The sequence below is a fragment of the Capricornis sumatraensis genome, chromosome 2 (assembly GCF_032405125.1).
Source record: "Capricornis sumatraensis isolate serow.1 chromosome 2, serow.2, whole genome shotgun sequence".
Lineage (NCBI taxonomy): Eukaryota > Metazoa > Chordata > Mammalia > Artiodactyla > Bovidae > Capricornis > Capricornis sumatraensis.
The window spans coordinates 20,926,724-20,998,812 of NC_091070.1; the positions used below are offsets into that span (position 1 = coordinate 20,926,724).

General features: G+C 40.2%; 1 protein-coding gene across 1 annotated transcript; it reads left to right on the plus strand.

Moving 5' to 3' along the window:
- The first annotated feature begins 697 nt into the window (after positions 1–697).
- Positions 698–40,701, plus strand: SYNJ2BP (synaptojanin 2 binding protein). The gene is made up of 4 exons (XM_068964346.1): positions 698–842; positions 26,312–26,448; positions 35,423–35,518; positions 38,117–40,701. The coding sequence occupies exons 1-4, from the start codon at positions 779–781 to the stop codon at positions 38,255–38,257; spliced, it is 438 nt and encodes a 145-aa protein (XP_068820447.1). The 5' UTR covers positions 698–778; the 3' UTR covers positions 38,258–40,701.
- Positions 40,702–72,089: the final 31,388 nt, after the last annotated feature.

The following is a 72,089-nucleotide window of genomic DNA, read 5'->3' on the forward strand; positions in this document are numbered from 1 at the left end:
AGAGTCGGACACGATTGAGCGACTAAACTGAACTGATGAATGGATGTGACAGTTGGACTATAAAGAAGGCTGAGCGCCAAAGAATGGATGCTTTTGAACTGTGGTGCTGGAGAAGACTCTTGAGAGTCCCTTGGACTGCAAGGAGATCCAACCAGTCCATCCTAAAGGAAATCAGTCCTGAATATTCATTGGAAGGACTGATGTTGAAGCTGAAACTCCAATACTTTGGCCACCTGATGCGAAGAGCTGACTCATTTGGAAAGACTCTGACGCAGGGAAAGACTGAAGGTGGGAGGAGAAGGGGACGACAGAGGATGAGATGGTTGGATGGCATCACTGAGTCAATGGACACGAGTCTGAGTAAACTCCCGGGAGTCGGTGACGGACTGGGAGGCCTGGCGGGCTCCTGTCGGTTAGGGTCGCAAAGAGTCGGACCCGACTGAGCGACTGAACTGAACTGAGCAACTATTTTATGTCTCTTAGCTTTCCTAGCCAGCCCGCCCCGCCCCGAATCCGTCTGGAATGGTAAAATCATGACAGAAACGCGCTCCTCGCTCACCTCGTAGTTTGATTTGAGGACTAGGTGAGAGTTCGTGCCGGGCGGCAGCCAGGACCACGACTCCCGGCATTCCTGGCGCTCGCCCCTCATCCGGCTTCCTTTTCCGGTTCGCGGCTGCTGAAACCGAAAGTGCGGTGTTGTGGCTGCTGCCGGCAGTGCTTCTCACCTTCACCTGCACGGATCCTCGCTGACCCCGGTCGGGAAGCCAGAGACTAAAATATGAACGGAAGAGTGGATTACTTGATTACCGAGGAAGAGATCAATCTCACCAGAGGACCGTCAGGTATGTGCGGAAGTAATCATCGCTTGAGAGTAGAGTTCTTGAGGCTGTAAATTGCAGAGCGAACACCTCTTTTGCGGAGCCGGATTCTTTTGGACCCGGACAAGACGGCCCCCAACCAAGAGGTTTCCTGAAGCGTTTGTGAGCAAACGGATGACTTGTCTTGACATCCGGCGTTAGCCCGAGAGGATCTGAGGAGTCCACCTAATTTGCAGTCGGTTGTTGGTTGAGTCGCTCAGTCGTGTCCGACTCTTTGCGACCCCGTGGACTGCAGCACGCCAGGCTTCCCTGTCGTGACCACCTGTTTTTATAGTCAGGAGGGGTTTCTTTCTGGTAATGGTACTGGAAAATCCTGGGAGGTGGGGGCGGGGGGTTGGGAGGGGGGAAGCCTGCTTTTTTAGCCAGCACTGATGAACACCACACCCCTCCTTCCATTTGTCTGCTCTGTCCCTATTTCTGAGAGACCGTTTAGTGAAAATGGGAGCATAAACGGTGTGGACTGTAATTGCATATCCGTTTTTTCGGTGCTGGTATTCCTCCCTCCCGCCTTTCATTTCTGGAAAATTCATTCAGAGGGGTAACTAGAATGTTGAAACAGAAAGAGACCTTAGAGATCCTCTACAAATGTTCCCAAAGCTGATTTCGCTTCAAAATTATCCAACTTTGGTTTTTCTTTTTTTTTTTTTTAAATAAGTTAATTCCTAGAACCCATCTCTCTGAATTTGGATTCAGTGCAATTGTTTGTTTGGGCTTTTTCCTCTTTTCCTCACAACAAACCTGTCATGTGATTCTGATACTACCAAATCTTCATTTTCACCTATAGTCCTCTTATCTCCTGATGCTCTTGACTCCACTAGGCTCTTAACATTGCTGCCCACGTTGGCTTTTGTTGCCTTTCCTTTATAGCTGTCTAGTGCTTTAAGAGCTTAAGCTTTGGGTTTATTTAACCTCTTACTAGTTCTTTGATACTCATTACCTAACTTTACTGATACAAGCTTTAATTTGTCATTTGTAAAGTGTGCATAGTAGAGTACATTTCTAAGGGGTATGAGAATGAAATCAGTTAATCCGTAAAATATTTAGAACATTGTGTGGTAAACACTGTGTGTTCATTACTCTTGTTTTTATTGTTAGGAAATAAATGAATAGATTAACACACTAAGTCTTGCTAAATACTGTTATTTCAAGTCTCCAACAGCTCATCAAGTACCAGGCACTCTATCTGAGATGTTTTTGTAAGCCATACACACCTGTCTGTTGCCATCACTACTACCTAAATCAGTCCATCTTTTCTCATCTGAAATTTTTTAGGAGCTTGACTACAATTTATAGATTATTTTTCATAAAATATGGCCCAAAATCATCTTTGTCCTTTTTCTTGTTATAAAAAATTAGAAATCAGCTTAATGAGAGTGTAATTTATTGCCAATCTGCATGGTTAAATGCCATGCTTCATAGGAGCTCCTAAACGTTTGTCAAAGACTCATTCAGTATGCCCAAATCTCTTAGGTATACTTCTCTTACTTAAGTTTCTCCTTCTCTTCCTATTAATGGTTATTGACTTTTGAGACTAACATAGAAAATTATTGTTAAACCAAAATCTGTTTTTCAGTACTTTTCATCCATTGGTACTTGTTCTCCTAGGGCCAATTGAAACAATGGTAGTTGCAAGTATTTAAAGGCAGCTGGTTGTATTCCTGTTTTGTCTCTTCCTTCTAAGCCTAACTATCCCTAGTTGTTACATTAGTTCTCTTGTGTTTTGTTTCCTGTTTAAGAATTTAACCTGTTCTGACATAGTTCCATCAGTGTAGTGTCTGCAGGATTTTCAGAATCACCTGACTGGAGCAGAGCAGCACTCTGATATTCTCTTGCTTATTTCAGTCACTAAATATTTTTAAAGTTTAGTGTAATATCACTTCACCTTTTTTGGTAGTTACATAGCAGTGTTGCTGATGTTCAGCTGACCATTCACTGAAATTTTTCTGATCCTATTGATCTTGCAGACCTGAAATTCCTAATATAACCATTTTTCTGAATTACTGGAATTAGGAAAAGCATCAAAGGAATGATTAATAATAATTTTTTTAGCTAATATATCTCACCTCAGAGTTAATTTCTGTTTTGTGTGTGGATTTATTCACCTAGTGACTTCTAATTTTTTCTAAGCATTTTCACATTTTACCCATAAAAGTTTATAAACTTTAGAAAATTTAGACGAGTAGAGCCGCTGACTTTTGAAGTTTGGTTGGTTCATTTAACAAGGTTTCAAGTTTCTGTTTATCACCTGCCGTTGCTAGTTACCTGCTATGTGGTGTTCCCAAGAAGTCTCACAATCTCACTCCACTTTTCCTCACTGTGTCATCATTAAGATATATAGGGAATAAGTCAGTTACCATGCCTAGAAGCTTCCAGTAATTTGGGTAGTCCCAAAGTAGCAGTCTTTTCTCTTTTGGGGTAGTCCCAAAGTAGCAAACTAGGAAAAGCCTCTAGTTCCAAGTATGCATTTCTGTGTGTAGGAAGTATTGTCACTCTTTGTTTCAGTACAGCTTCCTTTGCAGGGACCTGATAATTTAATCAAGTAATTGCAAGAATGTATATACTTTTGTTTTTGTGTGTGAGTGTTCTGTCAGGGACAAGGGTCTTGGGTAATTCCAGTGTTTGGGCCCATTTTGCAAGGCAAATGCACCTATTCTGTATGGTCCTGCTTACTGCACAGGAAAGAAAATCTTGGAAAAATCATGACAGTGAAGTGAGTATCTGGTGAGGCAAAAAGAAGCTTGATACGTAGCTCGGCAACTATCCTATGCCTTCTTCCTCAGCCTTGTAAAGAGAGTCTTAGGTTGGATGACTGGAAGTTTCGTCCTCCTCCAAGAGTTCATGATTCTTTGGCCCGTTCCATGTGTTGTTTCATGAGTCCTGCCATTTGTAACTAACAGTAAGTGGTCTAAAGAACCAATTGAAATTTCAAATGCCTTTAAAGATTTGAAGAGTCCACTTTTTGTCCTTTACGGAACGCTCTTTTCTTTCTGTGGAAATCCAGCTTGATTATAGTCTCAAAGCCTCCTGCTTTTTCCTTTATCAAATTGAGTTCTTAATGTTGGAAAGACTCAGTTACTCTAAGAAGTATGACAATGAATTTAATCTAGATTTTTTTAACTTCCTGTTGGATATTAGGATTCCTTGTTCAGGACTGAGTTCTCAATAAGTTTCAACAAGTTGCTCCTGATTACCATCTTTAAAAAGGGAGCAGAATTTCTGTTTTTCTACTTTCTTTAAGGGAGTTGCAGAGGATAATGAGATGGAACAGTTTTAATCATGAATAATTAAGGAATTCCGTATTATCTTTCTGGCAGTATGCTAATTATTTCATACACACACACATACATATATACATTTTTTTCTTCAAAACCACCACGAGTGGTGATTAATCCACATTATTAGATGAGAAAATTGTCTCTCAGAGAGGTTAAGCATTTGCCCAAGTTCTAAAGTCAGTAAGTTTCAAAAGCCCAGAGTTTAACCCAGATCTGTTGATCCCAGTGTTCCACGTACTACCTCCTAGTATAGTAGCTGCATTTACTAGGCTGCTGTGCTACCTAGTCACATGGCTTTACAAAATGTGTCTCTAGTTGAGCATCTATCAACTTTTTTTTTCTTCTGTCTTAAAAATTCTTAATAAGGTTGATCCTTGAAGCAGTCTTTAGAGATACAGTTTCTATAGCATATACTTTTCTCACTGTATGTGTTTTCCCACATATTCCATCTCCTTGTTTCTGGAATCTTAGTCAGTTTCCTACCCATTACATTGTATTATGACCAAATTCATTCTTCTCTCTTAAATTGTGTTTAGTGGAGAACCTTGTTTATGACTGTTTGAAAGCTGAAATAGACCATGTTACTAGTTATCTTTATATAATAGCATTCTATTATGATTTTTGATATTCATCAATTTGCCTAGTCATTTCATGAACATCTGCTGACTACTCTTTGGCATGTGCCAGGCAAGGCATTAGGAAATCAGGAAATGAAATACATATCCTTTGAATCAGAAGAGCTCAGACTGAAGTTGAGGGAAGAGAGAGAAGTAAGGAAGCAAATATAGAAATAAACACAATCTTTTTTTCTCCCTTTGCTCTCACAGGACTCTGATCTTTCTAGACTGGTTCCGAGCCTGGATTCTTAAGTCACACAGCATGCTTCAGTTGTGCTTAAGTCACACAGTCGCATCAGTTGTGTCCGATTCTGTGCGAACCTGTGGACTGTAGCCTGCCGGGCTCCTCTGTCCATGGGATTCTCCAAGGCAAGAATACTGGAGTGGGTTACCATGCCCTCCTCCAGGGGACCTTCCCGACCCAGGGATCGAACCCATGGCATCTCCTGCATCTTCTGCATCGCAAGTGGATTCTTTACAGTCACACAGACCTACATCCAATTCTTAACTCTGCCACTTAAGTAAGAGACATGATCTAGTAGAGACCAGGCATATGCATTCAGTTCTTGCACAAGGGCTTATCGTGGAGTGAGAGAATAAAGATGCTGGTGGCTGAAAAAAAATGCATAATCTAAACATTGAGAATTATGTTTTATCCGGCAGTCTTCCTGGGGACTTCAGGCCCACAAGACAGCTACTCAAAGAGCTCTGAGGGAGTGCTCCAAAGAGGTAAAGGAGGAGCCAGAATATTATAGGGGTTTTTGCAACAAAGGCCAGGGAGTCAGAACATCAAAAGATTACTGTTAATGAAAGAAAAGTAGGTATCTCAAGTTAGGGAATTTAAGGCTTTTCTGTATATGGGAAGATGTGAATTTGGGTTCATTGAAATTATTCCTTTGATACACACCTTAGGTATGTAGGGCCAATATTCTGTTCTTTCCCATTCTGAGTCCTCTTGGGGTGCACTGTTGGGGGTGGCTGCAGTGGCTGATGGCTTGCTAGTGGGTCAGTCTGTCTCCCTCCTGAGTTCCCTCAGGGCTCACTGTCAAGAGCAGCTGTAATATGATGGCTTGATGGCTGCAACGTCCTTTGTTTACCAAAGTGGCAGGCAACCTTTTTCATCTACAATCTCTCCCCTTGGTCATAAATTTGACCAACATTTGGGAGAAGCATTTCATGACTAATTTTTGTCTCATGAGCCTCCCTAGGAAGGTTCATTCCTAGATCAGGCAAAGATTCTGTTGCTATGCCACTCAAGGTGCTAATTTCTGAATTAGGCCCTGTTGATAATTTAAAATTCTCTGGATCCCCTGTCTTACTAATTTATTATGATCCAAGAAATGTTTTTCCTTGTTGCTTCTTCCCATACCGGCTGCTGCTAAGTCGCTTCAGTCGTGTCCGACTCTGTGCGACCCCATAGATGGCAGTCCACCAGGCTCCCCCATCCCTGGGATTCTCCAGGCAAGAACACTGGAGTGGGTTGCCATTTCCTTCTCCAATGCATGAAAGTGAACTAGAGTTGCACTATTATAATTATTCTATGTAGAGTTATAGATGTTTAACTCTCAAGACATCATTAGTTTTGTTGGAGGCCTGGAGTAACGCAGGAGACAACAATCTTACAAAATAGGCAGAATGTAAATAACACAACCAGTAACATTAACAAAGTCAAGTGTAGCAGAGAGACATAAAGCACAAACAATTAGGAAACAAAGCGAACACATTAAACCAATGATTAGTATAACTAGTTGTAATCTGGTTGCAGTAAATCATCAAGTCCACAGGCGAGCCAGTTTGGAGAAGCCAAATTATGGAAGGATCAGGAATAGGTAGATCAAATGCTTACCTGTATATCTGAAAGAGAAGTGTAGGAGCAATGAAAAGAAGCCCTGATGTATATCCTGACAGGCACTGCCTAAAACATCTTTGGTAGATATTGACTAAAAAAACAAAAGCACAACCTAGAAGTTGAAAGTTATGTTTTATTTGGCAGATAGAACTGAGGACTTAAGGCCAGGGCAAAGCCTCTCAGGTTGCTCTCAGTCTGCTCCAAAGAGGCAAGGGAGAAGCCAGGATATATAGAAGTTTTTGCAACAAAGACCAGGTAGTCAGAACATCAAAAGATTACTGTTAAGAAAACCAGACATCTCAAATTAATGAATTTAGAGCTTTTCTTTGTGGCTCGAACCCAGGTCTTCTTTGCAGGTGGAGTCCGTACCCTCCCTCCCCCTACCCCCCCACTTGTCTGAGCCACCAGGTCTTTGCTTCTATATAAGGGAAGATGCAAAAGTCTGGGCTCATTGAAGTCATTCCTTTGATATGCACCTGAGCTCTATAGGGCCAGCATCCTGTATCTTGCCCTGAATCTCCTCAGGGTACCTCATTGGAGATGGCCAAGCAGTGGCTGACTGCTTGATGACAGGCATCCTGTTTCCATCCTGAGTTTGCTCAAGGTTCACCATTGGGGGCGGCTGTAATGTGATGGCTTGATGGCTGCAGCAACCTTTGTTTACTGATGTTGTAGGCAATATTTTTTTCGTTCACGTAGGCCATATTCTTTGTTGCTTCCATCAGAGGGGGCACCAGGATGGAGAGGGACTGAGTTGAGCACAGTACATTTTTTTGTTGCTATACCATCTTTCTGTTCCGTTGAGATTTAAGATTTTCCCTTATTCTCTCCTTGTTTGTCATGCACACTTGTTACTCTGTTTTGGGAGAAGTAACAAAAGTGACATATTTCATCTTTGGACCAGAGTTTCTCCAGAGAATATAATAGTTTTGAGTGAAAGATGCCTCATTATTAACCTCTTGAGTCACTTATTTGAATCTTTCTTTCGGTCTACACATATATTGAGCAGTGACTATAGGGCAGGTTTCTGTGCACAGCACTGTGGATACAAAAGAGAACTGAATTTTAATATAATTGCAGTGGGTAGCTGAGCATAGTGATTAAGAGCATTTTTGCCTGCGTTGCTAGCTACGTGTGCTTGGGCAGGTTACCTCACATCTCTATACCTTGATTTCTTGAAAATGAGTGTATTAATAGTACCCACTCAGAATCTTCGTGAGAATTAAATGGGGATTTTATTTTGTTTTGTTTTACAAATGATGTTGATTCTGTATCAAGTACTCATCTAAGCAGTTTGCCAAAAATAAATCATTTAATTAATTTAATGGTGCCTGTCATTACTGCTGCTGTGTAGACAATAGAGTTTACTAGGGTAAGAGCTCGGAGAAGGCGATGGCACCCCATTCCAGTACTCTTGCCTGGAAAACCCCATGGACGGAGGAGCCTAGTAGGCTGCAGTCCATGGGGTTGCGAAGAGTCGGACACACCTGAGCAACTTCACTTTCACTTTTCACTTTCATGCATGGGAGAAGGAAATGGTAACCCACTCCAGTGTTCTTGGCTGGAGAATCCCAGGGACGGGGGAGCCTGTTGGGCTGCTGTCTGTGGGGCCGCACAGAGTCAGACACGACTGACACGACTTAGCAGCAGCAGCAGCAGGGTTAGAGCTGAGTCATCTGGGAAAGGTAGGGTAACCTGTCTCGCAGGCATTTTAGGGACATTGGGCTTTCCCTCCTGTATTTCTCTTCTTTTGTGCCTTTTTTTCCCCCAGGTGTTGAAAAAGCCTGCTAGAGGCTCACAGAGACATTTTTAACCTTGCTGCATTTCCCCAGAATTAGAAATGTTAGGAATTCCTGGCTTGAGTATTATTTCCAATGGTTTAACAGAAACTTAACACCAACTGAGGTCCATAGGTGTACTGGGTACTGTATGGGACAGGATGTAGAAAAATAAACAAAAGCCAGTCCCCTGCACATGGATGTTTATAGCAACTTTATTCATCATTGGAACTAATTATTACAGTAAAGAGTTAATTAAACCAGTCATTTCAGTGAAGTGTGTTTCTAGGCAAAAGGAAGGTGGTGGTTTAGTTGCTAATTGGTGTCCAGCTCTTGCAACCCTGTAAATTGTAGCCTGCCAGCCTCCTCTGACCATGGGATTCTCCAGGCAAGACTCCTGGAATGGGTTGCCATTTCCTTCTCCAGAGGCAAAAGGAAGAGGACATTGAAAATCATGGAGACATAGAACACTCAGGTGTAGAAGGGCGAAAAGCAGGGAGGTGATAATTATTATTTTTTAAATTAAGGCTTTATTTATTTAGAGCAATTTTTGTTTCATAGCAAAATTGAGAAGAAGGTAAAGAGATTTTCCATATCCCCCATGTGCATGGTGGTTTAGTCATTAAGTCATGTCCGACTCTTACGGCCCCATGGACTATATACCCTGTCAGGCTCCTCTGTCCGTGGGATTCTCCAGGCAAGAATACTGGAGTGCGTGGCCATTTCCTTCTCCAGGGGATCTTCCCCACCCAGGAATTGAACCCAGGTCTGCTGCATTGCAGGCAGATTCTTTACTGACTGAGCTACAAGGGAAGCCACATATGCATAGCCTTCCCCATTATTGACATCCCTCCCTGAGTGTTTGTTACAATTGGTGAACCTACATTGACACATTGTAAATACCCAAAGTCCAGTGGTTCACTTTAGAGTTCACTCTTTGTATTGTATCTTGTACAGAAGTGGACAAGTGTAGAATGACTTATGTCTATCCTTAGAGTATCATACAGAGTGTTTCACTGGGTTGAATCTGTGCTACATCTGTACAGCCCTCTCTTCCCCCAACCCTGGTAACCACTGATCTTTTTTCTGTCTCTATCATTTTGCCTTTCCAGAGTTTCATACAGTGAAAATCATACAGTATGTAGCCTTTCCAGACTGGCGTCTTTCACTGAGTAACATGCATTTAAGGTTTCCCATGTTTTTTCATGGCTTAATAGTCCATTTCTTTTTAGTGCTAAGTAATAGTCTGTTCTGTGGAGAAGTGTGAGAAGTAGGGGAATGTAATCACATTTTTTGCTCAGTTGTTACCAAGTAATTGATGCTTTGAGGAACTTTGGGCTCTCTTTTATTATTAATTGTGAGTCAGTAATAGAGGATTGCTAAGAGTCGGACACAACTTAGCAACTGAAAAGAAAAGATTTCCCTGGGGGTCCAGTGGTTAAGAATTTGCCTTGCAGTTTAGGGACACAGGTTCAATCCCTGGTTGAGGAACTAAGATCCCACATGCCGCAGAGCAACTAAGCTAGCACACTGCAACCTCCTGAGCCCACGTGTTAAAACTGTTGAGCCTGCGTGCCACAACTGAAGAGTCTCTGCTCCAACAAAAGATTCTGCATGTGAATGTTGCATCAGAAAAGATGCAACAAAGATCCCAGGTGCCGCAACTAAGACCCAACACAGCCAAATAAATATATTTTTAAAATATTAGATGCTTAGAATACTTGCATTTTTGCACTTGAGAATTATCAGATTCATTTTTAAATCAATTTTATTGCAGTATCATTGACATAAAGTACATCCATTTTAAGTATAAAGTTCTAAGAAGTTTGGCAAATAATATACATATGTATAATCATGACTCATCACTTGAGAAAATTCTCTGTCTGTTCCTGCAGTGGGCCCTCTCACTGCATGCTCTAGGCAACCACTGGTCTGATTTCTATCACTTGCCTAATATAGAATGTCAAGAAATAGGATCATATAGTGTGTACTTAGGCTTCTTTCACTCATTTGCACATTTATTTGGAATTACTGTCAGTATTTCATTGCATGGGGCTTCCCAGGTGGCTTAGTGGTAAAGAATCTGCCTGCCAGTGCCGGAGATACAAGAGACACAGGTTTGATCCCTGGGTCAGGAAGATGCCCTGGAGGAGGAAATGGCAACCCACTCCAGTACTCTTGCCAGTATAATTCCATGGACAGAGGAGCCTGGTAGGCTGCAGTCCACGGGGTCGCAGAGTTGGACACAACTGAGCACAGCACACACACATTTCATTGTGTAAGTATGCCACAATATACCATAGTATGATTATCCATTCACTTGTTAATTCACATTTATGTTGTTTCTGGGATTTTGGTTATTAAAAATAAATCTGCTATGAGTATTCACATGCAACTCTTTGTGTAAACATGTATTTTAATTTGTCTTGATTAAATACCTAATAATTGAGAATGGGTTTGCTGGTTTTAAGGGTGTGTGTTTAGCTTTAAAAGAAATTGCCAAACTGTTTTTCAAAATATGTGTGTTATTTTATACTTCTACCAGGTATGTATGACAGTTCCAGTTATCATCTCACATCCTTGCCAGTATTTGATATTATCTTTCCTTTTCATCTTAGTCATTACAGGGGTTGTGGAATGGTTTTTATTTGCATCTCCTGGTTGCAAATGATGATGGAGCATATTTTTATATATTTATTGCCCTTTCATATATATTCTGGAAAGAACTCAAGTCGTTTACCCATCTTTATTGTATTGTTTGTTTTCTTCTCAGCAGATTGTAAGAGTTCCTTATATATTCTGGACAGAAGTCCTTTGTCATGTTTATGTGCTGTAGATATTTTCTTTTGGTTTGACTTGCCTTTTCGTTTTGGGAAGTGGGGTTTGTGTTTTGAAGAGTGGAAGGCTTTAAGTTTTAAGAAGAACAGTTTGTCAGGTTTTTTTTCCTTTTTCCTCTATGGTTGGTACTATTTGTACAATGTCTAAGAAATCTTAACTACCCCAAGGTAAAGAACATTTTCTTCTATGTTTTCTAACAAAATGTTATAGATTAGCTTTTATGTTTAGTTCTGTGATCATTTCAGATTAATTTATTTTGCATGTATTTGGGGTTAAGCCTGCAAGTTCCTTTTTATGTCTATCTCCTACACAGTTGTCCCAACACTTATTGAAAATATTATCCTTTCACCATTGAAATACATTAATGTATCAGATAAGTTGAGCATTTATATATGGGCCCAGCATTGGTCTCAAATTGATTCCATTATCCTGTTTTTCTCTATACAAATACGTTGACAAATGTAGCTTTTTAGTAAGCCTTGAAATAAAGTGTGCCTTCCAATTTTGTTTGTTCCTTTTCAAAAATGTTTTGACTATTATAAAATAGAAGTTTAACAATGTAAATTAAAAAAAAAACAAACCCAGAGTATAAATTTCCATGTAAATTTTAGAACCAGCTTGTCAATTTCTATAAAAATATCTGCTGGGATTTTGATTGGGATTACATGAAAATTTTACTATTTTGTGAAATGATGTTATTTGCAGCAACACAGATGGACCTAGAAATTTCCATACTTGGTGAAGTCAGAAGGAGCCTGACAGATGCCATGTGATGCCACCTTATATGTGGAAACTAAAACGTAACACAAATAAAGTGTTCTATGAAACGGAAACAAGCTCACAGACATAGAGAACAGACTTGCGGTTGCCAAGGGGGAGGTCAGGTTGGGGAGGGGTAGATTGAGTTTGGAATTAGCAGATGCAAACTATTAAATATAGAATTGATAAACAGCAAAGTATTACTCTGTAGCACAGGGAACTGTATTCAATATCCTGTGATAAACCTTAATGGAAAAGAATATGAAAAAAAATATATATATGTATCACTGAGTCACTTTATAGCAGAAATTAGCACAATATTGTAAATCAGCTGTACTTCAATAAAAAAGTAAATTAGAATCTATTTTGATTTATAGAGAATTGCATCTTATAAGTACTAAGACTTCTGGTCCAAGACATGGTAGAGCTTCATTTATTTAGTTTTTATTAATAATTTTGTGTACCACAATGTAAAATTTTTTTACTGTATCATTCAGCTAAGATGTTTTCTATTTTTCCTTATAATTTTATCTTTAACTCATATTATTTGCTTTCCAAACATTTAGGGATTTTTTTTTTTTAAGGTTATCTTTATTGTTGAGGACAATGTTTGTGTCCCTCCAGAATTCATATACTGAAACCCTAAGCTCTAATATGACTGTATTTGGAGACAGGCCCTTTTATTGAAGTAATGAAGATTAAATGAAGTTATAATAATGGGGCCCTGATCTTATAGAATTAGTATCCTTAGAGAAAGTGACCCAGAGAGCTCACTCTGTCCTTGTGTATACACAGAGAAGTCATAGGAGCAAGAGCAAGGTGGTGGCCACCTACAAGTTAAGAGAAGAGGCCTTAGAATGAAATCTGTCTTGCTGGTACCTTGATCTTAGCTTCCAGAATAGAATTTCTTTTAAGTCACGCCGTCGGTGGTATTTTGTTACATCAGCCCAAGAAGACCAATATAGTTATTTTTATTGATTTCTAATTCAGTTCTGTCTTTTGAAATTTATTGGACTGACTTTATTGACCTACCATCAATCTTTGTGAACGTTTCCTGTGTGCTACAAAAGGATGTTTATTTTACAGTTGCTGAGTATGTTGTTCTGTAAATGTAAATTAGGTTAAGTTCATTCTTAGTGTTATTCAAAGATTCCGTATTTTTACTGACTTTTCTGTTTATTTGTTCTGTCAATTACTGAGGGAGAAGTGTTGAAATCTACAAGTCTGTTTTGAGAAAGTTTGACGTGTTTATGGCTGCACCAGGTCTTCGTTGCTGTGCGTGGGCTTTCTGTTGTTGCAGTGAGTAGGGGCTCCTCTTCAGTTGTGCTGCCTGTACTTCTCATTTCGGTGGCTTCTCCTGTTGCAGAGTACAGGCTCTACACACTGGGGCTTCAGTACTTCCAGCACGTGGGGTCAGCAGCTGCTTCAGTAGCAGTGGCTCCTGGGCTCTAGGCCGTGGGCTTAGTCGCTGTGGGGCATGGGCTTAGTCGTTGTGCTGCGTGGGCTTAGTCGCTGTGGTGCGTGGGCTTAGTCGCTGTGGGGCGTGGGCTTAGTCGCTGTGGGGCGTGGGCTTAGTTGCTCCGTGCCATGTGGAATCTTCCCAGACCAGGGACTGAACTCATGTCCCCCACACTGGCAGGCAGTTTCTTATCCTCTGTACCACCAGGAAAATCCTGCAAGTCTTTTTTGACTTGCCTTTTTCTCGTTTCAGTTTTTGTTTCATTGATATTCAAGTTCTGTTATTGGTGTATCCATATCTAGTGTTTTAATGTCTTCTCATGAATTGACTCCTTTTTTTAAAGTCAGGAAATGTCCCTTATTATCACTTGTAATTTACTTTTTGTTACACTCATGGGACCAGTCCAGCTGCTTAGTATATCTGTGTTCATCCTTTTAATTTTAAGGTACATTTACCCATATCTTTATGATTTCGAGTGGTGTTCATTCCTTCATACCCAAGCTTCTGTTCCTTATTTATGTTTTTGCCTGACAGACTTCTTTAATATTTATTGTAGTATAAGTCTGCTTGTGTCACATTCTGACAGCTTTTGTTTTTCTGAAAAAGTGTTTATTCTGCCTTACTTTTGAAGGCTGCATTCACTAGACATAGAATTATAAGTTAATTTGTATTTTTCTTTTAGCATTTTAAAGATGGTGTTTCATTGACTTGTGACTTGCATAGTTTCTCAGGAGAAGTCTGTTGTCATTCTTATCTTTGCTCCTTTGTACTATGTTGTTGCTCAGTCATGTCCTGCTCTTTACGACCCCATGGACTGCAGCACGCCAGGTTTCCCTGTCCTTCATCATCTCCCAGAGCTTGCTCAGACTCATCTGTTCTTGCTCAAACTCATCTGTTGAGTCTGTAATGTCTTTATACTTACTATGTCCTTTTTCCCTCTGACTGCTTTTAAAATTTTCTCTTTATACCTGGTTTTGAGCAATGTGACTATGATATGTATTAGTGTTTGTGTGTTTGTTTTCTTTTGTATTTATCCTGATTGGAGTTTGAACTTCTCAGATTTGTTTATATTTTCATCAAATTTGAGCCAGTTGTTTTCTTCACACATTTTTTTCCATCTCCCTTTTTTCTTCTCCTTCTGGAACTGTACTTACATGTGTATTGAACCATGTGCTATTATCCCACGTGTTACTGTGGTTTCCCTACACTTATCTTTTCACTTATCTTTTCTCCTGTGGTATCAAATCTGTTGTCATTCACATCTAGTGTATTTTTCCTTTCAGATATGTAGTTTTTAAACTTATTAGTTTCGTTTTCCTAAAAAAACTTCCATTTTAACACACAGATCAATAGAACAGGATAAAGTCCAGAGAGTAAACCCATATGCATATGATCGATTAATCTGTGACAGAGGAGCTAAGACTATACAGTCAAGGAATGATAAATGTATCATTTATATCTTCAATAATGATACTGGAAAAACTGAATGCTAAAGAATGGAACTGGACTACTGTTTTATGCCACACAAAAAAATCAGCTCAAAATGAAGGCAACTTCAATATTTGAGGGAAAAACTTCCGTTTTCTCATTATGTTTGGCTTCCTTTATTTTCACATAGTTGTAATAGCCTTTTAAACATTGTTGCCTGCTGGTTTCATATTTCGGATTCTCTTTCTCTTGACCAATTTTTTTTCTTGATTCTAGGTCATGTTTTCTTCTTTCCTTGTTGTTCAGTCACTCGGTTGACTCTTTGCAACCCCATGGACTGCAGCACTCCAGACTTCCCTGCCCTTCACTATCTTCCAGAGTTTGCTCAGACTAATGACCATTGAGTTGATGAAGCCATTCAACTATCTCATCCTCTGTTGCCTACTTCTCCTCCTGCCCTCAGTCTTTCCCAACATCAGGGTTTTTTCCAGTGAGTCAGCTCTTTGCATCAAGTGGCCAAAAGTATTGGAGTTTCAGCTTCAGCATCAGTACTTCCAGTGAGTATTCAGGGTTGATTTCCTTTTGTATTGACTGCTTTGATCTCCTTGCTATCCAAAGGACTCTCAAGACTCTTCTCAGCACCATGGTTCAAAAGCATCAGGTCTTCAGCGCTCAGCGTTCTTTATGGTCCAACTCTCACATCCATATATGAGTACTGGAAAAACCATAGCTTTGACTATATGGACCCTTGTTTTCTTCTCAGCATGTTAAAAGTTTTTAATTAGATTTTGGATGTTGTGACTGGTTACATTGCTCAGTGTCTGCATTTTGTTTTGTTGCATTAACATTTCTAGTATTACATTGTTGAATTTGTTTTGGTAAGCAGTTAAGTAACTTGCAGGTCAGTTTCACCTCTTTAGGACTGTTTATAAACTTTTCTAGGGTGAATCTAAAGTAGCATTCACTTCAGGGACAGTTGAACCCTCCATATGTTCTAAGTGGGTTGCCACTGAATTTCCTAGTATATCACTGAGGATTTTGATTCTGGTTGGTTAAAAGTCTCTCTACCTTGTGTTAACTTTTGAGAATTGCTTAGCCTTCTACTAGTTTTTATTTGTCTAGCCTTGTGGAGTTTCACTTAATGGATACATGGCCTCTCAGTAGACTCATGTGAATACCTGGCACTCTCTCTTGTACTCTTTTTTTTTTTTGGTCTAGCTTCTTTCTTTCCAGAACTTTGCCCTTCCGGAACTAACTTCCAGCAGCCTCACCCTCCCAAAACTTTGATCCTCATTTCATCCAGCCAGTGAAGCTGCTAGACTCTGTTTGGGCCTTACACCTTGTGGTATTAACTCAAAATTTTTCTTTAGAAAGCTATGGTGATTACAGAGCTACAAGGTTTTAATTCAGCAGCCTCTTAAGAGGATTATATACCATGACAAAGTGCAGTTTATTCCAAGAATGCAAAGATGGTTCAATATAAGAAAATCGGTTGATATGGTACACCATATTAATAGAATGAATGAAAAAGAGCCCACATTATCATCCCAACATATAGAAAAAGGATTTGAGAAAATTTCCTTTCCATGTTAAACACTTTTCCATGTTAAAACCACTCAGCAAAGTAGGAATAGAAGGAAACTTCCTCAACATGATAAAGGTCATATATGAAGAATCCATATATGGATACATCATACTTGGTATAAGAAACTTTTCTTCTAAGATCCAGAACAAGACAGTATGCTTGGGTTCATCACTTCTGTACAAGATGGTGTTGGAAATTCTATCCAACAGGAAATTGGAAAGGAAGAAGTAAATTGTCTCTGTTCACAAATGATAGAGTCTTATGTGTAAAAAATTCTAAAGGTTCCACCAAAAAAACCTCAGAATTAATAGCAAACTTGGCAAAGTTGCAAGATACAAAATCAACACAAAACTAGTTGAGTTTCCATACATGAGCAATTTGAAAGGGATATTAAGTAAACATTTCCATTTATAATATCATTAAAAATAATAAAATACTTAGAAATAACTAATGAGACAATAACTTGTACATTGAAAACTATAAAATTTGACTAAAAGAAATTAAAGGCATAAATTAGTGGAAAGGTATTCCATGTTCATGGATTAGAAGAGTTAATATTGTTAAAGTGACAACACTATCCAAAGTGATCTGCAAACTCAGTATTTATCAAAATCTCATCTGCCTTTTTACAGAAATACAAAAATCCCATCCTAATATTCATATAAAATCTCAGAGGACCCCCTAATAGCCAAAGCAGTCTTGAAAACAAAGAACAGTGTTAAGGGACTCACAACTTCCTGATTTCAAAACTTACTGAAAATTACAATATTCAGAACACTGTGGTGCCAACATAAGAGCAGATGTATAGCGCTGTGGGGTAGAATAGAGAACAGAAATAAGCCTCCTCATATATGGTCAAATGATTTTTGAAAGGACACCACCACTATTCAGTGAGGGGAAAGACAGTTTTTTCAACAAATTATGTTGGGAAAACTGGATATCCACATGCAAAAGAATGAATTTGGATCCTTGCCTTATATTTTATACAAAAATTAACTAAAAATGCATCAACTACTTGAATATGAGAGCTAAGACTAAACAGAAGAAGAGATAGGGAACATTTTTTATGACGTTGCATTCACTGATGATATTGTTAATGTGACACCAGATACACAGGCACAGAAGAAAAAAATTAATTGGGTTTTACAAAAATGAAGAATTTTACGACTCAAAAGAGACTATAAAGAGAGTAAAAGATAACCCACAGAATGGGAGAAGATATTTGCAAATCATGTATCTGATACTGAATTAATACCAGTATACATAAAGACCTCTCAAAACAACCTCATTCAAAAATAAGACCTTGAGACAGTTCTTTAACAAAGATACATAAATGGGCAATAAACTCGTGAAAAGATTTTTAACATCCCTAGCCTTTGGGAAATCAAAATCACACTGAGATACCACTTCACATTAATCAGAATGACTAATTATCCTAAACCCCACCCACACCCCCAAAATGAAGATGATAAGCATTGATGAGGAGGTGGATAAATTGAAACCCATAGGCAATGCTTTTTGGAATGTAAAATGTGGTACATCTGTGATAGAAAACAGTTGGGCAGTTCCTCAGATTGTTGAACATAGAATTACCATGTGATCAGCAATTCAGTTCCAGATATATACCCCAAAGAACTGAAAGCAGAAACTCAGACACTTGTATACCAGTGTTCATAGCATTATTCACAGTAGCAAAAATATGGAAACAACCAGTGTCCATTGACAGTTGACTAAACAAAATGTGGTATGTACATGCAATGGAACATTAGTCATCCTTTGAAAGGAATGAAATTCTCATACATCATACAACATGAATGAATTTGGAAGACATATTTTGTGGAATAAGCAAGACACAATGAACAAATTTGTCTAGTTCCACTTATATGGGGTAAATAGAATAGGCAAACTCACAGTGACAGAATGTATAATAGAGGTTACCAGGTAAAGGGGAGGGTGAGACATTTAATGGATGGAGACTTCTCTTTGATATGATGAAAAAGTTGCAGATATGGACAATGGTGATGGTTGCACAACATTGTGAACGTACTTAATGTCACTGAATCGTACTCTTTAAAATGGTTAAAGTGTTAAATATTGTGTTGTATATATTTTACCTTCAAACAAACAGTAAGTTGTTCGTCCTTTAGAGCTTGATTTTATGCTACATATATTTTGCCATGAAATGATTAAATGAATAGTGGGTTGTGTGACCAATAGAGCTTGACTGGTATCTAGGGAAAATTATTGAGATTATCTTGGGATAGAAAAACCTTCAGGTAGATGGGGGAAGGTAGAATATTTGTTCATCTAGTGTTCATAACTCAACATGTGGCTACCATCATTGGTGTTAATGGACTATTTTGTTTCATTTTAATGAATTATTTTCTTCCCAAATAACAGATTGTGAAACACTGCTCTTTTACTTTATAATGTTTAGATTTTAAAGAGAAGAATCTGAATGAAATGAAAGATTTTCCCTGCTCTGTCATGATAGTAAGCAATAGGGATCCTGACTGAGGTAACAACTCAAGAATAACCAATTCTTCCTTTGGAATATATTATACTTGAGGACTGTTCTACAGTCATTATCCCAACATTGCTTATTCATTCCAGCCCCCAAAACAAGTTGATTTATGGAAACTCTTTTTCTAACGCAGTTGTTCATATTGTCTACAAAGATACAGCGTAGCAGAATGGTTTCAAACTTATCCTTAGCAATCAAACATCCGAACTTAGTGTCTAAGCTTTACAAAGAATTAGCTGTGTGACCTTTTAAAAAGTTACTTAATCTCTTCATGCCTTACCCTTTTAAGTTCATCTGTACAGTGTGATAACCTCTTCATGTGTTTATTGGGGAGATTAAATGGGATAATGTATGTAGGGTGCATGGCATTATACCTGGTAAACAATAACTATTAGTTGCTGGTCTTATTTGTAAACAAGCTCAAGATCCAAATCTGGAGACAGGAAGAGGCCCCAAGAAGGCATTTCTTGCTTCATTTTACAAAGCTCTTAAACTAGACACTCTTTCTTTCTCTCCCAGTCATATGATGGTGTCATTCTTAGGCCATCTGTACATTTTTGTGCTTAAACTTCTCCAAATTAGAGACCAAGAAATCCATTTTAATCTTGATGACATTTAAAAAATTTATTGGCGCATTATAACCAGGGTTCACTATGGAGTATGTCTTCATTTATTCACTTCTTAAAAAGTCTGTTGAGTCCCTGTCTTTTTCTTTCTCCGTCTCCCCTCAACTGCTTTTGGATCAGTAGATGCCAACTACTGATTTAATTAATACCCTTCAGCTCCATGGGAAAGACTAGAGATCTCTTCAAGAAAATTAGAGATACCAAGGGAACATTTCATGCAAAGATGGGCACAATAAAGGACAGAAACTGTATGGACCTAACAGAAGCAGAAGATACTAAGAAGAGGTGGCAAGAATACACAGAACTATACAAAAAAAGATCTTAAAAACCCAGGTAACCATGATGGTGTGATCACTCACCTAGAGCCAGGCATCCTGGAGTGCAAAGTCAAGTTGGCCTTAGGAAGGATCATTACAAACGAAGCTAGTGGAGGTCATGGAATTCCAGTTGAGCTATTTCAAATCCTAAAAGATGATGCTGTGAAAGTGCTGTACTCAACATGCCAGCAAATTTGAAAAACTCAGCAGTGGCAACAGGACTCAAAAAGGTCAATTTTTATTCCAATCCTAAAGAAAGGCAATGCCAAAAAATGCTCAAACTACCGCACAATTACACTCATCTCACATGTTAGCAAAGTAATGCTCAAAATTCTCCAAGCCAGGCTTCAGCAGTACATGAACCAAGAACTTCCAGATGTTCAAGATGGATTTAGAAAAGGCAGAGGAACCAGAGATCAAATTGTCAACATCCGTTGGATCATAGAAAAAGCAAGGGAATTCCAGAAAAACATCTATTTCTGCTTCAGTGACTACGCCAAAGCCTTTGACTGTGTGGATCACAACAAACTGTGGGAAATTCTTCAAGACATGGGAATACCAGGCCCACCTTACCTGCTTCCTGAGAAATCTGTATGCAGGTCAAGAAGCAACAGTTAGAACCAGACATGGAACAACAGACTGGTTCCAAATTGGGAATGGAGTATGTCAGGGCTATATATATTGTCACCCTGCTTATTTAACTTATATGCAGAGTACATCATGCGAAATGCTGGGCTGTATGAAGCACAAGCTGGAATTAAGATTGCAGGGAGAAATTTCAGTAAACTCAGATACGCAAATGACCCCACCCTTATGGCAGAAAGCGAAGAGGAACTGAGGATCCTCTAGATTGAAAGAGGAAAGTGAAAAAGCTGGCCTAAAGCTCAACATTCAGAAAACTAAGCTCATGGCATCTGGTCCCATCACTTCATGGCAAAATAGATGGGGGAACAATCTGTCTGTTGTTTTTATTAATTTTATTTTATTTTTATTTTCTTGGGCTCCCAAATCACTGCAGATGGTAACTACAGCCATGAAATTAAAAGATGCTTCCTCCTTGGAAGAAAAGCTTGACAAACCTAGAGAGCAGATTAAAAACCAGAGACATTTGCCAACAAAAGTCTGTATAGTCAAAGCTGTGGTTTTTCCATTAGTCATGTATGGATGTGAGAGTTGGACCATAAATATGGCTGAGCACCAAAGAATTGATGCTTTTGAAGTGTGGTGTTGGAGAAGACTCTTGAGAGTCCCTTGGACTGCAGAGAGATGAAGTCAGTCAATCCTAAAGGAAATCAGTCCTGAATATTCATTGGAAGGACTGATGCTGAAGCTGAAGCTCCAATATTTTGGCCACCTGATGTGAAGAGACAAGTCATTAGAAAAGACCCTGATCCCAGAAAGGTTGAAGGCAGGAGGAGGAGGAGATGACAGAGAACATGATGATTGGATGGCATCACCGACTCAATGGACATGAGTTTGAGTAAGCTCGAGGAGATGGTGATGGACAGGGAAGCCTGGCGTGCTTCCCTGGGTTTGCAAAGAGTCAGACACGACTAAGCAACTGAATGACTGCAACTTCAGCTCAATAATAAATTGTCCTCATCAGTAGGTTCAAAGTCCCTTTTGGTTTTCATTCCTAAGCTTTATCTTCTATCCCTCCCTCACAGATAATGTGTCTTAAATATGTATAGATTTTTGTAAATAGGTAACACTGTTCCACGTAGACATGTTTTTAAGAAGATTTTATGCTATTGGAGAGGGAAATGGCAACCCACTCCAGTACTCTTGCCTGGGAAATCCCATGGATGGAGGAGCCTGGTGGGCTGCAGTCCATGGGGTCACAAGAGAGTTGGACATGACTGAGCATGCATACACACATATTATTAATATCAACATTATATTTTAAAGCTGTTACTTTGTGTATGATTATTCAGTGCATCTATGTTTTAATTTTTTCTTAGTTACCTGTTCCCCAAAGGATGAACACCTAAATTGCTGTCAGTTCCTCACTACCACAAAACATGCAGCAATTAATACATTCTCACATTACCCTTGACAAAATGATCACATTGGTCCAAACTGAGATGCTTTTGAAATTGAAAGGGACTATTTTAATTGCACTGGGGACAGTATGTATTTATCAAGATTCCCTGGCAAACCAAGATATGTGGTCCACTGTATGGAAGATTTTCCCTAGACGGAGCCAGTAATCATCGGTTGTATGCTAGGGTGCTGCTGCTAAGTCGCTTCAGTCGTGTCCGACTCTGTGTGACCCCATAGATGGTAGCCCACCAGGCTCCCCCGTCCCTGGGATTCTCCAGGCAAGAACACTGGAGTGGGTTGCCATTTCCTTCTCTAATGCATGAAAGTGAAAAGTGAAAGCGAAGTCACTCAGTCGTGTCCGACTCCCAGCGACCCCACGGACTGCAGCCTACCAGGCTCCTCTATCCATGGGATTTTCCAGGCAAGAGTACTGGAGTGGGGTGCCATTGTAGACCTTCCCATTCTGATTGTTTCCAGCTGACATCTGGTTGGTGCATGCATTGGCCTGAGTATTGAATATTTTCAATACTGCCATTGCTAGAAATTATTCAATTAGGGAGATGTCTGGGTCACAGGTAATAGACAGCCTTAATTTCCATAAGGATGAAAGTTTATTGAGTTCCAGTCTAGTCTTACCCTATTAATAGGTGGATGGACATTTTAATCTGTCTTCCTTTATTTCAGGATTTTTCACATTTGTACTTTATGTTCATTCATCCTTTCTCCATCAGACTGTCTAGTTCGGGGGTGTAGCAGGCACTACTGTTTTATTGGCAACTACTGTTAAAGGAGCTACTCCATGTAGCAACCACTATATAGTTTATAAAGGATTTTTTCAGACTTTATGTTATTGAACCCTACTTTCTGAGTTAGGACAGAATTTATAATCCTTAGGTTACAGAAGAAGCAGCTGAGGATCAAAGGTACACTAACTTGTTTTAGTCCACATATTCGGTAAGTTATGGAGTTGAATTTGTGGCCAGGTCATTTGACTTTAATTTACTTTTGCAGACTCTAAGAGGGGCAGGAAAACGGATATATTTCTATTTGTTGTTCAAGCAGAGACTGTCCAGTTTAGCTTTATGTCTTCCTCGGGATATAATGCAATGCCTGCTGCTGCTACTGCTACTAAGTCGCTTCAGACGTGTCTGACTCTGTGCAAACCCATAGATGGCAGCCTAACAGGCTCCCCCATCCCTGGGATTCTCCAGGCAAGAACACTGGAGTGGGTTGTCATTTCCTTCTCCAATGCATGAAAGTGAAAAGTGAAAGTGACCCCATGGACTGCAGCCTACCAGGCTCTTCCGTCCATGGGATTTTCCAGGCAAGAGTACTGGAGTGGGGTGCCATCGCCTTCTCCAATGCAATGCCAAACATATAGTAAATGATCAATAATGAATAAGTTGATTGAGGATTATGTAGGTATCCATAGGGCCCAGGCTTGAATTGGTAATATTACTCCTCAGTGCTTCAGAGACTCCTGTTTATTGCAGCAATGCTTCAAGTTAAAGGTAAGTTCAGTTTGTAAGTGTTGTAGCTGAAGAAGGAGACTTCTTGTTAGTCTAGAAGTTCTCATATTAAGTGGTGTGGTTCATTTACAATTGATGCAGCAATAAGCGTGGCGTTATAACTATGATTATAGATTGTGGTCGGGGAAGGAGTAGACTGTACTTGTTTGTATATAGAAAGTTTGGGGAAGATTTTTTTTCCACTCTTCTTTTTTAATCACTATTCTGTAGTTTTAAATACCCAGTAGCAGAGTTCTTTTTCTTTCTAAATACTATGTTGCATTCAGCAACATAACATATACTTCCTATTCCAAGATTCCCAGAGGCAGCTCTATTGTTTGGTGAGGATATTGGATTTCATAGAAAAATTTTCTCCAAATTGTTTCTCCCAGTACTGAGACAGGCTGATTGGCCTCAGCACACCTTGCTGAAACCTGTCACGGTCTTAAAGGTATTTCAAAGCCTTTTATAATCAAGCTCCACCTACCTTTCCATCTGATCTGAACTGCCTCCCATCCCCTTTCCAGTACCGTCTACCCACTATGATAAAAATTAGGATTTTTCTGAGAGAAACCATTTAATAACTTAACAGTTTTATAATCTACCCTTTAAAGAAGTTGAAGTAGTCATCTTCCAGTGGAAGTTCTTTGTATTATGTATCCTTTTCATTCTCTAGCTGCAGATACTCTGTACAGGAGGTAGGCTATTTCAATTAGACATTTCCTGCTGCTGCTTTCTTTGGCCATGTGTTTCCTTAAATCATAGATTGATTCTCTAGTATGTATGTTAATCATAGATTGATTCGCTAGTGCGTATGTTAATACAATGAGGTTCACTTAGGCTTTCATCTCATCCCTCTAAGTATCTGTGTTCTGTTGAAACCAGTAGTAGGCTAGTGATTATGGCTGTATTTTTCCAGTTGTGCTGTCAGATAAATGTTTTTCATATCTGTTTTATGTGTTTCCTGATATATGTGTTTCCTATTTCTTTTCTCTTTGCACTGTGGTCTTTGAATTCTACAGCACCGGATGTAAAGAAGGGCCTCTTTTCTTTCTTTTCTTTTTATTGCATAGATAAAAAGTGGCTTTTCTCTATTGCATAGATAGAAACCATATAACAGTAGTTTTGTAAATGAAGCCCTTCCCACAACTTATTGTTTGATCCTTGGAAATAGTACCTTGGTAGTCATTTTCTTTTTCTTTTTTTAAATTCAATTTTATTTTATTGTGGTAAGAACACTTAAATGAGGTCTACTATCCACAGTTTCTTAAATATCTAATAAGGCTGTTGTTATCTGTAGGCACAGTGTTGTACATCATATTTCCAGAACTTCCATCTTGCAAAACTGAAACTTTATACCTGTTTAAAATAATCACTCACTGACGTGAAGAATAGAATGGTGGTTGCCAGAGGCTAGGAAGAGCAGGAAATGGGTAGTTGCTAATTAATAGGTTGTTAGTTATCTATAGTAAATAAGACACAGGTTCTGGGATGATCCTCTGGAGGAGGGCATGGCAACCCACTCCAGTGTTCTTGCCTGGAGAATCCCATGGACAGAGGAGCCTGGTGGGTACAGTCCATAGAGTTGTGAAGAGTCAGACACGACTGAAGCAACTTAACACACATACACACACAGTGAATAAAGACTAACACACAGTGATAGTCGCTATACCCAAGGATGTAGTTGTTTGCACTTGAGGCATAAAAGGAAAGAAGAATGAATTTGTTGGTTTAGTCCTGTCATGAACTGTCATCAGTTACCTTTTTCTGCCACCACTTCAATTCAAAATAGAAAAAAATAAATGAACTCCCAAGGCCATTTTTTCCAAAGCACCACCATACACAAACTCTTCTGAAGGCTGGGAGAAATATACAGGGGAAGGTTTGTTTAAGAATCTCCCTCTCAATAAGGAACAGTTCATTTGCCAACTAGTTAAAAGCGTTGCTTCTTCTAAGCAGAAAAGTCAATATTTTGGATCCTCCAAATGCTACCAACAGAATCTAAATCAAATATGAGCAGCACATCTTAGAATTGCCTTAATTGCCTATGGTCTGCAAAGCTGACCACTAAGTGCTGAAGAATCCAAATGTGAAATACTTAGTCTTGGGAGCCTGGGAGAATGGCTCCTAATTCTTTTGTTTATTGGTTGGGAGAAGTCCTTTGGGGGTAGAGAGATGTCATAAAGGCAAGAAAGAGCTGAGAGCCAAGAGGCCTGGGTTCCTGCCCTGATTCTGCTCTCAGGGGTGGGGGTCGGGGGGCTGAGGCTGTCATGGCTTTCAGGAAGCAGTGTAAACTGATGAAGACAAATACATTCTGTGCAACGATGCATCTTGCGAGCTCCACGGTGGCTCTGCAGGCAGCTAGGCTGGGGAGAGGCTGAGCTAAAGTTGAGCAGGGTGCTTTCCTGCAGGGCTTCTCAGAGCCTTTCCTGTCATTGTAATGACAGGTGATATTTATTAACCACTTACTCTGAGCCATCACAGTGCTAATGACTTTGAAAAAGAATTTTTTTTTCTTTTTGTATTCAACTAACCATGTTGATCACTGTGTTTATGTTTTTAGCCCTGGCTGGTCTGACTGAGTAACTCTGGGTGCTCTTGACCTCTGTTAGTGATACTAATCACTGACCTTGCCCATTACTAGCCACCAGCTACATCTGGTGTAGTCTGGACTTCCCCACCCCGCTTACCCCCCCCCCCCCCGCCACCACTCCCTAACCCCTACCCTTGCCACAAGGCTTTCCTTTCTCTTTCTCCTTATCTTCTTTAACCTCTTTCCGCCTTCTTCACCCCTATCTCCTTTACAACTCCTCCATGATTTTCTTAGGGCTGGGCTTCAACATCGTCGGTGGGACAGATCAGCAGTATGTCTCCGACGACAGTGGCATCTTCGTCAGCCGCATCAAAGAGAACGGGGCTGCAGCCCTGGATGGGCGGCTCCAGGAGGGTGATAAGATCCTCTCGGTGAGAACTGGCTTCCGCCTCCTTCACTGTCCTTGGCTCCTTAGTCACTAGTGCCTAACCCCAACCCCTTCCTTGGGAAGATTCCTGCCTGCCTTTTTGGATCTGGAAATACAGTAATTCCCTCACAGACGAATGTGTTCCAGTCTGAGAGCAAGTTGATAAGGCTGATTTGTTCGTAAGTCCAACAAAGTGAGTCTCGGTACCCAGCTAACACAATGGCTACATAGTACTGTACTATAATAGGTTTATAATACTTTTCACACAAATAATGCTTTGAAAACAGAAAATGAAACATTTTAAATCTTACAGTCCAGTACCTTGAAAAGTAGAGGAGTACACCAGCTGGCATACAGGGGCTGACAGTGAGTGAACAGGCAAGCAGAGTTATTGGAGGAGCGAGAAGAGGTGGGAGATGATAGAGCTGAAGGGTGCTCAGCCAAAGGAGATGGAGGGCAAGCTGCAGTTTCATCAGGCCTTTCATGACTGGACATTCGAACACATACTTGCATCTTTAAACGTTCGTATGTAGGGGACTTACTGTATCCAGATTGCAGAGTTTGGTAAGAAGGACCTTGATCAGTTATCTTTTCCAACTCTGCCATAGAGCATGGAGGATAGTACGTCATGCAATGGAGAAGGCAAATTAAATCCAGAACATGAGGGATTGGTGTGTGGGAAAGGGACTTAAAACTCACATTTTTTGTTGTTCTTTTATTATACTTTATTACTTCCTTTTGTTGATTAAACACTAAAGTGAGTCTTCCTTTACTTCAAAATTGGAGACAAAAGAGGAAGGTAGAAATTGTGTCCTTTTAGACTCAAAGACCTTTTTAAACTCTTTATTTAGAGGAAATTTGGAATGCAGTCTGATTTGGTTATCTGTCCACCGTGCTCCCACTTCACCCTGCTAATGTCTCTAAGAGGGCATTGACTACATGGTAACCATTGATTTTATTATTTTCTGGAAGTTCCTCAAGGGCTCAGACTATCTCTTTTTTTAACCATTTATATTCTAGCACAGTGTTTAATATATATTTAACAAATTAACAAGTTAAGAAATTTAAGAACACCTGGAAAGGTTGGCTGATCTAGAATATAAATAATAGCATCATGGATGGTAATACCCCATTTTAATCCTTCTCACTGATTGTTTTGCCTCTTTACTGTCTCCTAGGCCCTGTTTATTAATCTGTGAGATAAAGACAATAATAATCTACCTAAGTTTAGAAGCAGGTTATTTCTTATTGCTCCTAGGAAAAAGACATTCTGAAAATATGAAGTCAACTTGAGTGATGTGTTAAGGAAAACTTGAGAATGGGTTGTTAAGATTAAAGTGTAGCATGTAGTTGGAGACTATGCAGTGTAATATTTTGACACATGACAGCATTCTCTTCAAAATACTGGGAACTAGGCTTCATGGTGAAGAGGGACCTGAAAAAAGTAGGGTTAAGAAGAGAGTCATTATTCAAAAGGCTTTGGTTAAAGATAAATCATTGAAAAATGAGAATAATGTAAAGGTTTTGAGCATTCTATGCCAAGCAGTATACTGAGAACTTTAAACTTATTTAGTATTATAGCAACCCTATGAGGTGGGTTTAATTGTTATGCGTATTTTGCAGCTAAGGAAGCTTAGTGAGGTCAAACAGCTTGCCCAAGGTCATATAACTAGTAGATGGCAGAGGACTTGGTCTGCAAATTGGGAACCTCTACTTTTAACCCATATACTATATTGTCTCCTAAAAGAAAAATGAGGAGCTGGGGTTCTTTATCCTAAAGAGAAAGTTGCATGCTGAATTAGTAGAGTTTATGTATGGTTTTACATAAAAACTGAAATTAGTCTTTTCTACTAAGGGTAAAATGATAGAACAAAAGGACATACACCTCAGTGTGAGAGAATTTATTAGACCTGAGCCAAGATAAAGGAGCCTTTTGTATGTGAACCATCACCTCAGAGAGAAAAGAAATTACTGGAAGGCCACTCAAGTGTTTTTAAAAGATATGGTAGGAGATAAATATCAACGAAGAGAAAAGTAGATGTCTGAAAACCTCAGCTCAATTGTCTTTAAAATTTATAGCAGAGAACTTGACTTTATCAAAATACAAAAAATTTATTATAAAGATCTTTTGCAAGATATAAAACATTGCAACTATATATAAGACATATTCCAAAGAATGATTCAAGTTTATGTTCTGGCCAGATAAGGAAGAGGTATGTAAAAGAAGGGAAGAGAAAATGCCAGGCAAACAGAAGGCAAAAATATAAGACAGTATTCTTACCTGGGGAATTCCATGGATAGAGGAGCCTGGTGGGCTGTAGTGCATGGGGTCACAAAGAGTTGGGACATGACTTAGCAACTGAGCACCCAGGGTATCTCACTATTGTTGGGCTTCCCTGGTGGCTCAGTGGTAAAGAAGCTGCCTGCCAGCGCAGGAGATGTGGGTTCAGTCCCTGCGTCGAGAAGATCCCCTGGAGAAAAAATGGCAACCCACTCCAGTATTCTTGCCTGGGAAATCCCATGGACAGGGGAGCCTGGTGGGCTACAGTCCATGGGGTCGCAAAAGAGTCAGCAACTAACCACAGCAACAGCCCTCTTCCCTCCTTCACCACACCTCAGGGAATGCAGTCACCCTCACCACAGGGCCCCTCTTATTCTTTGCCTTCATCATAAGACAGATACTGAGAGAAATAGAGAAGACCGAAGAAAAGACAGAGCTTATACAAGAGGAAAAGGCCAGCCTGCTCTCTGTTTACCTAGGGCTACATTCTTTGTCTCCAGTTCCCCTTCTAAGAGTGTGCTGCAAAATTTAAACTCTAGCTCCCGTTTCTTAAGAAACACTGCCTCACCATCCTGTTCCCTCTGTATCCTTAAGTGTACTTGTTAGGCGTTAACCATTAAATGGTTCCACCTGTTCTTGAGCTTGCTTTATCTCTTTGATGTACTTAAGTGCTCATTTATAATTAACTTTGGAGTCTCTATAAAATGATTCTGAATTATTTATTGGCCTGTATTCCCATTTGTTCTTTAAGGGCTTCCATATTTTCCTCACATGGTTATTTTTCCATGTTGTAAAATTTGCTCCGACTATATCTGGTACTAGGTAATCAGACTAAGAATATGTCCTTTCTTTAGTATATATTCATTTTTGGTAACTAATAGAAGTATCGTTAAATGACCTAGATTTCATGTGAGTAATTATTGACCATTAGTTTAAAGCTTCCCTGGTGGCTCCGATGGTAAAGAATCTGCCTCCAGTGCAGGAGACGAGTGTGATCCCTGAGTCAGGAAGATCCCCTGGAGAAGGGAATGGCTACCCACTCCAGTATTCTTGCCTGGAGAATTCCATGGACAGAGGAGCCTGGCAGGCTACTGCCATGTGGTCACCAAGAGTTGGACATGACTGAGCAACTAACACTTTCACTTTTCTCTTAGAAGATCAGTTGGAAACTAGAAACTCTCATCCAGTCAGTTACAGAGACATTGAAATATGCAGGATCCTTTAGACAGAGTACCTCTAGGGAAAAGTCCTTGTTTTCTCATCTCTTTTAGCACCATGTACGCCTGTAGCTGGCACAGAGGAAGCATCTAGTAAGCTAGTTGCTCTGTGAATGAAGCTCTGTCACCTAGGAGCTTATAGAAAATGCAGAATATTAGGAATGAATTATAACATAACTGACGTTTTTGGTTTGACTTTATTAATTGGAACTAGATAATCTTTTTTTTTTTTTCCTTTAATGAAAAAAGAGGATCCCTCCCCCCAAATTGTAATTCATTTTAAGATTTGGGGGAAGAATTAAATTATGCAGAGTATAATCTGATATCAGTGCTTACTAAATTGAACCCTTTCTTTCTCTGTATCTTACACATCTGCATTTATATTACCCTATAGTTAGCACTCCAGTCCTAAATGTTAGATTATCTTAATGCATCCAAAATTATTAATCATCCAAGAAGGCTTATTTTAACTCAGTTTACTCCTTTTCTGAGGCAGGAAATGGGAAACTCATTTTTAAATACTGATAATAGCCATAGTCAAAGCAAAAAATCGTATGACTCCCCATCGGTTAACTAGAATACCACAATCTTAACACTGATCATTCAGTTAACAAAATTTTCTAGCATGTTGCAAATCTATCATATCTCAAGTTTAATACAACTTACAGTACCATGAGTTAAGGAAACTGAAGTAACAAGTTTAGCAGTATTCTAAGATTTCTCAGTTGAATAGCTCTTGGTAGTAAAATTGAGGTCCAAGGACCATCTGCCCATCACCTGGGAGTTTATTACAAATGCAGAGTCTCAGGAAACAGCCTGTGGATAAATTTTGAGAAGCACAGCTATAGGCAAGTGTTTTTCAAATATTTCAAATTATGACCTGTAATGGGAAATGCACGCACACACACATAAGTGAAGTTAAACAAAATAATACCTATCTCTTCTGTATATGATGCATTTTGATATGTTGTGTTTTCTAATTTCACTTATTTAAAATTATTTCTCATATTTAAAATTAAATTCTAATCTTGACCCACTGGATTGACTTCACTATCTTTTGTAATGGGTCAACAAACCTGTCTTTGGAAAATCACTACTCCAGTAAATGGAAAATCATTGATGGAGTCTAGATGCATAGACTATGGATTAAGTAGGGTAAATAGACTGGGTGTGGAGAAAGCTTCAAGCAATTTAGGTTAAAGCTAACTCAAACTTCAGAATCACCAGATTACTAGAATAGGGCCTAATAAATTGCACTTTTAACAAACCTCCAAGTTAATGCTGCTGGTCCTGAGACCATTCTTTGTGAACCTTTGGTTTATATTATTAGGTTGGTACAAAAGAAACTGCAATTTCAAACCATGAATTTTCAATCATTATAACTAGGATCAAACACACCTTTATTAATCAAAATAGGAACTGTTACAATCAACACATTTTTGCCAATGAGAAATAAGTTTTTTTATTCCTGTAGGGTAAAGATCTATACTTTGGGATTCGATGAACTCTTGGAAAGCATTTTCTGCCTCGGCTGGTTGTGGAAGCATTTTGCCTGCAAAAAATTGTTTAGATACTTGAAGGGTAGTCAGTTGGTGAGAGGTTAGGTGAATATGGCCCATGAGGCAAAACTTCGTAGTCCAGTTCATTCAACTTGTACAGCATTGGTTATGTGATGGGCAGTTGGACATTGTCATGGAGAAGAATTGGGCCTATTCTGTTGACCGATGCCAGAGTCAGGCATTGCAGTTTTCAGTGCATCTCTCAATTTGCTGAACATACTTCTCAGATGTAACAGTTGCACCAGGATCAGACGGGCCTCAGACCACCAAACAGTGACTGTGACCTTTTTTTCGTGCAAGTTTGGCTTTGGGAAGTACTTTGGCGCTTCTTCTCAGTTCAACCACTGAGCCAGTTGTCATATAAAATCCACTTTTCGTCACATGTCACAGTCCGAGAAATGGTTTGTTTTGTTGGGTACAATAAGAGAAGACAACACTTCAAAAATGACATTTTTTTGTTTGTTTTTTGGTCAGCTCATGAGGCACCCACTTATCAAGCTTTTTCATCTTTCCAAAATACTTCAAATGCTGAATGACCTTGAATGGTCGATGTTGAGCTCTAGGACAACTTCTTGTGTCGTTGTAAGAGGACCAGCTTCTATGATAGCTTTCAGTTGGTTGTTATCAACTTTCAACAGCCAGCCACTGCACTTCCATCTTCAAGGTTCTCGTCTCCTTTGCAAAACTTCTTGAACCACCACTGCACTGTACGTTCATCAGCAGTTCCTGGGCCACATGTGTTGCTGATGTTACAAGTTGTAGCCACAGCTTTATGACCCATTTTGAACTCAAATAAAAAAATTTTTTGAATTTGCTGTTTGTCTAACATCAATCATTTCTATAGTCTAAAATAAATATAAAATAAACAGTTAATAAGTCACTATTAAAAGAACATAAAGCAGGAAATGCACTTTAAATGATGTAGAGCATAACCATATTTCTTTAAGAATGTATCCCAATATCAAATGGCAAATTTCCACAGTGTAGAACCACAATTACTTTTGCACCAACCTAATAGGATTGCAATAGAGTGGATTCCACATATATTTAGGATGAAAATCTGCAGCACTTGGAAGTTAGTCTGTATGAGCTGGAATCTGTAAAACACTTAGGGGAGGTAAATATTAGAAAGCAAATTCAGCTTTAGAGTAGAGAGATGTATACTTTTCAAGAGAGAAAGAATCAGTTTTATGGAGCTGTTTTACCTCCCACATACTTAGGCAAAGGATGAGAAATGATTCTTTAAAAATGAAATTCCCTTTGCATTTCTAAAAGGCTTAAAAAAAAATTTTTTTTTAAGCAATTAGAGTAACTGACCTCTTAGAATACCTTTAGAAAACTAAGAGGGTTGAAAGGTATCATTGGCCTGTGCTCTTCTTTTGTCTGATGTCACCCAATGTCTTTCTTCCCTGTTGTCAAAAGGAAGCTCATGTGAGGACCAGGATTACACTTGCCTTCCCAGCAACAAGTGCTAAAGGAACTTCTCGAAGCAGGGAAGATACCAGAAACTTAAAACAACCTTTTACATATATAGTTTTGATACAGTTCTGTATCAAAACTTCATGGGAACAGCAAACTCTGAAACTACAGTAGATAGAGACACACACACTCTCACACAAGAGAAAAAAAATAAAAAGCAATCCAAGCACAACACTAAAGATGGTCATCAAACCACAGGAGGAGAGAACAAGAGAGGAATGAAGAAGAAAGACCTACAAAAACAAACCGAGAACAGGGCCTCCTTTGTGTCTCAGTGGTATTTAATTTACCTGCCAGTGCAGGAGACACAGGTTCGAGCCCTGGTCCAGGAAGATCCCACATGTGTTGGAACAACTAAGCCCACGCGTCACAACTCTTGACCCTGTGCTCTGGAGCCTGGGAGCCAAAACTCCTGAGCCCATGCTCCTGCTGCTCAGTAGCTTCAGTGGCGTCTGACTCTCTGCAACCCCAGGCATTGTAGCCAGCCAGCCTCTTCTGTGCATGGGCTTTTTCAGGCAAAAATACTGGAGTGGGTTGCCATTTCCTCTTCTGGGGGATCTTCCTGACCCAGGGATTGAATCTGCATCTCATGCTTCTCCTGTACTGCAGGCGGATTCTTTACTGCTGAGCCACTGGGGAAGCCCAGGCACCACAACCTCTGAAGCCCTCACACCCTAGAGCCTGTGCTCCACAACAAGAGAAGCCCTCACGCTGCAGCTAGAGAGCACCCCACGCAGCAATGAGACCCAGCACAGCCAAAAAAAAAAGGAGACAGTAGCACTAAGAGGATATTAAGAAACCTTAAGGGGAAAGGAAAGAAAATGGAGAGAATGTTTGTCATAAGTTCTCAGTATTCTCAAAAAAGATAAGACACGGATCTGCTGAGAAAAGAGATGGAATTGGAGTTTGATGGTAGGAAAGGTCTTGGGAACAGCTCCCCACTGCATATGTATTAGGGAGTTGAGAAGGATTGTAGTTGAGATGAGAAGGATAGTAAAGGCACAGCAGAAGCCAGCTCGCATGGGTCTGTGGTGGAAAACGTGACTGTGTATCTTTCTCTCGGAATATTGAGCTCACTGATGACAAGGAAAAGAAATGCAGTGTGTTGCCCAGGACTGGAAAGATGGTAGAAGATCCTGGTGATAAGGGATTCCAGTCGTTTTCCAAATGCCTTTTTGAAATAGTACAAACTCCTAGATGTGTAAAAGGCATTGATGGGAATGAAGAAGAGATTTTCAGAGGTATAGGACATATGGAGAAAGTAGATATTTTATCTTTTTTTTTTTTTTTAAGTTTGAGATATTGGAGCTGAAGCATGCCTAATGTTGAAGTGGAAGGCTTATGCTGTTGGTGACTAGAACGGAATAGAGCTGGAACCCTGCAGTTGGGACAGTTAATAAGGCCAGCGTGATGATGGAGTTATTCAGCAAGAATATTGAGAGGGAAAAGACTGGAGGGATAGTTCTGAACCTCTTGGAGAAGGGAAACCGTGACAAGGAAGATGAGAAGGTTGAATAAGTAAATGACTTGAGCTTCAGCAGAGGAAAGAATAGCTGGTGAGTCAGGTGGAGGAGGAGGAGTGCAGAAGGAGCAGTAAGAGGCAAGAGCACCTCAGTATTCCTTCCCGGATACAAAACCCTTAGCCCTCGCTTCTGCAGTTACTATGACTTTGGGTAAATTACCTAACCTTGCTAAGCTTCAGTTTTTGTCTTTTTTTTAATTTTTTTAATCACTGAAAACAAGATAAAAATAATGTCTACCTCATAGGATTGTGATTACTCAATGAGTAATGTATGAAAGCATGTAGAACAGAACCTACCAAATATATTAGATGTTTTTTGCTGCCATTGCCAGATATGAAAGCTATGGAGATTTTACATAAAGTGGGCTACACTGTATCCCTTGAGTACAGCATAGACTAGGTATCGCTTGTGGCCAGTGTCACTCCTGACACTGAGAAGTGTTGATAGCAGAGCCCTTCGCCTCTCTTACCTTTAGGTGGTAGGACTCAGCTTCACCAAAACATTTTTAGTAGTTTGTATCATCACAAAAATATGTTTTTTTAGTAAATTTGAGGAGGATAGGAATATCCAAGGAGTCAGTGGAAATTGTTCAGAATAGGACAAAAACAATAGAAGAGGCTAGTCGATTTATACCACATCAAACTAAATTGTGGGAGAGCTTCCTAGAGTTACATTTCTAGAGCTGAAGCTGGCCCGGCCATGCCAGGGATTAAAAATATAAAGGGTATAGAGTGGTAACCTGGAAGACCTGTAGCTTTGAAATGAAAGTTATTCTGAGTTCCAAGTTAACTTTACCCCTTCTCCTAGCCCTTGGAATTGTCTCTGTTTTTAAATCTGTGGTCACATGTAAGTAAATCTTTTGACTGATGAGAGTTCACATTCTGTATCTTTCACTACTTTTCCTTGCTGTTTTTGACAGGTCAACGGCCAAGACCTAAAGAACCTGCTGCACCAGGATGCTGTGGACCTCTTCCGTAACGCGGGCTATGCTGTGTCCCTGAGAGTGCAGCACAGGGTAGGTGTTGTTTGCCGTCACCGGGTTTTTGTGACATTGTTGTGAACTAATTATGTGGTGTAATCTTCAGTAGTGTGTTTGGCTTTTTTCCTTCCCCTCTCATTCTTTTGAAGAGATTATCTATGCATAGGCAAGGGTGTTCTGAGACTTCTCCTAATCATTAAAGGAAATTCTTAACTACATTTGCAACCCAGTAGCTTCAAGATAATATGGCCTAAAGATAAAGCTTGACAACCAAATTAAAATAAATTGGGAAGAATATAACCAGGCCAATTTTATTTCTTAGTAGAGGAAACATATGTCTTCCCTTGAACATTTTTATTTATGAAACTCTTAAGTGACAGAGGTGGTGGGTTTTTTGATATCCACTATGTGCTTTTCCCTATCATCATCTTAAACACTTTTCTTATCATCTTGGGGATCCTCTTGACCAAAGCCCTCATGCTTAAAGGGGAGCTCTAGGAGAAAAGAAATGAGATTCAGAATTTGATCAAGACAGCTACCTATCCCTAAGTCCTCTCTTTAGTTCCTAGTGTTTTATCATTTGCATGATAAGAAGAAAAGCCTGAGTGGACATAATCCTCCTGTAGCATGAAGGACTTTGGAATGCACTTATAACACAGGTTCACTGTGTCTTTAAAGTTGCTCAGTCTTAAATTGATGCTGTCTTTGCCTCACCCAACTCCTGAGTGAGGCTTCAGAGACTGAAGAATTCAACAGGAGATAGTGAACGAAGTGTAAATGGCACAAGGCATGAATGATCTGAGAAAACAGCCAGGGTTGCAAGCAGAATCTGGGTGTGATGGATTAGGAAACCAGGTCAATAGGAGATGTTAGTATTCGGCTGCTTCTGCCTTGGCCCTTCTATGTTTCTAAAGTATGGGAGAAAGTATTGATATGCAACAGATAAAGGCAAGCAAATATAGGCATACACTCTAATATGATTAGAGTTAATTTTGAAGGCATGTGAGTTCATTTTTTAAGGAAACATCCATAAATAACTCCAAACAAAACAGATTGTTCTGGTCAAGGAATTGGCCTATAAAAGCCATGTCTTTCTATTGAGCATGTTCTCTCAGGACATCTCATCTGGAAATGAATGAAAGCTATAGGGGGGATATAAGATAGAAAAGGTAGTTTTTTCAGTCTTGTCTTTCAGATTGAGGGGTCAGAGTTTCATGGACTAATGAGATTAAATCTAACTAAAACAAGACGGCTTCACAATTACTAAGTTATCTATTACCAGTTAATATTAATCTAATTTGAAAAGATACATGCCCCCAACATTCATAGCAGTGCTGTTTACGATAGCCAAGACATAGAAGCAACCCTGTGTCCAGTGACAGATGACTAGATAAAGAAGATATGGGGTACGTTTGTATGTGATAATGGAATATTACTCAGCCATAAAGAATAAAATATTGCCATTTGCAGCAACATGAATAGACCTAGAGATTATCATATTAAGTGAAATAAATCAGAGAAAAACAAATACTGTATCATATCACTTATATGTGAAGTCTAAAAAAAAATGAGGCAAATGAACTTATTTATGAAACAGAAATAGACTCACAAACATAGAAAAAAATTTACGGTTACCAAAAGGGATAGTGGAGGCAGGGGAAGAGATAAATTAGGAGTTTCAGATTAACATATATATACTATTATATATAAAGTAAATAATAAGAACCTTCTGTATAACCCAGGGAGCTCTATTTGGTATCTTGTAGTAACCTATGATGGAAAAGAATTTGAAAAAGAATATGTATATACTGAATCACTTTGCTGAAACTAACACAGCATTATAAATTAACTGTACTTCAATTTTTAAAATGGTTTTTTTTAAAAAGTTGATGTTAAGAGAGGCTACCTTTTACAAGATTGCCTGAAATGAAGAAAAATTACCAGCCTCAAAAGGGAATGTTTCGGCAATGGAAAATTATAACTGTTAGGATCTGAAATTTTTTAACTTATTTACGTTTGAATCTTTTACCTCCATTCCATATAAGTTTCACCTTTATCTTTGCCTAGAATTACAGAATGGGGGATGAAGGACAGGACCCCATCTTCAGAAGGAGTAGGTACCTTTCAGGAATTGAAAAGTATTTCTAAATAATGGCATTGCGCCTGTCCCATTGCTCAGATCTGCTGTTATTACATGCTGACTACTGATAAATCTTTCTCGATAAACGTTTCTAGAAAGACGGACACCCCTGCCCTTGCCCAGTAATTTCCAGGCTTCCTATAGGATCAGTAGGCTTCATTTCATATCTTCATTTTCCTGGTACGGTATACATATAGTTTAGTGGACAGTGCAGAAATAGGAAGAGGTTATCTGACTTAACCTTGGGTCCCTTTAGGTCAGTAGCACAGCAAGGTTAAATGCCTTTCCATCAGACTGACTTCATTTCCCAAGAATCAGTGACATTGATGCATCAGCTCCGGATAGAGAGAGGACACCTTGTGTTTGGTAGTGCTTAGGGTGCAGAGCTTTGAGTGATGCAGAGACTGCTGACCCAGGTAATGTGTCAGCTTGGACACTGAAGTTGTGGTAAACACACATTGTCACTAGAGTTAACATTTTTCTTTCGCTTCCAGTTACAGGTGCAGAATGGGCCCATAGGACCTCAAGGCGAAGGGGAGCCAAGTGGTATTCCCATAACTATGGTGCTGGTGCCAGTGTTTGCCCTCACCATGGTAGCAGCCTGGGCCTTCATGAGATACCGGCAACGACTTTGAAAAACTTGCTTTCTTCCTGTGCTCCCAAAGAAGAAGATACATTTCTCTTTTTCTCTCACCCTCTCCTGCCAGTCTTCCATAACTTTTCCCTCTACATAGCCAGCTCATGATTTCAAGAGACTGCTACCCAACCAGAATCTTGCTATTTGAAATCTCTGAATCCTCCTTTTCTCATGGGAGAGTAAAGGCAGTGTCTGAAGGAAACCCGAAAGAAGGACTTGCCTAGAACAAACGAAGAGTTATATATTTTACTAGAACCGCCGATAGAAGTTCAGCTACAACCCAAAAAATGGGAAAGGTCCAGTCCTCCCATCACCCTGCAGTATTCCTTTTTTTCTTACCTGGCGTGCATCAGAGGCCAGCTGTAATAAGAGGGAAAAAGGATTTTTCTCTTTAATGATCTTCTTTGGGAAGTTTTTGTGGCCTTTTATTTAATTTCTAACTATTAATACCTACTTGGGCACCTACTTTGTATCAAACAAAGATGATTGAGAAGAACATTTCTACTTTTTAAAACAAACATATATATATATATATATATACACACACACGCAGACACACATATATATACGTACATATTCATGCATGATATTATAATAGTGATGCCTTATGGAGAATTAAAGAAGTGGAAAGCAACTCCGGTTTCTAGGTTTCTGCCATAAGGATTAAGTGATAGTCTTCAATAGAAGAATTCAGTATGTAGCAAGAGTAATAGAGTGAGGCTTAAAAGAGGATAGCAATCTGAGTCATTTAAAAAAACGAAAACTAAAGCAACTAATTAAGAATCTTAGAACGGTGTTTCTTCTTCATAATACCTGTGGTGACAACTGAGGTAAAATACCATAATCCAGCTTTGTGCAAACAAGTCTTTAAAAAAACTTGGGAGATGTAAATGTAAATCTTACTAGTCTCTGGACTACTCTAGTGACTGTCTTGGTACCTTACCGTCCTGTTAAAGGATCAACTGGAATGACTGTAGTCAGAGCTATGAGGCCAAACCAACCCAGTGAAAACACTCAGGCCATCTACCAGTCTTTCCTGTTTCTGTTAACAGGCAAACTCTGAGAGAGGGACTGCTCCCCAGCGGGACGGGCATGAAATCAGCTCTCCTTCAACTCAGTTAAGTTGAACCTTTTTTTGAAAGGTTTTAAGCACTGGTTATGGCTTTTAATGAATGAACTATTTTGCAAGGAAGGGGAAGACAGTTTTGTTTGTTTTAGGGGCTCTGGAAGTTTGGTTTATGTTTTGTGGGGAAAACTTATGGATGAATGGATATTAGGGAATACCAAGGGCACTAATGAGGTGGGAACCCTCCTGTTCTTGTGGTATTGAAGGTTCATTTTTAAAGCACTCATGAGAGCTGAACCAAGGCTAATTTTCTGGCTTAAAGAAAATCATTTCCATCCTCCACGTATACTTGGCAGGCTATAGGCTTTACATAATCTTGGCAGCAAGAGTATGAAAACTTTCCCTCAGGACTCAAGAAGTCAGTTGTGTCCAATTTTTAGCATGGATAATCTGATAAGAATTTTACAAATGTCTGTTGGACATCAGGTTTGTTACGACTTTTACGAAGAAGCAAAATACATAGCCTCCATCCTGAAGGGTTTTTGTTTTTGTTCCATTTGGGAAGAGAACACTTTTACACATAAAATAGTATACAGTCACCTCCATAGACAGGGCAATGCAAGTTAGGGTCAAATTTATATTGTAAACAACAAAAGGGATGGTTACTGAGAATTGAGGCACTTGAGAAAGTTCTATGGTGGAAGAGGTCAAGTTAAGGACCCTTGAGTTAGTCTAGTTAAGAGAATTCTTAAATAGATGAGAAGGTAAAAGTATATCATAAGGTTAATAATAGTTGAGAACAATAATAAAAGAAATGGCACTATTCAGAATTCGATGCAGCAACAAAGACGTGCACTTTTTTTTTTTAAGGAATTCAGAAAAAGAAAGCTGTTGATGGCATCAGGCCAGAGTGGAAAGAGAAGGCTTTTGAAACTAAAAATCTCAGTTAAGACTTTGCCTCTGGGTCACCTATTGGTAGAAGAAGAAACTTTCTGTAAACGATCCTGAGGATTTCTGCCTTCAGACCCGAACAGTTTAATACGTCTGAGACTCAACTTAGACAACTGCATTCATAGATTCCATGGAGAAACCCTCACAGTATTGCACTTCTCTCCTCAGCCAGCCCCACTGTGGAGGTGCAACCTCGGGTGCCCTTCCTGTATAGGGAGGGATGTGCAGCAGCTTCTGCAGTGGGCCTGCTTTCCTCCCAGGATTCCTCTCAAGGTTTGAACGTTAACTCCTGAAAGGACCTTGAGACATACAACAGGAAGCAAGTGGCAAGCAGGATGGAAAGCTATTTCATCTTTTGTGTGTTGGTATATGTAAATAAAAACACCTATCACATCATTGGTAGAAGTTTTGCTTTGATAATAGGGATTCTGATACACTTTAATAATTCAGGTTTTCTCTGGAATTGTATTCAAAAGTCAATAGGGACTTCTATGGTTGTCCAGTGGTTAAGAATCCACCTTCCAATGCAGGGGACACAGGTTTGATCCCTGGTTGGGGGACTAAGGTCCCTCATGCCTCAAGGCAGCTAAGCCTGCACCACAACCACTGAGCCTAAAGTATGCTAGAGCCCACGAGTCACAGCTAAGACCAGCTGCAGTCTAATTAATTAAAAAACAAAGATCAACACATTAAAAGGTTTAGGCAGGTATGCCACTTAAATTATATTCTTATTTCTGATTTTCTAGATAATTAAATTACTATAAGTGAAGTATTGGAGTCCATTGTAGGTCATTAAAACATTCATGCTGTTTGTAGATCAAATCTAACATTTCTATCACTTTATCAGTTGTATCTAATATTCCTTGCACCTAAATTACTAAATTAGGTTTTAAAGATTGAAAGTATCTTTTAAGACATTTACTTAAAACACTTCTCTACATTTATCATCCTATGTTATATATACAGTTCTAATGAGACATTGTTTGCTTCAATTCTCTCTTACCTTTTCCTGCCAGATTTTAACCAGTGCTATTAACTTATTCATACCATCTAGCCATGTTAACAGAAAAGGGAAATGAGGACCTGTTAACTGCATTCTGTGCCAGGTGCTGAACTAAACCCTGATTGGCAACACTGTTGATGCCTCACAACTCTGAGGTCTAGGTGTTAAAAAGACAGTAAAGAAAAGAGAATAAGTTGCTTCCTAAGATTGCATAGGTGGTAATAATAGAGTCAGGATTTAAACTCAGGACTTCAGGTGCCACTACCAATGATACTTCCTTCCTTGCTGCTGCTGCTGCTGCTAAGTCGCTTCAGTCGTATCTGACTCTGTGCGACCCCATCCCTGGGATTCTCCAGGCAAGAACACTGGAATGGGTTGCCATTTCCTTCTCCAATGCATAAAAGTGAAAGTGAAGTTGCTCAGTCGTGTCCGACTCTTCACGACCCCGTGGACTGCAGCCTACTAGGCTCCTCCGCCCATGGGATTTTCCAGGCAAGAGTACTGGAGTGGGTTCCCATTGCCTTCTCCTCCTTACTGGCGGTGGTTCTTAAAGTGAGGTCTCTGGACAAAAGTATCAGCATTACCTGGGAATTTGCTAGAAAAGCAAATTCTTGGGCTCCACCCTAGGAGTCAGACATTTAGTAGGGCACCCAGAATAAGTTTTAAATAATCCTTCCAGATAACTGATGCACACTGAAGTTTGAGAATCACTGTTGTATGCCAATAGTCGCCTTTTTCTCAGGGTAGAATCACCTGGAGAGCTGATAAAATTCTCATGTCCAGGCTGCAACCTAGATCAATTAAGTGGAAACTCTAAGGGTGGGAACAGGGCAGCAGTAAAACAGTTCATCAGGTGACTCCACTGTGCAGTGTCAGGAAAAGAAAAAAAAGCTATGGCATTTAAACCTAGACTAAATTATTACATTCAGGCGTCTCCAGCCCAAATAAGAATCTCATTCAGGCCTTTTTGGAGCCCCGCCCTCCATTAGCTTATGCCTCAAGTGTAGATGTGAAATAAGAAGTGGAGCGTTCTTTGGCTGTTGATTTGTTAGGGACTGACCAACTTCCAGTAAAATGTATTAGCATGTCAGCGTGTGCATCTATTGAAACTGAATCATAGAACATTGGAACTAAAAGATTCTAGAATGAATCTGTCTTGAAGATGAGAAAATCAGGGCTCAGAGGTATATAACAATCCAGATTAAAGAGTCTGTTGCAAAAGTGTCCTTTCTGTCTTAAATGTCTTGAATGCATCATATAGTGTATCCACTATATGAACATCGGCAAAACTATCCTTTTTATCTCACTTCCCTCTTCTTTCTTTGGGCCTTGAATAAAGACCAGAGAACTGATTGACAGCTGAAGGGTATTATTCCAAGCATCATGCCTGATTGGGAGATTGCATAGAATGATCTGAGAAAGATCTGCCCTCTTTAAAAAAAAAAAAAAAGGCACAACGTGAGAGTTGGGTGTTAAAGTTTAATTTGTGGCAAAATGAGGACTATAGTTGTCCAGGAGACAGCGTTTAAGATAACTCTGAGAAACTGCTCCAAAGAGGTAGCAGGGAAGTTCAGAGTATGTGATTTTGGTGAAGGGGGAATACATGAGTCAAGCACTTTTTTTTTTTTTTGGCAAAAGCTTTCTGCTAGTCAAGAGGAGCAGCTGTTACCATGAAGGATTAAGTGTTTTTCTAGATATGAGGAGATACAAGAATTGGGCTCATAAAATCAGCTCTTGAAAATATCTAACTATCTGAAGACCTGTTCTGCTGCGTTTTCCCAGAGCACAGTGCCTCATTGCTATCTCCACCTAGAACTCCTTTCAGGGGTGTTGAAAATCAATAGAGGAGCCTAAAAAGGATGCTGATCTTCAGCAGCTCATGATTTAATCCTTATAGAGGCAGATGGCAAGTGCCAATTTGGAGTTGACCTAGTATCAAATTGAATCAGATGAGTTCTGCGACTAATTTCAATAGTTCAAAACTAGAGAAGTATGGTTTGTTTTTAACATTGGACATAATTTTTGTTGTGTAAATAAGCAATTTTTTAAAATGAAACAACATAAGGTTCTCAACTATGTGGGAGAGTAGAGTTCATGTAATTTCATGTGAAGCTGATAAAGATTTTATTCCAGTCTATTTTAGTCGAAATTTATCTTTGGACAGATGGGCGGTTTTTCCTTCATTCGACAAATGAGTGCCTACCGTGTGCATCAGGATCAACTGTTCTGAGAGGGACAGTGTTTGAAGAAGGGATTGTGGGATGGGCAGATGATGAAAGGTGTCCGTGACAGTGACTCTCCCCAAAGATCCCATGCTGGGCCCTCCATGAAGCCTTTTTCTCCACTGATCTAGCTCACATAGGTCTGGCTCTCTTGCACTTAGAACTTGCATAGGAGGACAGAGGATTCAGTCATTACCATGGCTTTTCTGAGATATATGTAAGCAGGTGGAGGGCAGGAAGTCGGCCTTGTGTTTCTGTGTGAGCTGTATGTCAACTTGTTGGGTGACTCGAGGCCCGTTCAAACGTAAGTACAGACACTGATTCTTAGTGACAAGCAAAATTTTAAAAAGTGGGAGTGAATTTCTTGGAGGGTATGGAGTAGCTTATAGAAGGGGTGGAAAAGGTAAACTCCCAGACCTCAAGATGGCCCATAGCACTAGACAGCAAGGAGGAAGGAAGAGGCAGACCCCATGGGGCACTGCCATCCAGTGAATCACCTTCAGCCACCTTCCATTCTTTGTTTATTTGGCTGCGCCAGGTCTTAGTCACAGCCTGCAAACTCTCAATTGTGGCCTTTGGGATCTAGTTCCTGACCAGGGATCGAATCCAGGCTCCCTGCGTTGGGAGCGTGGAGTCATGGCCACTGAGTCACCAGGGAAGTCCACCACCCTCTGTTCTTCTAGCCCTCCACCCAAGACTCAAATTTCCAGCTCAACCAACTACTGGCTTTATCACTTGGACAGGTCACTTAACCTCTGTGTTTGGGACTCCTTGTTGGCAGAATGGGGCTATCAATTAAACCCACCTCCTAGAGACATAGGAAGGGGACTAGATAATTCAGTACATGAAGGTTCCTAAGGGGCCTCTGTTAGTTGCTTAATCATGTCCGACTCTGCAACCCCATAGACGGCAGCCCACCAGGCCTCTCTGTCCATGGGATTTTCCAGGCAAGAACACGAGTGGGTTGCCATTTCCTCCAACCGGAATGATAGAAAGAAAGTGAAGTCGCTCAGTTGTGTCTGACTTTGCGATCCCATGGACTGCAGCCCACCAGGCTCCTCCATCCATGGAATTTTCCAGGCAAGAGTACTGGAGTGGGTTGCCATTTCCTTCTCTGCTTAAGGGGCCTACCACCTAGCAAATACTGAATAGATGCTAATTTAAGGGACCGTTTTTAGTGGTCATTTTTTGACTTTTCACCTTGTGACCATTGTTTCCTTAAATGATACTATGTCACGTTAATGAATACTATAAGAGAATATGAAGATTCTCCTTAAAAAGAAAGGAAGATTAAAAATAACTTAAAACAGCCAGACAATTCAGCGAGTATCATTAAAGCAGGCAAAGTCTCAAGGTGCTGTAATCTTACATCATGATTCCCAAGACTTAATTGGAAATACAAGTTATAGAAAATGACCTAGGAACCTCGTAAGGCAAGCGGAATCATGCACAGAAATGCATAGCTGTTGAAAATACCATGACATTTTATTATAGTGGTAGATTTGTGCTTGTGTATATTGTTGTCTTTAAATTGCACATAACACTGTTAATCATTTATTACCGAGCAAATATATAGACCCCCTGGGCTTCCCAGGTGGCTCAGTGGTAAGGAATTTGCCTGCCAATGCAGGAGACACAGGAGACTCTAATTTGATCCTTGGGTTGGGAAGATCCCCTGGAGGAGAAAATGGCAACCCCACTCCAGTATTCTTGCCTGAAAAATCCCATGGACAGAGGAGCCTGGCGGGCCACAGTCTACTGGGGGCCATAATCCATGAAGTTACAAAGAGTCAGACACAACTGAGCATGCACTATGTGCTAGGTGCTGAAGGTACAAATATAAATTAAATAGGGTCACTCTAAGCTGAAATAACTTCATCTGAAAGGGAGGGAGTATTTGCCAGTGATTTTTAAAAAAATATTTTTACTTATTTATTTGGCTGTGCCAGGTCTTAGTTGGGGCATATGGGATCAAGTTTCCCAATCAGGGACTGAACCTGGTCCTCTGCATTTGAAGAGAAGACTCTTAGCCACTAGACCACCAGGGAAGTCCCTGTTGGTGATCTTGATGTCAAAGTATTTTTCTGATTTCACCTTAGAAGCAGTACATTCGAGTTGTGAAGCTCTTAATGGGTGTGTGCTAAGTCACTTCAGTCATGTCCAACTCTGTGTGACTCTATGGACTGTAGCCTGCCAGGCCCCTCTGTCCATGGGATTCTTCAGGCAAGAATGCTGGAGTGGGTTGCCATGCCCTCCTCCAGGAGATCATTCTGACCCAGTGACCGAACCTGCATCTCTTATGTCTTCTGCATTCTCAGGCAGGTTCTTTACCATTAGTGCCACCTGGGAAGCCCCATAAAGCTTTTTGTGCGTGCATGCGGAGTCTCTTAAGTCATGTCCAATTCTTTGCAACCCTATGGACTGTAGCCCACCAGGCTCTTCTATTCCATGGGATTCTCCGGGCAAGAATACTCTCACCTATGATATACTAGGGTTACAGTTGGTTGCTCTCCTGTGGTAAGCCCATTTGCTGTTTCTTTTTTATCTGTACATCTTTTTGAGACCAACACTCAACATCCCAAAAGGCAATTGTAATCAAAGGAAGACAAAAGGAAGGCAGTATTTTAAGGAATTCTGATCAGAACCAAGTTCTTATGATGCAGATACTTGTAGAGAGATTTCAAAGCACTTAATCTGCTTTCTGATTTCACTTGATACACTTGATTCACTTTCTGATACACTTGATGATAGTGTAATAATCTATGGTATAAGCAACCATTGCTCTATCTAAGGAATCAAATGATTGCGAACATTAGGTCCTGTTTCTAAATGTTTTCCTTTCTTTTGCAGGGTGATAAATGGGAGAGGGAGAGAGCTGACGTGCAAATGCACGTCAATCATTAGCAGAGTCATTTACAAAAGAACTTCGTATTTCCTGTAATCATTAAATTGATTGACCAGTCAGGAAAATATGATCCTTCTTTCTGTTTTGAGATTGGCAAATGGAATCCTAAGATTGAATCCCATTTTTTTCTTAATAAATGGAATGTGGTTTTAAAACTTTTGCTTAGTTATTTGGCTACCTTGGGCCTTAGTTGTGTCACTCGGGATCTTCCTCGCAGCATGCCAGGTCTTTTGTGTGGGCTTCTTTAGTTGTGGCACTGATGCTCAGTAGTTGCTGTGCGTGGGTTCAGTAGTTGGGGCACTCAGGGTTCATTGCATCGGGTATGTGGGATCCTAGTTCCCCTTTTAATTCTGTGTCTGCAGTGCTGATTTGAATATGAGTTTCTTATTACTGTTTTTTATGTTGAACATGTTTTTATTGTGTAAAGTACAGGTACGTTGTACCCCCGAAACATGTTAATCTTTTAAATTTTTAAATTTATTTTTTTATTTTTGAGTGCACTGGTCTTCATTGCTGTGTGCACATCTTTTCCCTAGTTGCAGTGTGTGTGGGCGACTCTCTAGTTGCAGTGTGGGGGCTCCTTGTTGAGGTGGCTTCTCTTGTTATGGTGTCTTCTCTGGTTGGGGACCACGGGCTCTGGGGCATGGGCTGAGTTGCCTTACTGGTATGTAGAATCTTCCTGCACCAGGGATTGAACCCATGTCCTCTGCATTGGCAGGCAGATTCTTAACCACTGGACCATCAGAGAAGTCCCATGTTAGTCTTCATAAGATTGTTTTCTTTTGAACCTTGTTTTATTTTCCTTCCTTTCTATTTTGATCCTAATGTCATATTGCATGCCTGGATCTAAACAGCAGTCAGTTTCTCAGATCCAACAGATGCCTTGTAGGAACTTGGAAGATAAATGGACATAAAACCACTTTTTTTTCTAAGGAATACCATTACAAATTAAATAAGTTAATGATGCCATCAAAATAGATAATAATCTCTCCTAAGCTTTGCTATTTTATGCCAGATACAGCACGTAAGATAATAGTGTATCTAACTGTGCCTAACTTAGTATTGGCATTCAACAAAAACTTATTGCATTTGTCGATAAACCTTTACAATCTTTTTTTTTTCCCACCTTATTTTGGGGTTTGTGGAATAAATGTCTCCTTATTTAACCACCAGCTTCATGGGATAACACTCTGACAGAGCAATAAAACGAGAAAAACAAGGATTCTAAATGATCAGTTTAAGGCCTAGCTTTGACATAGAAGATAAGGAGATAAGGATAAGGGCTCAATCGTGCACTGCTAATAATAGTTGGCTAACAATTATTAAACTCTCATCAATTTATTTCAATCAATCTTATTTCAGCTACTGTGCCAAGTCATTTACATGTGTTTATTTAAGCCTCACAACAACTCTAAACTGCTGCTGTTGTCCCCATTTTATAGATGAGATAAGCAAAGACATTGAGAGCTTAATTTGCTAAATTACACAGCTATTAAGTGCCAGAGCTGGGATTTAAGCCCAGGCAGTTTAGCTTCAGAACCTACATACATAACCATAATATGCTGTCTCCACTCTCCATGGTTCCAGGCACTACACTGGGCCATCCTTTTCAGTAACTTAAATGCCAACGAATTCTCATAACTATGCAAGGCAATATCAATAATTTATTTTTATAGATAAGGTAACTGAAGGCCTAAAGAAATTAATAACTTGCTCAAGATACATAGCTAAACAGTGCCAGACCTGGGAATTTCCTTCAAGCCATTAGGAGTCTACTTCTCATCCATCACTCCAAGAAATTAAAGTTTATTATATTTTAATTGAATTTGGTTCAACCATGCTAGGACACCCTTCCATTAGAGGTAATAAAGAATTGACTGCATTATATTAAATGTTCTACAACAACAGCAGTAGTAGTACCATTTATTTCATACAAAGTTTGAAAGCAGTTACCAACATTTGCCTTCTGACTTGTATCTCTTCCATCTCCCAAAACCTCATAAGATACATAGAAGACAGCAAAGGGTTTGTGCCACAGGATGTGAAAGGCGTTGTCAGAACTGAATACTGATTGACCTTTTGCCTAAGTTACCTTGCATACTCTGATATGAAAAGTTATCACTGCTGTGCCATATGACTCAAACAAAGTCCAGACCAGGAGTCAAAGTGCTAGTCTCTAACAGTAATTGTGTACAGAATGGCCATTTTCTCCCTTGATGGGCAAAGAAAGCATGTAAGTTAGCAATTACAGAACAATCCACGGCAAAACTTAATGTCTTAAATTTTTTTAAACTTAAGAAGATTCTGTGCATTGACTGTTTCTTCTGGTACCAGCTAGAGTCACATGGAACTGCATTCATCTGAGGACAGAGGTGGCCTCTCTTTCCTTACTGGCACTTAATGCTAACTGTAGACGAGTGCCTTGGTTTTTGTCCTCATGGCCTCTCATCTTCCAACAGGCCAGACTGGACTTTCACTGCATGTGGAGGGGGTGTTCTCAGGGACTTGTTCTAAGAAGGCAGGTCCCAATGTGGAAAGCACTAGTCAGGCCTTTGTACTTGTCACACTTGCTGATGTCTTATTGGCCAGACCAGGCCAGGGCCAAGCTTAGAGTCACTGCAGGATGGGACCTAAACTCCACCTCTTTAAAAAAAAAAAAAAAAAAAGTCACATATACCTCCCCACCCTTAACCCCATTTTTCAGTTGTTCCATGAGGCATGAGGCATCTTAGTTCCCCAATCAGGGATGGAACTGGAACCCCCTGCAGTGGAAGTGTGATGTCTTATCCACTGGACCACCAGGGAACTCCCCCTAAACTCCACCTCTTGATGAGAACAGTGCAAAGAATGTATAGTCATTTTTAATCCACACAGAAAGAAGCCAAGCTTCAAACAGCAAAGACCAGGGTTCAGCAAACGTTTTCTCAAAGGATGAGATGGTAAATCTTTTTTATATATATAAATGTATTTATTTTAATTGGAGGCTAATTACTTTACAATATTGTATTGGTTTTGCCATACATCAACATGAATCTGGCATGGGTGTACACGTGTTCCCCATCCTGAACCCCCCTCCCACCTCCCTCCCCATACCATCCCTCTGGGTCATCCCAGTGCACCAGCCCCAAGCATCCTATCCTGCATCAAACCTGGACTGGCGATTCTTTTCATTTATGATATTATACATATTTCAATGCCATTCTCCCAAATCATCCCACCCTCTCCCTCTCCCACAGAGTCCAAAAGACTGTTCTATACATCTGTGTCTCTTTCGCTGTCTCGCATACAGGGTTATCGTTACCATCTTTCTAAATTCCATATATATGCATTAAGGTAAGGTAAGGTGAAGTCACTCAGTCGTGTCCGACTCTTTGCGACCCCATAGACTGTAGCCTACCAGGCTTCTCCATCTATGGGATTTTCCAGGCAAGAATACTGGAGTGGGTTGCCATTTCCTTCTCCAATATATGCATTAGTATACTGTATTGGTGTTTTTCTTTCTGGCTTACTTCACTCTGTATAATCGGCTCCAGTTTCATCCACCTCATTAGAGATGGTAAATCTTTTAGGCTTGCAGGCCTTGGGTCTTTGCAGTCTGGGGTATGAAGGCAACCATAGACAATATATAAGCAAAAGAATGCGACTGTGTTCCAGTAAAACTTTATTTGCAAAAGCACGAGGTCCTATATGGTTGGTTTTTTTATATTTACAAAAACTAAACTATACACTATAGTTTGAGGACCACTCTCAAAGACCACTACAGGTTGAAATAGACTTTTAAGAGTGAAAATGAGAGAAGAAAGTTCCCAAATGTTGATCCCTTGGAGTTCCAAACTGACACATTTTCTAGGAATGGCTTTTTAAAAACTTTCACATGCTCCAAGAAAGAGAAGCCAGGAAAAGTCCAATGAAAATTTCCCCTACTGTAATTTTGGAAATGAGTTGAACAGTGACCATTGTCAGACTTAGTGAAGCAGCCATCATAGCCAGGTGCTGTGCTTAATTACTCAGTCGTGTCCAACTTTTTGCAACCCCAGGGACTGCAGCCCATCAGGCTCCTCTGTCCATGCGGATTTCCTAGGCAAGAATACTGGAGTGAGTTGCCATGCCCTCCTACAGGGAATCTTCCCAAGCCATGGGTCAAACCCAGGTCTCCCACATTGCCAGGAGAAGAACTCCCGGGTTCTTTACCATCTGAGCCACCAGGGAAGCCCTGATAGCCAGGACACCATCCAAATCCAAGGATTCACATAAAACCTAGAGCAATATTAAGAACTCAGTAGATACTTTATGGAAGTTATTTCATTTCATGCTTAAGAAATCTTGTTAGGTTAAAATTATTACCCCATGTTAAAGATAGAAAGATCAAACTTTGGAGATGTGAAGTTAAATGTCTCTAGTTAATGTTGTTAATGTTAAAACTTAAACAGCCAATATTTGTAACCAGAACCAGAACATTTTCTATCACATACTCCACCACGTTGCCCCTGCCTTTTGAGTTTGAAAGGAAAATAATCTATGTAGGAAGATAACTTATTGGAAAAATTATGTATACAAATTATTTGTAATTACTAGCCTCACACACATACAAAATAGCGTCTCTTCAAGTGCAGAAAAAAAGATGGGGAATAAGAAGAATTGGTAGTTTTCTCCTACCTATTTTCAATATGGGTAGTTTTCTCCGGCTTGTGCATTAATAGAATGTGAGAGGTATAGTAGGGCCAAAAGGTCAGGAGACAACTGACATTGAAAGGTTAATTTATTACAGTTGCCAAGAAAAGAGGGCATTCTGTGTCTTGGGGACCACACAGGGAAGCACTGATGCTGGTTGTAGGGCAGAAGGAGAGGGGGGAACTGTGGGCAAGAGCCTTTATTGTGGTTTCTGTGAGAAGGAACTGACCAGGCCAGGTAAGCAGGCTTAGGATGGATTAGTTTGAACAATGTCAATGGTCTCTGTAGCATAGGGGCTGTCCCTACTAGCTATCTGGTACCTAGCCTTGGGGTGATGAGGGCATGTGGATAAATGGCCCTAAGTGTGAGAACTCGGTAAAAGAGATCATTGAGATGTGAGCTCTGGATTGGCTCCTTTGTATTTGAAAACTGTGCTCATGAGAGAGTTGTTTATTATCTCTAAAACTGTATTAACCTCTGGAGGAATAGTCCCTTCAGGGTCAGCAAGGCCCCAGCTGTCAAAGCATCAAAAGACAGAAAATAAAAGACAGTGGTTACACTACCACTACTACTCTAGTGGGTTCTCTAATTTTTGCTTTTACTCCAAGACCTACAGAAATAACTGAGATAGTCAAAGGCAATCAGGACTAATCTAGATTACAAAGGTAATCTAGAAAATAGCCAAAAACAAGGAAAGAAACAACACAAAAAAAGAGGGTTCTGGTTCAAGATGACAATATAGGAAAATCTTGATCTCACAGACACACTGGGTCTACAGCTATGTATAGAACAATGTCTTTCAAAAACCTAAAGCCTGGCTGAGTGATGACTACACATCAGGCAAACAAGAGGAACTACATCAAACTCGGTAGGAGGCTGGGATACAGTCTTGCCATAAACCACACCCCCAGCACAGTGGCACACAACCCAGAGAAAGTTCAAAACCTGAAGCTCCTCTCTGAGGAGCAAAGGGTTTCATTTCCATACCGGTAACTTAGACTTTTAGGACCTGCACCAGAGAGATGATCCCCAACCACTTTGAAAACTAACAGAACCTAAGAGGCTGTAGTAATCTGGGAGACATAACCTAGAAGGTCCGTGCACTGAGAGGAGCACCAGGACCCAGCTCATTGTCAGCTGATCTCAACCAGACTTGAAGAGGCTTGAAGATCAGGGACAGGACAGGGTGCCCACCACCACCGCTTTTACTCAACACAGTATCAGAAGTCCTAGTCAGAGCAATGAGACAACAAATAGAAACGAAAGGAATCCAAACTGAAAGGAAGACGTAAAGCTGTCAGTGTTCACAGATGACATGACACTATACATAGAAAATCCTGAAAGCTACTAAAACTCATCAGTGAATACAGTATATATTATTTATCACAGTAGCTTATAGTTGTTCAAACTATAGTTGTAGTTTATATTATAAAGTCGTATAATACAAAATTAACATACAGAAATTTGTTGCATTTCAGTACACTAACAACAAACTATCAGGAAAAAAAGAATCCCACTTACAATCATAAGAAAAGAATGAAACACCTAGGAATAAATCTGAGGGGAAATGACTGTACTCATAAAACTGTAAGAAACTGATGAAAGAAATTGAACACATTACAAACAAATGGAAAGCTATACCTTGCTCATGGATTGGGAAAATTAATACTGTTAAAATGACCTTACTACCCAAGGCATATACAGATTCAAAGTATATTTTCATTAGTTATGAAAATACCATTTTTCACAGAACTAGAACTCATAGTTCCAAAATTTGCATGGAAAAAACAAAAGACCCTGAATATCCAAAGCCATCGTGAGAGAGAGGAACAAAGCTGGATATATTACATTTCCTGAATTCAAACTATACTACAAAACGACAGTAATCAAAAACCACATTATATGGCAACTAATCTATTATGAAGGAGGCAAGAAAATACAATGGGAAACAGCCTTTTTGAGAAATGGTGCTGGGAAACACTGGACAGGTACACACAAAGTAATCAAACTGGACAACTTTCTCACCCATATGTGTAAATAAATTCATAATGGATTAAACACTCAAATGTAAGTCCTGAAATCATAAAACATCTAGAAGGAAACATAGTGCATTCTTTGACTTTGGTCTTAGCAATATATTTTTAGATATGTCTCCTTGGGCAAAGGAAACAAAAGAAAAAAATAAACAAATGGAACCTAATCAAACTGTAAAAGTTTTGCACTGTAATAGAAACTATTGACAAAATGAAAAGACAGCCTAATGGATAGGACCAGGTATTTGCAAATGATACATCCCATGAGGGGTTAATACCCAAAAGATACAAAGAACAGCTCAACATTTTTTTTTTTAAAGCTGTTTAAGACATGGGCAGAGGACCTGAAGAGACATTCCAAAGACATACAGGTGACCAACAGGCACAGGAAAAGATGCTCAGACTTCCCTGGTGGCACAGTGGATCGGGATCCATCTGCCAGTTCAGGGGACACAGGTTCGATCCCTGGTCTGGGAAGATTCAATGTGCCATGGAGCAACCAAATTCCTGCGCCAGAGCTACTGAAGCCCACTCGCCTAGAGCCTGCGCTCTGCAACAAGAGAAGCCACCACAATTAAAAGCCCATCACCACAACAAGGAGTAGCCCCTGCTTGCTGCAACTAGAGAAAGCCTGCATGGAGCAACAAAGACCCAGCGCAGTCAAAAGTAAATACATACATACATACATACATAAAAACGTAAAAAGAGATTCTCAACAGCATTTATTTTACAGAAATTTGAATCAAAGATACAGCGAGATATGACCTCACACCTTTCAGAATGGTTATTATCAAAAAGACAAGAGACAACGTGTCAGTGAAGACGTGGAGAAAAGGGAATCTCATGGACTGTTGGTGGGAGTGTAAACTGGTACAGCCACTGTGGAGAACAGTATGGAGGTTTATCAAAAGCTAAAAGTAAGACTACCATATGTTCCAGCAACTCCACACCTGGGTACATAGAAGAAAAGGAAAACACTAATTCAAAAGGCCATCAGCTGACTTTTCTGTCGAAACTTTGGAGGCTAGAAGGGAGTGGCATCTGCCATCATGTATTTAAAGGGCAATAACTTCCAATGAGTATAATCCATAAAAATATTGAATAACTATGTTGTATACCTGAAAACAATATAATCTTGTAAATCAACTACACTTCAATGAAAAAATAAGGAATTGCCTTTTCTCATGGTAAATTGATTTCAGGCTGAGCTCAAGCATACTTGTATCTGTTTGAATATTCCTGAGTGCACTGATTTTTAAAAAATCCTTCAGTGTTGCATACAACACATTCATACAGTAGGACATTCTTCTTTTCTAAATGTTAACATGAGTGGTACTGGTTCTAACTAAAAGATATAATCCACAAAAGAAGAAATCAAGTGAGATAAGTTGCTCATGGTAACTACCTTATTTTGAGTTGAGTTCATTTACAGGCAATCCTATGCAGAAATGATTTTTGAAAACACAAAGAAAATGATGTATGAGACAGTGCTGATCATGATAATGATGTACGATTCTGGAAAGAGCTAAAAAGAAGCTGAAGTCAGAACTATTTTTCTTTTTAATAAAACAACTCTTTTGAGGTATACTCAGTATACAATAAAATGCTCAGAGTTAACGGTGAGGTTTGACTTGTAAGTACCATCCTGTCTTAGCGTGTAGAGAATACTTTAATAAAGTACCTTAGACTGGGTGGTCAGACATCCTGGAATGTGGAGTCAAGTGGGCCTTAGGAAGCATCACTACGAACAAAGCTAATGGAGGTGATGAAATTCCAGTTGAGCTATTTCAAATCGTAAAAGATGATGATGTAAAAGTCCTGTATTCAGTATATCAGCAAATTTGGAAAACTCAGCAGTGGCCACAGGACTGGAAAAGGTCAGTATTCATTCCAATGCCAAAGAAAGGCAATGCCAAAGAATGCTCAAACTACCACACAACTACACTCATCTCACACGCTAGTAAAGTAATGCTCAGAATTCTCCAAGCCAGGCTTCAGCAATAGGTGATCTGTGAACTTCCAGATGTTCAAGCTGGATTTAGAAAAGGCAGAGGAACCAGAGATCAAATTGCCAACATCCACTGGATCATCAAGAGAGTTCCAGAAAAACCATCCACTGGATCATTGAAAAAGCAAGAGAGTTCCAGAAAAACATCTATTTCTGCTTTATTGACTATGCCAAAGCTTTTGACTGTGTGGATCACAATAAACTGTGAAAATTCTTCAAGAGATGGGAATACCAGACCACCTGACCTGCCTCTTGAGAAATCTGTATGCAGGTCAGGAAACAACAGGTAGAACTGGACATGGAACAACAGACTGGTTCCAAATAGGAAAAGGAGTCCGTCAAGGCTGTATATTGTCACCCTGCTTATTTAACTTCTATGCAGAGTACATCATGAGAAACGCCGGACTGGAAGAAGCACAAGCTGGAATCAAGATTGCTGGGAGAAATATCAACAACCTCAGATATGCAGATGACACCACCCTAATGGCAGAAAGTGAAGAAGAAATAAAGAGCCTCTTGATGAAAGTGAAAGAGGAGAGTGAAAAAGTTGGCTTAAAGCTCAACATTCAGAAAACGAAGATCATGGCATCTGGTCCCATCACTTCATGGAAAATAGATGGGGAAACAGTGGAAACAGTGTCAGACTTTATTTTTTTGGGCTCCAAAGTCACTGCAGGTGGTGACTGCAGCCATGAAATTAAAAGATGCTTACTGCTTGGAAGAAAAGCTATGACTAACCTAGACAGCATACTAAAAAGCAGAGACATTACTTTGCCAAAAAAGGTCCGTCTAGTCAAGGCTATGGTGTTTCCAATGGTTATGTATGGATGTGAGAATTGGACTGTGAAGAAAGCTGAGCGCCAAAGAATTGATGCTTTTGAACTGTGGTGTTGGAGAAGACTCTTGAGAGTCCCTTGGACTGCAAGGAGATCCAACCAGTCCTTCCTAAAGGAGATCAGTCCTGGGTGTTCTTTGGAAGGACTGATGTTGAAACTGAAACTCCAATACTTTGGCCACCTGATGTGAATTGCTGATTTATTTGAAAAGACCCTGATGCTGGGAAAGATTGAGGGCAGGAGGAGAAGGGGACGACAGAAGATGAGATGGCTGGATGGCATCACCGACTCAATGCACATGAGTTTGGGTGAACTCCGGAAGTTGGTGATGGACAGGGAGGCCTGGTGTGCTGCGGTTCATGGGGTTGCAAAGAACCAGACATGACTGAGTGACTGAACTGAACTGAGACTGGGTGGTTAATAAACAAGAATATTTCTCACAGTTCTGAAGGCTAGTAAGTCCAAGATCGAGACACCAGCAGAATTAGTGTCTGGTGAGAACCATTCCTGGTTCATAGAAGGCACCTTCTCACTAACCACAAAGGGCAGAAGGGTTGAAGGATCTCTCTGAGGCCTCTTTGTAAAAGTACCAATCACCTCCCAAAGACCCTGACTGCTAATACCATCACCTGACAGGGGTGGGGGGTGCAGTGTTTAGGATTTCAACATGTGGACTTCGGAAGGAAACATTCATCTTGAGCACACCCTAATCAAGATACAAGTTTCCCATCACTCCAGAAAGTTCTCTCTCTCCCTCCATTCCCTCACATCAGGAAACACGGATGGAAATTCCATTCCCTTGTATTGTTTGGACTATTCCAGAACTTCATACAAAGGAAGTCCTATATGAAGTTTCTTTGTTCTGATTTCTTTCTATCATCATCCTATCTATGAGATACATCCATCAGTTCAGTTCAGTCTCTCAGTTGTGTCCTACTCTTTGCAATCCCATGAACCGCAGCACACCAGGCCCCACTGTCCATCACCAACTCCCGGAGTTCATCCAAACCCATATCCATCGAGTTGGTGATGCCATCCAACCATCCCATCCTCTATCGTTCCCTTCTCCTCCTGCCCTCAATCTTTCCCAGCATCAGGGTCTTTTCAAATGAGTCAGCTCTTCGCATCAGGTGGCCAAAGTATTGGAGTTTCAGTTTCAACATCAGTCCTTCCAATGAACACCCAGGACTGATCTCCTTTTAGGAAGGACTGGTTGGATCTCCTTGCAGTCCAAGGGACTCTCAAGAGTCTTCTCCAACACCACAGTTCAAAAGCATCAATTCTTCGGCACTCAGCTTTCTTCACAGTCCAACTCTCACATCCATACATGACCACTGGAAACACCATAGCCTTGACTAGACAGACCTTAGTCAGCAAAGTAATGTCTCTGCTTTTTAATATGCTGTCTAGGTTGGTCATAACTTTCCTTCCAAGGAGTAATCGTCTTTTAATTTCATGGCTGCAATCACCACCTGCAGTGATTTTGGAGCCCAAAAAAATAAAGTCTGACACTGTTTCCACTGTTTCCCCATCCACTTCCCATGAAGTGATGGGACCAGAGGCCATGATCTTCGTTTTCTGAATGTTGAGTTTTAAGCCAACTTTTTCACTCTCCTCTTTCACTTTCATCAAGAGGCTCTTTATTTCTTCTTCACTTTCTGCCATAAGGGTGGTGTCATCTGCATATCTGAGGTTGTTGATATTTCTCCCAGCAATCTTGATTCCAGCTTGTGCTTCTTCCAGCCCAGCGTTTCTCATGATGTACTCTGCATAGAAGTTAAATAAGCAGGGTGACAATATACAGCCTTGACGGACTCCTTTTCCTATTTGGAACCAGTCTGCTGTTCCATGTCCAGTTCTACCTGTTGTTTCCTGACCTGCATACAGGTTTCTCCATGCTTGTACACATATCAGAAACTTGTTCAGATTTACTGAGGGTTTCCCCACTGAATGAATATGCCAGTCTGTTTGCCATTCATCTATTCAGTACTGGTTGTTTGTTTCCAGTCTGTGGAATAAATCCACGCACTATGCTGCTATGAATATATATATATATATATATATATATATATATATATATATATATATATATATATATATATAGAGAGAGAGAGAGAGAGAGAGAGAGAGAGAGAGAGGCAGGGGGGAACTTCCTATGGTAGAATCACCAAGACATAGAGCAGATATATGTGTAACTTTATAAGAAACTATTATTATCCACCCTAATGTTGCCAAGAAATGCAATTACAGAGGGGTGTGCAACAACAAAAAATTGTCGCTACAAGCAAGGTTAAAGACTACCAAACTGTAAGGAAAAAGGAAGAGGTGACAGTGTGCTCAGTGGCCCTCCACCTGACATGAAATCAGGTATTCGAGGCAAAAAAATACTTAGTGTAGACATGACTGTAGCTTCATTGTGTATTCGTTTCCTACTTCTGTTAGCACGAATTTTGCTGGTATCATTTTTCATGTAATAGATGTTTTGTAAGAGAGAAAATAGGAAACAAATTTTAAAGAAACAGAAAATCCCTGAACAAAAGAAACACTAATGGAGAAAATCACAGTGGCACTTACTGGAAGAAATGATGAATAATCACTCTGATAATTACTTAATTCTACTGCTATTTTGGTGAAAGAGGAGAGTGAAAAATCTGGCTTAAAACTCAACATTCAAAAACTAAGATCATGGCATCTGGTCCCATCACTTCATGGCAAATAGAAAGGGATAAGTGGAAACAGTGACAGACTTTATTTTCTCGTGTTCCAAAAACAGAGGGTAGCAACTGTAGCCATGAAATTAAAAGGCTCTTGCTCCTTGGAAGTAACCCTATGATAAACCCAGATAACATATTAAAAAGCAGAGACATTACTTTTCCAACAACGGTTCTGTATAGTCAAAGCTATGGTTTTTCCAGTAGTCATGTATGCATGTGAGAGTTGGACCATAAAGAAGGCTGAAAGCCAAAGAATTGATGCTTTTGAATTATGATGCTGGAGAATGCTCTTGAGAGTCCCTTGGACTGCAAGGAGATCAAACCAGTCAATCTTGAAGGAAATCAACCCTGAATATTCATTGGAAGGACTGATGCTGAAGCTGAAGCTCCAATACATACTTGGCCTTGGCCCTGTGATCTGATGTGTTGACTAATTGGAACAAACCCTGATGTTGGGAAAGACTGAAGCAAAAGGAGAAGGGGAAGGCAGAAGATGAAATGGATAGATAGCATCACCAACTCAAAGGACATGAATCTGAACAAATCCAAGAGACAGTAGAGGACATAAGAACCTGGTGTGCTGTGGTCCATGGGGTTGCAAAGAGTCAGACAAGACTTAGGAACTGAACAGCAATGAACAACAACAAAATGTTGGCACTAACATTATGGCATCTCTTATGCCCTACCAGGGATTGATTGATTGACATTTCAATCAATGAGTGTTCTCTATTTCTTCTCCTAGTAGAGTTCTGCATAATTTTTATTTGCACAGACTTTTCCAGGTATTAGAGTTGTAGTTCATGTCAGTGCACCTAGTTTCAAAGAAACATCTTCCCTTTTGTGCAGTTTCGTCTCCAAAAAAATACCATGGACAGAGCAATGCAGAGCTCTTATCAACCAGACTTGTACCACGTGACAACTCCTAAAGCTAGGAAAACGTTTAGCTCATGAAAGTCAAAAACCTCCATAGAGGAAGTCATGGTGTTTTTAAGCAAAAACAATACCTAGTTGTGGATGTGGCTGGTGATAGAAGCAAGATCTGATGCTGTGAAGAGCAATATTGCATAGGAACCTGGAATGTCAGGTCCATGAATCAAGACAAATTGGAAGTGGTCAAACAAGAGATGGCAAGGGTGAACGTCAACATTCTAGGAATCAGCAAACTAAACTGGACTGGAATGGGTGAATTTAACTCAGATGACCATTATATCTACTACTGCGGGCAGGAATCCCTCAGAAGAAATGGAGTAGCCATCATGGTCAACAAAAGAGTCCCAAATGCAGTACTTGGATGCAATCTCAAAAACAACAGAATGATCTCTGTTCGTCTCTAAGGCAAACCATTCAATATCACAGTTATCCAAGTCTATGCCCCAACCAGTAACGCTGAAAAAGCTGAAGTTGAACGGTTCTATGAAGACCTACAAGACCTTTTAGAACTAACACCAAAAAAGATATCCTTTTCATTATAGGGGACTGGAATGCAAAAGTAGGAAGTCAAGAAACACCTGGAGTAACAGGCAAATTTGGCCTTGGAATACAGAATGAAGCAGGGCAAAGACTAATAGAGTTTTGCCAAGAAAATGCACTGGTCATAGCGAACACCCTCTTCCAACAACACGAAAGAAGACTCTACACATGGACATCACCAGATGATCAACACCGAAATCAGATTGATTATATTCTTTGCAGCCAAAGATGGAGAAGCTCTATACAGTCAACAAAAACAAGACGAGGAGCTGACTGTGGCTCAGATCATGAACTCCTTATTACCAAATTCAGACTCAAATTGAAGAAAATAGGGAAAACCACTAGACCATTCAGGTATGACCTAAATCAAATCCCTTATGATTATACAGTGGAAGTGAGAAATAGATTTAAGGGCCTAGATGTGATAGATAGGGTGCCTGATGAACTATGGAATGAGGTTCGTGACATTGTACAGGAGACAGGGATCAAGACCATCCCCATGGAAAAGAAATGCAAGAAAGCAAAATGGCTATCTGGGGAGTTCTTACAAATAGCTATGAAAAGAAGAGAGGTGAAAAGCAAAGGAGAAAAGGAAAGATATAAGCATCTGAATGCAGAGTTCCAGAGAATAGCAAGAAGAGATAAGAAAGCCTTCTTCAGTGATCAATGCAAAGAAATAGAGGAAAACAACAGAATGGGAAAGACTAGAGATCTCTTCAAGAAAATTAGAGATACCAAGGGAACATTTCATGCAAAGATGAGTTCGATAAAGGACAGAAATGGTATGGACCTAACAGAAGCAGAAGATATTAAGAAGAGGTGGCAAGAATACACAGAAGAACTGTACAAAAAAAGATCTTCACGACCCAGATAATCATGATGAGGTGATCACTAATCTAGAGCCAGACATCCTGGAATGTGAAGTCAAGTGGGCCTTAGAAAGCATCATTACAAACAAAGCTAGTGGAGGTGATGGAATTCCAGTTGAGCTGTTTCAAATCCTGAAAGATGATGCTGTGAAAGTGTTGCACTCAATATGTCAGCAAATTTGGAAAACTCAGCAGTGGCCACAGGACTGGAAAAGGTCAGTTTTCATTCCAATTCTAAAGAAAGGCAATGCCAAAGAATGCTCAAACTACCACATAATTGCACTCATCTCACATGCTAGTAGAGTAACGCTCAAAATTTTCCAAGCCAGGCTTCAGCAATACGTGAACCATGAACTCCCTGATGTTCAAGCTGGTTTTAGAAAAGGCAGAGGAACCAGAGATCAAATTGCCAACATCCACTGGATCTTGGATAAAGCAAGAGAGTTCCAGAAAAACATCTATTTCTGCTTTATTGACTATGCCAAAGCCTTTGACTGTGTGGATCACAATAAACTGTGGAAAATTCTGAAAGAGATTGGAATTCCAGACCACCTGACCTGCCTCTTGAGAAACCTATATGCAGGTCAGGAAGCAAGAGTTAGAACTGGACATGGAACAATAGACTGGTTCCAAATAGGAAAAGGAGTCCGTCAAGGCTGTATATTGTCACCCTGCTTATTTAACTTCTATGCAGGGTACATCATGAGAAACGCTGGGCTGGAAGAAACACAAGCTGAAATCAAGATTGCTGGGAGAAATATCAATAACCTCAGATATGCAGATGACACCACCCTAATGACAGAAAGTGAAGAGGAACTAAAAAGCCTCTTGATGAAAGTGAAAGAGGAGAGTGAAAAAGTTGGCTTAAAGCTCAACATTCAGAAAACAAAGATCATGGCCTCTGATCCCATCACTTCATGGGAAGTGGATGGGAAAACAGTGGAAACAGTGTCAGACTTTATTTTTTTGGGCTCCAAAATCACTGCAGATGGTGACTGCAGCCATGAAATTAAAAGACGCTTACTCCTTGGAAGAAAAGTTATGACCAACCTAGATAGCATATTCAAAAGCAGAGACATTACTTTGCCGACTAAGGTCTGTCTAGTCAAGGCTATGGTTTTTCTAGTAGTCATGTATGGATGTGAGAGTTGGACTGTGAAGAAGGCTGAGCGCCAAAGAATTGATGCTTTTGAACTGTGGTGTTGGAGAAGACTCTTGAGAGTCCCTTGGACTGCAAGGAGATCCAACCAGTCCATTCTGAAGGAGATCAGCCCAGGGATTTCTTTGGAAGGAATGATGCTCAAGCTGAAGCTCCAGTACTTTTGCCACCTCATGTGAAGAGTTGACTCATTGGAAAAGACTCTGATGCTGGGGGCAGGAGGAGAAGTGGATGACAGAGGATGAGATGGCTGGATGGCATCACAGACTCGATGGACGTGAGTCTGAGTGAACTCTGAGAGTTGGTGATGGATCGGGAGGCCTGGCGTGCTGCGATTCATGGGGTCGCAAAGAGTGGGACACGACTGAGTGACTGAACTGAACTGAACTGAACTAAGAAAAAATGGATGCAGGGCAAATAAAAACAGATGGTTATTTCTATTTCTGACTGTAGTCTGGGCAAAGGTCTGGCTACAAAAGGATTTGGTCAAAAAATATTTTCTCACCCTAAAAGCCTCCAATCCTTGAGATTTCTGTTTTCTATGGCTTAAATAATGGTTGTATCTCTAGGAATCCCCTACCCTCCGTGTGGTTTAGACAGTCAGCCTAGACCTTGCATGCTTGAGGGGTGGATTCAGCACAGTTCCCTATAAACTTAGAATTTCCACTTCTTCCTAGCCCAATTACATGTCTTGGGATCATCCACTCTCTAACTCCCCGCAAGGTACAGGAGGCCTAAGCAATAACGAGGCTTATGAAGAAGAGAGACCAGGTGAAACAGCTAGTCCCAGCTGATCGAGTCAATTCACCAATCCTACCGCATGGGGGCAGGAGGAAACAAGAGAGAGGGAATCGTCTGACTGCAGAGAGAGGGCCGATCTATCGCTGTGGTCAAAACATTACGCCAGAATTTGACAAAATATTATAAACTCCTCAGGATTGGATTAGGGAAGAGCAAAAGGGAAGACTGAAATAAGGGGGAAAAGATTTTCTTTCTATTTCAATATATATTTTCCAGTTACTTGTCTAAGCATAAACGATAATATGGTATTGTTTGGTAATTTAAGTTTTTTTGTTTAAGAGCATATTTCCATGTGCTTAAATATTTGACAGCACACAATATATAAATTGTAGGGGCTTCTCTGGTAGTTCAGGTGGTAAAGAATCCGCCTGCAATGTGGGAGACCTGGGTTTCATCCCTAGGTTGAGAAGATCCCCTGGAAGAGGGCATGGCAACCCATTCCAGGATTCTTGTCCGGAGAATTCCATGGACAGAGGAGCCTGGTGGGCTATATAGTCCACGGGGTTGCAGAGAAGGACATGACTGAGCGACTAAGCACATCACATAGTACATAATTTTAAGTTGCTAGATGAATTTTCAGTCAAAGGCAACTCTAATATATCTACTTGAACCACTATTTTGGGGTATGCTTCGCTGGTGGCTCAGAGGTTAAAGCGTCTGCCTGCAATGCAGGAGACCTGGTTTCCATCCCTGGGTCGGGAAGATCCCCTGGAGACGGAAATGGCAACCCACTCCAGTATTCTTGCCTGGAAAATCCCATGGACGGAGGAGCCTGGTGGGCTACAGTCCACGGGGTCACAAAGAGTCAGACACGACTGAGCAACTTCACTTTCACTTTCACTTCACTTTGAGGTATTTCCAGAATTTCTATAGTTATAAAATAATTAACTGTAATTAACTTTGATAAGGTTAAATCTTTCCCCAAAATCACAGTAATTTCCTCTGATGGAAGTGCTGGGTTCAAATGAATATAGATTTTTAAGGAATGTGTGCTAAATTGCTTCTGCCGTGTCCAGCTCTTTGTGACCCTATGGACTGTAACCCGCCAGGCTCCTCTGTCCATGGGATTCAACAGGCAAGAGTACTGCAGTGGGTTGCCGTTTCGCCCTCCAGGGTTTCTTCCACCAGGGATCGAACCAGCATCTATTATGTCCCCTGCACTGGCAGGCAGGTTCTTTACCACTAGAGCCACTTGCTGAATTCATCAAGAAGCGCTTACCAATGTATATTCCACATATAACATATTACATTATGCTTACACTTGGTGGCTTCTCTGTTCAGTCACGTTTCTTAAATTATAATAATGTTGCATATTTTATTTTATTAGAATTACAATATTATTGTAATAACATTTATATTTTATTCATGTTTTTTAAATTTCTTTTTTGAATTTTCCATGAATATCCTTGATCCAGAAGCACTTACTTTTTCTGAGTAATTTTGGTTCTGTTTGACTATGTAGCACCCTTGTCTCAGGTCAAGAAAGCATTAGCAAAAGAAGAATTTGTATCACTGTGTTTTTGAAAAGCACCGTCTTTCCTTACAGTGCATTTTACGTTCTCTTTTCCCCTCTCATCTCAGTAACCGCCAGCCCACCCAGCACTTCCCATCTTGCTTGTCTGCTCCCATCAAGAGTTTGTGTGGACATCCTGAGCAGCCCATTCAGACTCCTCACAGTCCTCGCAACGGGGAAACTACCCGGCAGTCTCTACCAAAAGGTCACCACCTGATAAACTATCCTTTTTAAAAATCTTTCCTGTTCCCCTATTTGTGATGTGGACTTTTCATCAGTTAGTTTTGCAACCCATTGTGATGAATTCACCTCAGACTCGCTCACTCACAGTAGATCCGTCATACTAAAATAGCACTTCAGAGTTGGATGAGACAGTGGGAGGAAGACAAGCGAGAGGAGGGCGAGAGAAAGAGAGAGGGAGCCGAGGCGGGAACTCTGGTGCTTGAGAGAACAGTTCAACTGGACTACCCTGAAAATAGACACCTTTAACTCTCGGGTCAAAGCCAGTATTTGATTGTTGGGGCAGACTATTTTTTTTAACATTGTTTCCTCTATATGACAAAGTCATTTTTAACCTATGTAGATTTGTCAATGACTTGGTCAAAACTGATCTTTGCATACTCATGTTTAATGGACCATATAGCCAGATTTATTAATTTTTAATTAATTTCAACTTCAAAAATTCTGTTAATGTATACTAAGATAAACTAGTTAAGTTTCTTTTTTTGACAAAAGGTAAGCAGAGATTCATAAGAATCCAATTTCACAATAAAATCCAAAATTGCAAAACATTGCCCTTGTGTTTATTTCTTCAGGATCATTTCTAGTAACTTGCAAATATCTCTATAAACTTAAATTTTTAATTTTATCTTAAATTTTTAAACAAAAAACTTCACAACATTACATATAATGACAGAACTGAAGTAACTCAAGTTTTATTTCTTTGTTTCTACAACCACTGTGCTCTCACTGTTTATTTTAATTTTTTGTTAAACACTGGAATATGTGCTATTGTAAGAACTGGAAACACAAACTGTACCCAAAGTTAGCTTGAATAATTACAAATTTTTACAAATATACTCTCAAAACAGTGCATGTAGCTAAGTCTGCATGGGCCAGGGCTATCTTTATTTTGATAACATTATCGTCTATGTGGAAAATCTGAAAAAATTTGACAAAAAAAACCTTCTGAAACTAGTAAGGAATTACAGTAAGGCTACAACATACAATTTAATATACAAAAGTCAATCCTCTATCCTAGATACTAGGAATGAAAAAGTGGAATTTGCAATTTGAAACAATACCATTTACATTAGCACAACCCGACCCCCATGAAATGCTTAGGTGTAAAACTAAAAAATATGGACATGATGTATATGAAAACTATAAAACTCTAATGAAAGAAATCAAATAAGAACTAACTGAATGAAGATATATACCATGTCCATTGTTAGGAAGACTCGATGTTGTCAAGATGTCAGTTGTTCCCAACCTAACCTGATCTACAGATTCAATGTGATCTCAGTCAAAATTCCAGCGTGTTACTTTGTGGGTATCAACCAACTGATTTTAAAGTTAATATGAGGGGCTTCCCTGGTGGTAAAGAATCTGCCTGCCAGTGCAGGAGACACAGGTTAAATGTCTGGTCCAGGGAGATTTCACAACTAAACAGCTAAACCCATGTGCCACAACTAGAGAGTAGCCCCTGCTCACCACAGCTAGAGAAAAGCCCGAACAGCAACAAAGCCCCAGCACAGCCAAATAGAAATAAATAAGATTGTATAAAAAGTCAAATTACCACAGACTTACCGGTTTAAAACACAGCTGTTGTTGTTGTTGTTTTAATTTTTAAAAAAGCTCATATAGGGAAGGAAAAGACTCAAAATTGAAGAAGAACAAAATTAGAGGAACTGACACTATTCAACTTCAAGAATTACTCTAAAGCTACACTATTCAAAATGGTGTGGTATTGTGAAAGAATAGACAGATCGGAGAAGGCAATGGCACCACACCCCAGTACTCTTGCCTGGAAAATCCCATGGACGGAGGAGCCCGGTAGGCTGCAGTCCATGAGGTCGCTAAGAGTCGGACACGACTGAGCGACTGTACTTTCACTTTTCACTTTCATGCATTGGAGAAGGAAACGGCAACCCACTCCAGTACTCTTGCCTGGAGAATCCCAGGGACGGTGGAGCCTGGTGGGCTGCTGTCTATGGGGCCACACAGAGTCAAACATGACTGAAGCGACTTAGCAGCATCAGCAGCAGAGAATTAGATCAGTATGATAAGAGAATAGACAGCCTAGAAATAGAAACATGTAGATATAGTCAACTGATCTCTAACAAAAGGTAATAGCTAATCTTTTTTTTAATATAAATTCAATTGAACTGTGAACTTCCAGATGTTCAAGCTGGATTTAGAAAAGGCAGAGGAACCAGAGATCAAATTGCCAACATCCACTGGATCATGGAAAAAGCAAGACAGTTCCAGAAAAACATCTATTTCTGCTTTATTGGCTATGCCAAAGCCTTTAACTGTGTGGATCACAATAAACTGAAAATTCTGAAAGAGATGGGAATACCAGACCACGTGACCTGCCTCTTGAGAAACCTATATGCAGGTCAGGAAGCAACAGTTAGAACTGGACATGGAACAATAGCCTGGTTCCAAATTGGGAGAGGAGTATGTCAAGGCTGTATATTGTCACCCTGCTTATTTAACTTCTATGCAGAGTACATCATGAGAAATGCTGGACTGGAAGAAACACAAGCTGGAATCAAGATTGCTGGGAGAAATATCAATCACCTCAGATATGCAGATGACACCACCCTTATGGCACAAAGTGAAGAAGAGTTAAAAAGCTTCTTGATGAAAGTGAAAGAGGAGAGTGAAAAAGTTGACTTAAAGCTCAATATTTATAAAACTAAGATCATGGCATCTGGTCCCATCACTTCATGGGAAATAGATGGGGAAATAGTGGAAACAGTGTCAGACTTTATTTTGGGGTGGCTCCAAAATCACTGCAGATGGTGACTGCAGCCATGAAATTAAAAGACTCTTACTCCTTGGAAGAAAAGTTATGACCAACCTAGGCAGCATATTCAAAAGCAGAGACATTACTTTGCCAATAAAAGTCCATCTAGTCAAGGCTATGGTTTTTCTGGTAGTCATGTATGGATGTGAGAGTTGGACTGTGAAGAAAGCTGAGCGCCGAAGAATTGATGCGTTTGAACTGTGGTGTTGGAGAAGACTCTTGAGAATCCCTTGGACTGCAAGGAGATCCACCCAGTCCATTCTAAAAGAGATCAGTCCTGGCTGTTCTTTGGAAGAAATGATGCTAAAGCTGAAACTCCAATTCTTTGGCCACCTCATGCGAAGAGTTGACTCATTGGAAAAGACCCTGATGTTGGGAGGGCTTGGGGGCAGGAGGAGAAGGGGACGACCGAGGATGAGATGGCTGGATGGCATCACCGGCTCAATGGACGTGAGTTTGAGTGAATTCTGGGAGTCGGTGATGGACAAGGAGGCCTGGAGTGCTGCAATTCATGGGGTCACAAAGAGTCGGACACAACTGAGTGACTGAACTGAACTGAACTGAATTACTTTACAATATTGTAATGGTTTTGCCATACATCAACATGAATCCACCACGGGTGTGCACATGTTCCCCATCCTGAAGCCCCTTCCCACCTCCCTCCCTATACCATCCCTCTGGGTCATCCCAGTGCACCAGCCCCAAGCATCCTGTATCCTGCATCGAACCTGGACTGGTGATTCATTTCATATATGATATTATACATGTTTCAGTGCCATTCTCCCAAATCATCCCACCCTCTTTCTCTCCCACAGAGTCCAAAAGACTCTATACATCTGTGTCTCTTTTGCTGTCTCGCATACAGGGTTATCATTGCCATCTTTCTAAATTCCATATATATATATGCGTTAGTATACTGTATTGATGTTTTTATTTCTGGCTTACTGAACTCTGTATAATAGGCTCCAGTTTCATCCACCTCATTAGAACTGATTCAAATGTATTCTTCTTAATGGCTGAGTAATACTCCAGTGTGTATATGTACCACAGCTTTCTTATCCATTCATCTGCTGATGGACATCTAGGTTGCTTCCATGTCCTGGCTATTATAAGCAGTGCTGCGATGAACATTGGGGTCATGTGTGTCTTTCAATTCTGGTTTCCTCGGTGTGTATGCCCAGCAATGGGATTGCTGGGTCATAAGGCAGTTCTGTTCCCAGTTTTTTAAGGAATCTTCACACTGTCCTCCATAGTGGCTGTACTAGCTTGCATTCCCACCAACAGTGTAAGAGGGTTCCCTTTTCTCCAGCATTTATTGCTTGTAGACTTAATGGGCCAAAGAACTAAACAGACATTTCTCCAGAGAAGACATACAGATGGCTAACAAACACATGAAAATATGCTCAACATCACTCATTATCAGAGAAATGCAAATCAAAGCCACAATGAGGTACCATTTCACACCAGTCAGAATGGCTGCTCTCCAAAAGCTAATCTTTTTACCAATGCTGTTGGAACAACTGAATATCCACAAGCAAAAACCAAACCCGAACAAACAAACTTAGATGCAGACCTCACACCCATCACAAAAATTAACTAAAGATAGATCATAGATCTAAATATAAAGCCCCAAATTATAAAGCTCCTAGACGATAACAGGTGAAAATATATTGGGTTGACCAAAATATTCATTTGGGTTTTTCCATAAGATGTTACAGAAAAATCTGAATGAGGTTTTAGGCCAACCGATAGAAGACCGTGGATATATAATACCAAAGGCAGGATCCGTGAAAAAAATAATTGATAAGCTGGACTTTTTAAAATTAAATACTTCTGATATGTGAAATACACTGTCAAGAGAATGAGAAGACAAGGCACGCACAGGGAGAAGGTACACACAAAGGATGCATCTGATAAATGACTGCTTGGGTGTGTGCACGCTGTCTCTTTAGTCATGCCTGACTCTGTGCGACCCTATGGACTGTAGCCCGCCAGGCTCCTCTGTCCTTGGGATTCTCCAGGCAAGAATACTGGAGTGGGTTGCCATGCCCTCCTCCAGGGGATCTTCCCAACCCAGGGATTGAAGCCACATGTCTTCATGTGCTAGATTCTGGTTGTTTCTTTTTTGGCCACTTGCTAATCTAAATCTGCCCATCTTTTGTAAAGATCAGCTTCCACCAGTTAGAAGACAAATGTTCTGTGTTCACCCAACTGGTTAACTCCTGAGATTGGATTTATTATCTGAGTGCTGAAGAACTGATGCTTTTGAACTGAGGTGTTGGAGAGGACTCTTGAGAGTCCCTTGCACTGCAAGGAGGTCCAACCAGTCCATTCTAAAGGAGATCAGTACTGGGTGTTCTTTGGAAGGAATGATGCTAAAGCTGAAACTCCAGTACTTTAGTCACCTCATGCGAAGAGTTGACTCATTGGAACAGACCCTGATGCTGGGAAAGATTGAAGGTGGGAGGAGAAGGGGATGACAGAGGGTGAGATGGTTGGATGGCATCATCGACTCAATGGACATGAGTTTGAATAAGCTCCGGGAGTTGGTGATGGGCAGGGAAGTCTGGCGTGCTGTAGTCCATGGGGTTGCAAAGAGTTGGACATGACTGAGCGACTAAACTGAACTGAACTAAGTTTGTAGTTACTACAACATTGAGGGTACCCTTCAGAAAAGCTTAACCTCTCACTCTTTGATCATTCTTTGCACCAATTAGGATAGGTTCACTTGCAAGAAAAGTGCATTAAGCCATTGGAAATGTTCTTGTTTCTTAAGGAAAATTCCCAAAGTGGGCAGTTCCAGAGTTGACTGGCAACTCAAACATGTCATCAGGGACCCAGCGACTTTTCATCCTCGAGTTTCAGCATGCTAAGCATGCTGCCTCGCATCCTCGAGTGTCAGCATGCTAAGCATGCTGCCTCGCATCCTCGAGTGTCAGCATGCTAAGCATGCTGCCTCGCATCCTCGAGTGTCAGCATGCTAAGCATGCTGCCTCGCATCCTCGAGTGTCAGCATGCTAAGCATGCTGCCTCGCATCCTCGAGTGTCAGCATGCTAAGCATGCTGCCTCGCATCCCCGAGTGTCAGCATGCTAAGCATGCTGCCTCGCATCCCCGAGTTTCAGCATGCTATGCATGCTGCCTCGCATCCTCACGTTTGTCACAAGGTCACAGAGTGGCTACGGAAACTCCAGGCCTTAGGTCTTCACACAACATTCAAAGATGAGAAAAGGGGGCAAAGGAAAAACACCTTTCCTGTTCATCAAGAAGGAAATATCTTCCAGACTTTCTACTATGCCCAAGATGGGAACTGGATCAAAGAACCATCTCTGACTGCAACACAGGCTGAAAGGTGAATATCTGGCAAAGAAATTTAAAGTTCTGATTAACTTAGACCAGTCACAATTTCATGCTGATTCAGCCTTTCTATCCTGCCTCTTTAGTGCAATTTTTGATCTTTCACTGTTACTGTGGCCAAGGCTGAAGAAAGCAGAAATGAGCTAACAGTGGCTGCTGTCATGTGGTGCAGTGTGTCATAGGACCCTCTGTGCTCTGATATGAAGAAAGGATAATAAAGTTACCTAAATGATGTTATGATTAGGACGGGTCAAGAAATGGGTTTGGTCTGTGTTTGATTCTTGCTTTAGCCTTGGCTACACTCAGAATAAAAGAAGATAACAAACACATCAAAATTGTAGAAATGCAAAAGGTGGTTAAAGTCTTCCATGGGCTGAATTAGGAGTATGGGATAAACAGACACACACCGCTATACACAAACTACGTAAACAACAAGGGCTTGTTGTATAGCACAAGGAACCATATTCAATATATTGTAATAACTTATAATGGAAAGCAATCTGAAAGAAAAACTGAATTACTATGCTGTATGCCTGAAAGTAGCACAATATTATAAATCAACTTCAATTTAAAAAATTATATGTAGGCTGAACTCATTACAAATATCATTTAGAGGCTCAGCAGGGCCAAAAATAAGGAGAGAACTGTTATGTCCAAGTCAGACAGAGAACAGTTAATCTCTGATAGTATCTTTGATTAAGACAGCTCCCCTTATCTCTTAACACTAAAGAATAAGCCAATTTCTCTGGTTAGAAAGCCCAATTTTTTAGGATAAAGGTCAGGATGTGTATGCTGTGGTGTGTGCATGCCGTGTGAGTGCTTAGTCACTCAGTTGTGTCTCTTTGTGACCTCATGGACTGTAGCCCACCAAGCTCTGCTGTTCATGGAATTGTCCAAGCAAGAATACTAGAGCAGGTTGCCATTTCCTAGTCCAAGGGATTTTTCCCAACCCAGGGATTGAACTTGGTCACCTGCATTGGCAGGCAGATTGCTTACCACTGAACTACCTGGGAAGTCACTGTATTCCATGGCAGGGGCAGTCAAAAAATTTTAATACCACTTATGTGGGTGTGTAGGTATCTGTTCCTCAGCAATGCACTATGCACTGAAATGAGTTCTATTGACAGCTACACACTAAATAAAATAATCAGCTAAATAAAAGCCAGTCCCCAGATCTCTGAGTCTCATCTATCCTCTTTGTATAATTCACCCTTATGAA

What these genes read in the sequence shown, in the direction of transcription:
- SYNJ2BP (XM_068964346.1), top strand. Translation starts at nt 779, where the DNA reads ATGAACGGAAGAGTGGATTACTTGATTACCGAGGAAGAGATCAATCTC. An exon ending in AGGGTGATAAGATCCTCTCG is followed by an intron (nt 26,449 to 35,422) that starts GTGAGAACTGGC and finishes TGTTTTTGACAG; the next exon opens with GTCAACGGCCAAGACCTAAA. An exon ending in CCCTGAGAGTGCAGCACAGG is followed by an intron (nt 35,519 to 38,116) that starts GTAGGTGTTGTT and finishes TTTCGCTTCCAG; the next exon opens with TTACAGGTGCAGAATGGGCC.